Raw genomic sequence first — 72089 nt, 5'->3', positions numbered from 1 at the left:
AAACATGTAAAGAAAACGGGTCAACTACGAATAGTTGGTGAGTTTCACTAATTTAAATAAACACTGACAAATCATTTTAATAATCATTTATTAACAATATAATCATGCTGGGAACTATGTCACCCCAGAACATTTCATTTAACTTCCTGGGAACTATGTTACCCCAGAACAATAATAACCCCTGGGAACTATGTTACCCCAGAACAATAAATACCCCTGGGAACTATGTTACCCCAGAACAATAACAACCCCTGGGAACTATGTTACCCCAGAACAATAACAACCCCTGGGAACTATGTTACCCCAGAACAATAAATACCCCTGGGAACTATGTTACCCCAGAACAATAACAACCCCTGGGAACTATGTTACCCCAGAACAATAATAACCCCTGGGAACTATGTTACCCCAGAACAATAATAACCCCTGGGAACTATGTTACCCCAGAACCATAACACATGATAAACATTTTATATATTCTGTGCATCAGATCATATATATATAAATGTACAAGTATTTCCATACGATCGGTATGTACTTAAATACTTTAAATAAGACATGTTTTCCGCCCCGGGAAAATATAATTAAAAAATTCATTAAAAGGGGCTCGTGAAAACTCACCTTTCTGTGAGTCGGTGAGTAATATAAGGAACACCTACGTGCCTGGATCTGTAATATAATATCTAGTCGTTACTATATAATTCCCATAACTTAAATACGTATCAATCGGTACATCTGGGAACATTGTTAACCCAGTACTGTACTCGATTCGGGGACTATGTTAACCCCGTGACACTTCTAAGGACTAAGATTGTGACATTGCTTAGAGTTTGACAGTCAATTTAGTTAAGGTGATGAAATTATAGCTCGGTTTGACACCCCGTTTGGCCGTGGGGCCCGTTTCCGTCATTTCGGTGCCGGAAACGGTAAAATCGGGTAAAATTACCCAAATCATCCGAATTATTTTCGGATGATTTATTTTTACTTAATTTACTTAGATTTATGAAATAGTCCATTTTTAGAGTTTTCATGTACCAGTCAGCTCGCTTATGCGAACTTTGCCGGTTTACACGTTTTAAGCTTTAAAAACTTGTTTTTATGTTCTTTTTAGCACAAATAATTACCCGATTAGTCTCGGGTCTTGAAAATTTGCACAAAACTAAATTTGACAGTAAGGAATTTTGTAAAAATTTTCCAGATTTATTTTCTTATATTTACATTTATTTATCTATTTTTAAATCTTATTAAAATACTAAATATATCAAAAATACCAAAACACTTTAGAAAATTCCCAAATTTTTCTGGGATGATCTTTATCATCCTCATAACTTTCTGGAATTTTCCCAGATTTATTTTCCTATATTTACATTTATTTATCTATTTTTAAATCTTATTAAAATACTAAATATATCAAAAATACCAAAACACTTTAGAAAATTCCCAAATTTTTCTGGGATGATCTCTATCATCCTCATAACTTTCTGGAATTTTTCCAGAATTTAAAACTTATTTTTCAAGCCATTTTCACCCAAAACCGAGCTAGAAAGCCCTAGAACTCGTTTCACCGAAAAGCCTACTTAGACTTTTCCAACTGAGCTAAAATTTTGTGGGTGACTTTTATATGTTATAAAAAGCTTATCTTAAATTTTCCGGAATTTTTCATCATGTTTTGCTATTTTTCACTATTTTTGGCCAAAACCGAGCATTAAATTCACCAAATATTCATCTTTTATCCAAAAATTACCAAAAATTCACAGATCTCATATTTTCATGTGTAGATCATCTCTGTGAAATTTCGTGACCCGACTCTAAGCACACGTAAATCTGTCCATTTTTCATAAACACACGAAAACCGAACTATTTTGTGTTTTCTAGCTTTAGATCGCAAGGATCTCGGTTTCTAGCCTTTGCTAGCCGCTAGATACAACACTTACAAGCACATCAACACCACACCAAGCAAGTTATACCCACAATCAAGCCATTACTTTCCTAGTGTCGGTTAAAACATCAAAACAACGATTTTGACCGTAAAAATCCGTTCTCGACTCTTTTTACTCCTTTCTTGGACCAAGATCCCTTGTATAACATGTATACATCTCTTGATCATGCAAGAGTCGGTTCCATCTCGGGTTTTCACCCATCTTTCACATGAAAACTCATTTTCACAAGATTTTAACCGTAAAATTTCATTCTAAACTCTTTTAACTAATTACTTGGATCAAAATCCTTTGTATAACTTGTATACATCCTTTGATCACACGAGAATCGGTTTCATCTCGGGTTTTCACCCATTTTTCACATAAAACTTCCTTTTCTCAAGAATTATGAAATAAAAAAACAAGATTTAAGCCTCAAATTATGTATATACCTTGAAGATCTTGGTTAAAAACTCAAGAATTTGGATGAACACTTGAAGGATTTGAGAGAATTCTTGTTTGTTTGATGGATAAAAAAGAAAAAGTGAGGTAAATAATACCCCCTAGGGCCGATCGGTCCAAAGTAATGGGTGGGGTGGGTCCCACACATTCATTCTAAGCCACATATTCGGATTACGCAATCCGGATAATGTTGTGGATAATCTGGCTCGGTTCGTTTCTCGTTTAAACTCGTAATTCGGCTTAAAACGAGCATAGAATGGTCGTTTTTCGGGTCAAAATAAAATTTACATAAAACCGACTTAAAAACTTTAAAAACTTAAATCATGACATTAAAACATCATATTATTAATAATCACGCATCTTTTTCGGCTTGATTGATCGTCTCTTGCTTGATTTGGTGTTATAGGTTTCGTTTAGCGTACCGACGTACCATTAAATCGAAATCCTTTTTCTGTGCTATAATTCACCTATCCCGAAGCATTCATACCTCGTAAACATCACTAAACATTATATACTTCGTCTATAATGTAATTCCCGATTCATTCGGGTTTCAATAATCGTTCATTGGTTAATTGTAATTCCAATACGATTCACTATATAATCGAGTATGATTCGTACTATGAATCATATATACTCGTATATATGTACTATAACACATATAATCAATATTTAAATGACACGTAAATAGTATATTCCGGCTAGGGTATACCTGGATTTGCCGGAATCGTTACAGTTCTAATCCGTGGTTTTGGTCAAAAATCTATATAATTCTGATTTTTAAACAATTTTAAGATCAAAAATTATTTTAGGTGATTTTTAGGGTTTTTGGATGGTTAAACATGCTTAATAATAATAAAGACATGTTTATATGTTAATTACATGGTTAAAACATGGCCAAATCTTCATAAAAATTGACTTTACCTTAGGGTTTATGGCTGAAGTTTGAAAGAACAGAAGAGTGAGCAGGTCTAACTATGTGTTTAAAGTGTGAAAATGACTTAGAACAATCAAGAAGTTTGATAAATATCTAGGGGGGGGGGGGGGTCCATTTTGGCGGCCGGACTTATGGGAGGGACCATTGGGCCTCTCTTTGGGCCATTGGTGCCTCGGTTTTCATGCCACGTGTAAATATCGGCCCAAAATTTAGTTTGGGTTCTGGTTTTTCACAAGAAAATTAGTTCCGGTGCAAAAAACAGCGCAAAAACGAGTGTTTTTCAGCCAATTTTTGTAAAATAAGAAAACGTACTGACTCGTTGTAAAAATCTAAAATATTTTCATGGATTGCTTAAAACATCTTATATAAGGGTTCCATAAGTCTTTTTCGGTTTGACAGATGCTACAATGCTTGTTTTGATGTTAACGATTGCGTTTAAATGGTTTTATACATACTGGGGCCTTAATATCAATATGTTTGCTAATATAGTATACATACGAGTCATAATCAGCATCGGCCAGTTACTCTTTTAATTGCTACGAATTCATCGATTTATCGTTTAATCGCTACTTAAGGAATAAGGTATACCTCGTTTTGTCACGAATGTCACATTCTCCCCACGTTAAGAAATTTCGTTCCCGAAATTTGATGTGTCAACGGTTTTGTTTTTAGGAAACAGGTGAGGGTATTTCTTTCGGAATTCTTCCTTTCGTTCCCAAGTAAATTCGGGTACTCGTTGTGAGTTCCATCAAACTTTTACCAATGAAATTTTGTCGTGTCGTAACTGTTTGGTTTTCCCCTCCACAATTTCTACTGGTTCCTCTACAAAATTTAGCTTTTCATTTACCTGAACATCTTCAACTGGTACTATTGTCGTCTCATCAGTCAGACACTTTTTCAGATTCGACACATGAAACACATCGTGATGGTGCTCAGTTCTAGGGGTAATTTTAGTTGGTAGGCTACGGGACTAATTTTTGTAATAATTTCGATAGGTCCAATTTATCTACGGGACTAATTTTTTGTAATAATTTCGAAAGGTCAAATTCTCTCTCGTTCATTACTTCGCTTAAACTATTACTAATACACATATAATAACCAATAAATATATATATATATATATATATATATATATATATATATATATATATATAACCTAATTAAGAGTATTATCATGAACTAGATCCATTTAAGGTATTAGATCTATTAAGGTAATTGATAATTGATATCATATTGATAGATCTGAGGTGTTCACAAGTGGTATATGACCCCAATTCGTCATCCATCATATAACGAATTAAGCTTAAATCAATTCTAGTTCGTTACTGATTCGTGTTAAGTCTTAACGAATCACTCATTCGTTTGCCACATTTTACTCACTGGTTGACACGTGTCATGAATATGATAACGAATTGGCTAATTCGTTAATTCAAAATTAACGAATCAGCTGATTCATTATCTTGAAAACTGTGCCAATTCGTCCTATATAGGGAAATGTGTTGACCGATTCGTCTTCATTAACTGTTTTCATTTCTTCTACACTAAGCAAACTCTATTATTAATGTTTATGATCTTCATCTAAGAACCGTAAGGTATTGTGGATCAAAACGTAATGATTTTCGTCGTATTATATGGTTATTACAAGGGTCTTTGTATCCATTTTGTTATCGGCTTTTAAATTATAAATTGAATTTTAATTAACCCAACTTAGATTGATTTCTTGTCAAAATGTTAATCATAAATCAGCTATCGATGGATTTCCGAGATGATTTGTGCATTTTGTAGGTTCTTACATCGTTTATTATGGGGTAATTGATTCTGGGTTGAAAAGTTTGACCTTCAATGTTCTTGTCAGTTTTGACTTTGACTCCTGAAAGTCAAAATTGAACATTATTGGTACTAATTCGTTATAGGTTAACGAATTGAAACTCATTAGTATTAAATTCGTTACCAATGTCTTAACGAATCAACCTTCTTCATGAAAATTGATAACGAATTACTTCACATTCATTCTTTAATTTGTTATCTCTTCAACTGTGATTAGTTATATCTATTTCATGTTCTTTCATGATAACGAATTAACCAATTAGTTATAACGAAGTACCTAATTCGTTATAACGAAACAGAAAATATAACGAATTATAATTAAATTTATTATAATATTTAAAAAAAATTATTATAATAATATTTATATTATTAGTTTTACTAAATCTTGGATTTATATATTTTCAGTTATGGCTAACGAGATTGTTTAGGATCCTCCTATAGCTGATCAACAACCAATACAACAACAAGCAGTGCAGCGGCCACAAGAACCGGATCTCCCGTTACTGCCGTTCGACAAGAAGCATAACATCTGCGCTTTTGTCGGAACGAACTTTGCTGATGAGGATATTTTTGGGGAGATGCTAGCTTTAATACGTCGTTCACGTATTAGCTATGCTGTTACAACGAACCCTGAGATTCGCTTTAGTATTATCCGCCAGTTCTGGAACTTAACTCGATACATGGAGACTGAGGATCATATAGTTGCTGAGGTGAATCAAAGACCGGTTGTGATATCATCCGAGGTAATTCGAAGGGTGCCGAGGTTTGGTGACAATATGGACAACCCGTATGAATTTGACAAAGGGTTGATCCGTGGTCTGTTCAGCTGAGTGTTTTATAATGGTGAATTGTGTAACAACTCAGGTTTTTTTTTTCGAAATTATATTTTATTTAAATGCCCGATTCGGTCCAATGTTCGGGTTATATTATTAAAATTATTGCGTTTATCGAGTTTAAATTTTTTTAATTTCTAATATATTATTTTTAACTTATTATTAAAATTAGTTATAAATATATCTTTCTTGTTTTGGCACTTTTAACCCAAACTATAATCTTTTATTCTTTTGCGGCCCATCCTTAAACCCTAAGGGCTAAAATGTAACTTATTATTATAACCCATATAAAACTGGATATACTAATACCCAAACCCGTATCCATATTTTCTTTCTTGTACCCGAATTCAATAAGGGTTAACTTGGACCATAGTTTTCGTTTATTGGTGGTAATTGATCTTGTGTATCTCGTAATTATATTATTTCCGGCCTAAGAAACAGTATAAACATGTTAATTTAATCATTCTTGATCTTCCTTTCTTTTTTAATGAAGCTGACTATAATCCGGACTTATTATACAAGCAATCGTTCATATTAATTCAATTAGACGTGCAGAAACTACCCTCTCAACCTCGTCAACTAAACCCCTAGCACTAATTGGGTTATCGTAGTCTTCATTAACTGTTCATAATCATTTTTATGGCCGGATCTGTTATCATCCATTAACCAGTGTATAAACATTACGTTAATTAATCCATCTATAAGCGAATTAAACGATTTATGATCCTAGGGTTCTTGTGGTTGGATTGGATTCGTGTCTGGTGGGTTTTAAATTACCAGTTAGAACTTCTAATAAATTAACACCCTAGCCCAGTTGGCTAGGGTGGGTGTGTAAATGCTCGTCGAGGCTGGGGGCGCGGGTTCGAGCCTCCCCTATCACCGATTTTTGTAATTTTTTTTTGGTTCAATTCATTTAAACAAGTATATTAACATATTTAATAACTTAAATTATATTATTAATATTATAAAACTTATAATTTATTTATGTCTTGTTAAAAACCGACATAGTAACCGATCACGATTCTGAATCTTGGTTAAAATCATATGTATATATTATTATTAAAAGTTTGATAAAAGTTTTATCAAAGATTTAAAATGGTTTTGTTTTATAAATAATTAAAACATATATTATACCTTATTGTTTTACATAATGGATAAGTTTAAGTATTTTATGAAGGAACCATATTTTATATAAATATTATTATTTACTAATTATACGTTATTATTTACAATATTTATTAACAAAAATATTTATTAATAATAAAAATATGTATTAAAAGTATTTTAGTTTAAAATAAATATGTTAAAACGATCTCTTTATATAATCGATTCAAAAACTATAAATATTTATTTAGTTAAGTATATTATTTATACATAATTAAAGATATATTATATAACTCGTTATGTAAAGGAAGTATTACTACATATAAAGTAAATCAAGTAAAATTTAACTCTCGTAAGAACATACTCGATCATCAAATCCCGAACCTCTATTTAGTTTTAGACTCTTTATTCAATTTGTATTTATTCCACAACCATTGTTGATTAGGATTTCTCGTCGATAACTTCTGAAGAGCGTAACTCTTGTTTACTACCGTTATTACCGCATTCACTTATCTCTTGCTTATTGCTAAGGTGAGTACCACATTCCCCTATTTTACTTCTTTTTTTTCCACGTTTTGGGGGCATATGCGTAAATTAACACTTATACTCAAAACTGCAACTTTGTCTTATGTGTTAACAACTTATACATTACTTGTTTATGTGCTTATTTGCTTTGTATGCTTCCGCATTCGGAGAGGTCCAACATAATCTCAGTCTAGTATGATCATACGCCAGTCGTTAGCCTATGTGCTTCTCGACATCTCAGTTATACTTGCACATTTGGTTAATTTGTTATTCTCATATGACTTGTTCCAATACTTATTTTTATATATACTATATGTACATTTTAACTGGTGTGTTGCTCGCTCAACCTTGTGTTGACAAATCTACTTTATTTTCAACGCGTATGCAGGTTATCATGTGACGTGATTATCAAAATTGTTTGAAGCAACTTAGGATGCATGTTAGAGAAGAAGATACAAGAATTGAATTTGAATGTTTACTTTACTTGTTTACATATGAGTTTGATGTACCTGACTATTTAATAAAATTAAATAGATATTGACACTTTTAATAATGCATATTAGTAACCTTTGAAAAGCTGTGAGCAATCAGTTCGCGCACCGGAATTTCCGTCGTAGGTTGGGGTGTGTCAAACTGGACAAGTCCATGTATAACAAGGCAAACTAGTGCCCCACGTACAAGTATTTATTTCACGTACTCATTCATTGCCTTGGTGGACGAAAAGGTGGATTTCACGAGTGCCGGATTATGCTTCAATCAGCATTCGTCGCATTGGTATTAAAGTCGTTCAATTTCTCCGAGATGATTCTCTATCATCTCAAAGAAAATGTTTAGTCAAGCATCGACGAAACAAATTTCTTATGTATCCCGGTTTCTCCAGCTGCTTATTCAAGATGCGATTCCTGATCTGGTGATTGATCCAACGCTTCGCAACGACGTGCTGAAGCTTAAACATATGAAAACTGATATAATGAGAAGAATGAAACTGTACAGGCAAGATACTCAGCCAAGGACCAAATGCTTGATTGGTCACTTATCTGATCTAGCATACAAATGTCATTCTGATGATCGTTGGATCCACGATGATTCGGATTCCGAACGTGAAGAAGGTCCATGTGGGAACGATGATGAAGGTGATGATGGAGATGATGGTGGAGATGTTTGTAAGGCCCCGTTACCGGTGCCTCACATTTGGACGTTGGATTTACTCATAAATACAGTTCATACTATCAGAGTTAATAAAAACATTCGCGGAATATTAAAACATTCAAACCATTACATTACATGACCATTAATCCTTGTCTTAACAAGCATTTCAATTATTTAAACATAAAACATTGTCTTTTAAATATCATAACAAAACACTTCATTGAGATTCCAGTGCCTTTAAATCCATTCCATGTGCTTCCCCTCAGGCAAGTTGCCTCATTCTACTCACCTGCGTGCATACTAAAAGTCAGCTACGCTGAGTGAGTTCTAGTAATCTGACGACATACAATACATTCACATACTGACATACGCACCCGAAGGTACATACTTCATATTTACTTTCATGCTTACATACATTCGTACTTTCATCCTTTCTTTCATACTTACGTAATACTTCCATTCGTGCCTATACGTTTTTAAGAGCATTTCACCCTATCAACTTCGCCGATACTATTAGGGTCGGTTCCCTACATTCGCCGATACTATTAGGGTCGGTTCCCTACATTCGCCGATACTATTAGGGTCGATTCCCTTCATTCGCCGATACTATTAGGGTCAGTTCCCTTCATTCGCCGATACTATTAGGGTCGGTTCCCTACCTTCGTACTACTATAACATACCTGTCTTTTACATACTTTCTTTGACAATACGTGCAATCTCCGAAGAGCGTTCACGTACCATCAACATATCATACATACATTATTCATACATCATATATGTTCATACATACGTCATTCATACATCATACATATCAATCATACCTTTAACTACCACTTGACGACACATGCAATATCCGAAGATCGTTCACACACCGTAAAGCAATCATCATACATAAATCATACAAGGCATACACTTACCACCTAAGGTAAGTGTATTAACTATCACATCTAGTATGCACACAACCCTGAAAACATTACATAGAAGTGGGGCTAGAAACTCACCTCAATGCGGTTGCGTTCACCGTTTACGGTTATTCCCCTCTTTAGCTGTGCACGACTAACTGTATAACAATTACGCATATTAATTACTATCACTATCCATATCGTATTTCTAGTCCAATTATAACCCTCAACGAACGGGGGTCCGGGGGCAGCGCCATTGGCAGCGGGGTCTAGGGGTGGCAGCCCCTAGCAGGGTCCAAGGGGCAGAGCCCCTGGCTGGGGTCGAGCTATCTTATCACATTTCCCATTAGCTTTTTGAATCATTAATTAATTTGCTACTTAAAAGTTCAAGGGCTTCTTTGTAATTAAATCATTCTTTTTCTAAGTCTAGGGACCATTTCAGCCATTCTTGTAAACTTAGTTCGTTTTTCAGTTATCTGATTCGTTATTCAATTCTTTAACGAATTAGAGTTCTATAACGAATGGAGTTCTGAGTCGTTATATCATAACGAATCACCACTTATGGACCATCTTAACGAATTGAACTCTAGCGAAGTGGTCTTTCATAGCGAACTGGGAATCATAGCGAATTGCTCAACTACTTCGTTATTCTTCCTTAACGAACTGGCCTAACGAACGAGGGTTCTTCCGTAACGAACCACACAACGAATTGAAGCTCATTCGTTATCCTCCCGTAATGAATTAGGGTTAGGTTATGTCAGAGAATGTCAGAAACATTCTCTGACATCCTTAAATACCTGCGCCGCCTTTCCGACGCCGCCGTGCTGGAAAACCGGGCAGTGGCCGGAAAAACGCGGTTTACCCCATTTTACACCGTTTTTCACCCCATTCGATTTAGATCTGAGCTAGGGTGATCCATAAGCTCATCTTAGGCTCGGTTTATACCCGATTCCATCCGGATCTTATGACTTAAACGGTTTAACGGTGTCGGCTCGTCATTTTGTGACCATAACTAACGGGTTTAACATCATACTATCATTACCTTAGGTCGGGATCGATTCTTCTTCTATGCTCGGCTAGAGAGTGAGAGAGACTAGAGAGAGAGCTTAAGTGTGTGTTTTGATGGTGTATGGAATATGTGTTAAATGAAATTAAATGGGTGATTAAAGGTATATATATATATATATATTTATTGATCATGGGCTTAAGCCCATGGTCTTTCCTTCTTTCTTTCATAACCCAAGTCCATAACCCATATCCATTTTCCTAACACTAGCCCGACTCATAATAACTCATATTTCATTTATTAACCGACACTCGAAAAATGGGATGTTACAATGTTGGTCAAGGGGTGACCAACATCAAGTTGAGGTTGTGGTGGCAAGTTCATCTGCTGCACCACATAAACGAAAGGGTAAAGAGATTGCTTCTGACGAGCCATCCAAACTTCGTATAACACAAGGTGCTGGTGTATCATTTGGTCCTCAAGTTCCAAGGTCATTTGCTTCTCAAAGACCGGCGGTACCGCTTACTACTAGGAGTACTAGCACCCCGGAACTGACTTTGATGACTACACTTACTTCGGATCCTAGGCTTGGTATGATTCCTCAATCTGTCTTATCTACATTACTAAGGCCTACTGTTGCTACATCGGTGGTTTCTCCAACACCGACTATGATGCCAACACATCCTTTGGACATTTCGTTCATGAGGCTTAATTGTCCTCAAGGTCCTGTGCAGTCGATCTTTCTATCTTTTCATGCTATGCCCCAGGAGAATCAAATGAACATGCTCTTGAGTTTGATTCATCTTTATGAGAATCAAATGGCGGCTGATCGTCAAGCTCAAGAGCATATGTAACTTAATCAAAGGCGTTTGATGGGATTTTTCTCATACTGTCAGAAAGAGACAAAGGAGCTACGTGAGATTGTTACATCTCAGGGGGTGAAAATCACGGAACACGAGGATCTAATTCTTCAGCTCACATGCAAGGACGAACAACTCAAAAATCTGAAGAACGATGACGATGACCCTGATGCCTCGGGTACTAGAGGTAATGAGCCGAAACAAGCTCACGGCTCATCCTATAGTGCTGGAACGAGTGGTTTTGGGAATTTGGATAAACAGGTGGTTGTTTATCACGACTCGACGAGTGTACAACCAATCGAGTCGATAAAGGCTAATACTGTTATATTTGTGGATAATACGGGGGTGGTGAGGAGTATGGTGAATGCAGATGAGATTGAGGAGGGACATTTTGTTGATAGGTCCCTGACACGTGAGCAGGTTTCAATACTGCTGGGTTTGAATGATGAAGAGCTTAATGCTTTGGAAGATGAGGATGACATGGAGGTAATAAACGATGAAGAATTCTTACAGGATCCGACGTTTCCTGAGATGAACACGTCTTTTGTTTATGAAGATGAAGTGTTGAGTCAAGATTTGACCTAAAACTAATCATATGGAAGATTGGAATCTTCTCAACCTCCTCAGAAAAGACTAAGTATGGAACCGGGAACACCTAATACATCCGAGCAAGCTTTTACTTAGCCGGGCATGATATTTTGCCTATCGGGCAAGGTTATCTTCTAGAAGTCTTCTTTAGTGGATATCCGGGAAGGGTTCACTTTTAGTGTATACCCGGGCAAGGTTCACTATATCAAGCAGGTTTGTTCTTCATAGCCGAGTAAGGTTTACTTCAGAGTAAGATCTTGGCTAACCAAGCTCAGGAAACCAAGTGTTTGGAAGATCGGGCAAGGTATTCTTCAATAATACAGTGGTCCGAGTAAGCTTGATAAGAAATGAAATATCTCAAGTCACATCGGGAAAGGTTCAACTCAAGCAAGGTATAGTAATCCCAAGCACACTTTGCTAATAAGCTTATTCCAAGAAAAGAGTTAATGAGACCATTGAAGAACAAGGTTGCTAGTTGGATTATGTCGGGCATAGTCTGATATAATCAAGAAGATTGAAGTCTGCTTGGTGAGTATTTTCCTTTGGAAAATATTTCAAGTAAAGCATACCCGGAGAACTATTCCCGGGCACACTTCAAGGTTACCAAGTCTAACAAGGAAGGCAGAGCACAAAGTCTACTCGGAGAAGTCTACTTCTACAAAGCCTACCCGAAAGACTTGTATTACACTTAGGATTATTTTGAATATGTACGTTATATTTAGGGTTTCTAGAAGGAATGACAACTGTCCTGAGGTGTCAGGCCTATAAAAGGATTAATTAGGTCACACCTCAAAGAGGACGGAGGGGAAAGGCGGCTGAATACGATATTAGAAAGAACATTTATTGAGTGACTGCCGTTCTTAAGATTTGTACGGACATAACTTTCCCATCAAGAAACCCTAGATAGATTATCATTTGTATGATTAACTTTATATGAATGGAAATCTTTTGAGTGAATCTTGTGTGTTAGTTACCTTTCATTATTATCCAGCAACAAAATCGTTTGTTATTGATTCCGCCTTTATCAAACGGTTTTCTTTCTAAATATAGAAACCCGTCATTAAATCTCTTGTCAACACATCATTGTGTGAGTTATGACTTGATTTGTGTAAGATCTACCTACAATCGGGGACCTGACAAGTGGTATCCGAGCTGGTCACTGCTATTTTAGTAAGAAATTGTTTCTGATTAAAGATTTGAAGAACAATGACGTAAGCAGAATACTGTTCCATTAAAGAGTGACGTCAGCTGCTCTGTTCTTCATTCCTTTCCAGATCTACATCTATCCAGTGTTTTCTCTTCCTTATTTCAGTTAAAGTTTAAATCTTGTGCTCTAATTCTTTTTCTATTCGCACCAGATTCATCAGATCTGAACAACCGGTTTTCAGATTTGATTGTTTTAAAACTTGTCTTTTACAAATATACTAATTTTGTTTTTAAAATGTCTGGTTACGAAGAACAAGAAGTCTCTACTAATAAGATTCCTAGACTCTTTGGACAGGAAAACTTCACAAAATGGAAGGTCTTATTTGAAGCAGCTGCTTGCTATAATAATGTGGATATGTGGAATTTAATCAAGAATGGTCCACAAGACACTACTGATGGTGCTAATGCTACTGCTGCTGTAAGAGACAGAATGAAAAAAGTGGATGACAGGGCCTTAGCCATGATAAAGCTTGGTCTGTCATGGGAAATATTGACCAAGGTTGCAAATCACACCACAGCTAAGGCTATGTATGATGCAATCCTTGAAATGTTTGAGGGAAACACTGAATTGAAGAACATCAAGAAGCAAAGACTCAAGCAACAGCTAGAGAGATTCAAATATAAGGAAGGAGAGAGATTGAAGTCAATTCTGGAAAGATTCTTAGCAATTGTGAATGAGCTAATAACCACTGATTATGTCATTACTGACTTTGACTTGAATACCAAGCTGCTTAACTAGATGCCTAAGGAGTGGTACACTGCCTGCAAATTCATCCTTCAAAAGCCAAATTTCAATGATCTGAAGGTGGATGATGTAGTGTGCTTCATTCAGGCTGCAGAGATAGACATGATTGAAAATGAAATGATCAAAGAAGAGAAGCCATGTTTTCAGGTCACTAATGCTCTCATGCACCTATGGGCAACTTGTCAACCAAGAACCAACAATAGATACCCATTATAGAAGAACCAGTTGAGCATGGTGTTGATACACCCAAATCTTTTGTTGGTGGTAGCACAAGTCACCATGGTAACTAACAAAGGTTCAATGTCCAACTAATTGATGACACTAATACTGCCTCAATGGCAAGTGGGCATGTACCTTATACTGGTGGTGGAAGTGGTCAAGGAAATGAAACACAGGCTTTACTATCTATGTTTACAGAATCATACAATGTTTTTGTTGCAAAGAATCTGATTCATACAAGTGTCATTCAGGATGACCTTGAACAGATTGATGCTGATGATTTGGAAGACATGGATTTGAAATGGCAAGCAGCCATGTTGGCTCTTAGAAGCAAAAGGTTGTACAACAGGACTGGTAGATCACTTCTATCAGGGCCTAATGAAAGAATTGGTTTTGATAAGTCAAAAGCCATTTGCTATAACTGCCAACAGCCTGGTCATTTTTCCAGAGAATGCAACATGCCAAGAAACTTCCAGATGAATCAATACCAAAACCAGTCAAGAAATCAGTAGCATCAATATCAACAGAATCAGCAAAGAAACAACAATCCCAACAACTTCAATAACAACAACACCAACAATTATAACCCCAAATTCAACAACTTCCAACAGCATCCAATGAACAATAACCAACAAGTTGTGCCTCAGAATCAAAACTTTCAAAGAAACAACAATCAAAACCTTCAACCTATGCCAAACAACTCAGTTCCAACTAATCAAAATCAACCCAGAAATCAAGGAAATGTGGCAGTCATCACACAACATGAGGGTAATTTTGATTGGAGTAACCATGAAGAAGACATTGCAGATGACATTAAAAGGGCAAATGTGGCATTCATGGCATTGATTGAGAAAGAATGTGGATCAACATCTCAGGTACACTCTGCTCCTACTGTTGATTTAAATGAAATTATCAATGAATTGAAAACAAAAGTAGGCAAGCTGGAAAGTGATTGTCTTAGGAAGCAAAGTATCATTAATGGATATGAGGAAAGTGAGCTAATAAGTGAAGAAAATATGAAAAGTTTGGAAGATGCCCGCATAAGTAGTTACAGAGCACAGAAAAGATACACCACTGAGATTGAGGGATTAAAAAAGATGATTGTAGAAGAAAAGGTGCAGAACACAAAACTACAAGTTGAGAATGATTCTTGAAGAACTTGGTTTCCACAGGAAACATATGTGGAATTCTAAACCAAGTGAAAGAAGAAGACAAATACAAAGCAGTTCCACCTCCATTCAACAACAACTTTATTCCCAAAGTTGACAAAGAGAAAAGAGATGCATACCTGCAACAATTCAGAGATGTTTTTCATGACAAAGAAGAATTTGTTTATTTGTACAAAAATGTTGAGGTAAATGAAGAAGGTGAATTTGTTGTGAAAGAAGAGCTGAAAGAAGAGAAATCAATTGGAGTACAAGTCTCTGAGGATGACTTTGATTCTGATGATCTCAATCAAGATGATTTGAGTGATCAGATCACAGATGAACAGATCAACGAAGCTGAAAGAGGAAGAAGATACAAGGAACCACAATCTATTGACAAACTTCCTTTGTATCCACCTGCCACACCTAGAATGAAGAGACAAAATGAAAAAAATGAGAAGATAGCATGTGTCTTATGACAGCTATGAAAAGAAAAAAGGTAAGCTATAATGCAGTAAGGCCTCCAAGCAAGGCTGTGTTGGAAAGGATAAAGCAAAACAACAAGAAGAAGGTGACTGAAACAGTTGAAGTTGAGAACTTTATCCCTGTTTATCCAGTCTTTTCTAGTCATGAAGTACTGGATATTGGAGAAGTGGAAACATTGGAAGAATATGAAAAGAGGCAGTCAAGATACAAAGAAAACAGTGATGAGGAACCAATAATTATGGAAAAGATTGTCTTTGTCAAAAGCAAGGTTGAAAGACAAGATATCAAGATTTAGGAATTTGTTACTTTTTCATTGATTATGATAGTTTGAAGACTCAAAAGACACTTGGAGTCAAACCACCTAAACCAAGTGAAAGGTTTAAGAAAGCAAGTGAACATGAAAAATATAAAGGAAAAGTTTGGTGCAAGAAGTGTGATGAGTATGGTCATCACACAGACTCATGTAATGAAAGATTCAACTTCCAACCCTTTCATGTCCCAGATGAAACAAAGTATGGCCAAGACTTTGTTCTGTACAAGCAAAGGTGTGAAGCATACCTGGAAAAAGGAAAGGTGTGTGAAGATGAAAGCACAAGGAAAGATGAGTTGAAATCAGCTGAAGAGATAAAAAGTAAGAAGAAAACTGAAGTCAAAGCAAAGAAAAAAGTGACTAAATTAGTAAGAAGAAGTGTGTCTCCTAAGAAGCATGAGAAAGCGTTCAAAAAGAACTTTCAACCTTTGAGAATCAGCTCCAAACAAGATACACAATCAGTCAAGTCTGATGGTTCTCAAGGTTCAACTAGCAGTAAAAAGACAAGAAACAAAGATGTCTTTTCAAGAAAGAAATCAACAGAACTGACAGGTGATGAGAAGTTCTTGTTAAATCATGGATATTATTAGTGCACATAAATTTGACACTGTGGATATGTTATCCTGGCATATGTTTTGGATCAGTTATCCTTAGCATGTGTTCCAGATCCCGTCAGGATCAAGGATCCACAGTACTTATTATTTACTAACGGTTGTTCTCATGTGTAGTCTTATATTTAGCAAGTATAACGGTTAGAAGACTTAGTCTATCCACTAACTTGCAGTCAAGAAGATATTAACATGTTTGGATCAGTTATCCTTCTGAAGAGTTCGAGAGCTATGTCAGGATCATGGATCCTCGGTATTTGGTGCTATTAACGGTTGTTTCTTATATGAAGGCTGATATTTATCAAGTGTAACGGCTCCAAGACCTGGTCTACCCCTATTTCGCAGCCTGAATGATGGAGCACGTGGTCAAAGTGGCAGTTACAATTATATTGAAGGCAATGGCGGATTTTTAGGGATTATTAGTTAATAGTCTTTATTATTTATAACTCCATTGACTTATTGTCTGTGTCCCACTTTTATGGTCGATTCGGCTCGGATCTTTAATCAATCATGTCATAACTCACACAAAATTAATCGTGTTGACAAGAGAGTTAATGACGGGTTACTATATTTAGAAAGATGACCGTTTGTTAGAGGCGGAATCAATAACAAACATACGGTTGCAATGAATATTCAAAGATAGAAGACACACACAGGATTCACTCAAAAGATTTCCATTTATATAATGTTAGTCATACAAAAGGAGTAATCGATTTAGGGTTTATAAGGAATCCTCGGACAGCCGTTACACACACAAAATATTCTCAATTAATGTGTCGTGTGTATTCTGTCTCTCTGTCTCTCTCTTTTTCGGTGTCCTCTGGCGGCGTGCCCTAATTATTCTATTTATAGGCCTGCCAACCTAGGACAGCTGTCATTCCTTCTAGAAACCCTATCCGATAGTACATATTCAAAAATAAAACTAAGTGTAAAACAAGTCTTCCGGGTAGGCTTTTCATTAAACTTCAGTCTCCGAGTACGCAGTGTACTCGACCTTCCTTCAGACTTGGTAAACATAGAAGTGTACTCGGAATCAGTTTCCGGGTAGACTTTACTTAAAGAATATTTTACCAAGTAAAATATTCACCGAGTAGACTTCAATCTTCTTGGACTTATCAAACTTTTCCCGACATATCCTTACGAGCAACCTTGTTCTTCAATGGTCCTGTTCGGCTCATTGTCATTGAATAACTTATTGATAAGGCGTACTCGAGAATACCTACCTTACTTGAGCAGAACGTTACTCGATATAACTTAGAGATATTCCATTAACTCATCAAGTATACTCGGACCATAATTATTAAAGAATACCTTGCCCGGTCTTCCAATTACTTGGCTTCTTGGACTTGGTTGACCATACCTTACTCGGAAGAGTAAAATACTTGGTCTTGAAGAACAATCCTGCTTGACAAAGTGAACCTTGCTCGGATATGCCAAATCAATGATCCTTACTCTGAAAATCAATAAAAAGCATACCTTGCTCGGATATCCACTTAAGAAGTCTATTTGAAGTAAACCTTGCCCTGGAGGCAAAATCTCGTACTCGGCTAAGTAAAAGCTTACTCGAAGGTCCAAGCTGTGCTCGGATTCAATACTTAGCAGTTTCTGAGGAGGTTGAGAAGATTCCAATCTTCCATATTCTTCGTTTTCGGTCAAATCTCCTCATTTGGGTCAAATTCTTGACCCAACAATCTCCCCTAGATTGGAACACCTCAGCTGACCCAAAACACTCTGTGGTTACATACACTTAGCAAAATACACATCAAATTAAAAGTCAAATTTCATAATCAAATTACATAAGCAATCTCTCCATTTTCCATCATAACATTCAGATGTTCAGTCCTGGAATCACAGAATATTCCACTTGGCATAACATTGTGGTTGACAGAAGGATTTTTGACTTTTGCAACAACCTTGTCAGGGGTTTTATCCATCTTCAAGTGCATCTGCATTAGTTTTTCCTTAGTATCCACAGATTTCTTCCTTTTCTTTGTTTTGTTTTGTTTTGGAAGCAAGGATGTTGTCTGTTTGCAGAATTCCTCTACATTGAATTTCCCTTTCACTGTCATCCTTGATAGATCATCCATCTTTTTGGACATTCAATTGTTCTTACCAACCAGAGACTGAGCGGCTCCCTTCTTCAAGTTCAGCTGTTGTCCTTTCATTTTCTTGAAGTTGCTCAAAATCTCTTTTCTTGTCATTAATTTTACATATTCAAAAGGAATTCCATTCTTAATCAAAAATTTTGGTTTACCACCATATTTGCTTAAGAATTTTTGAATTTCCACTTCTTGTTCCAAATCATCTTTCAATTTCAAACCTTTTAGTTCATTGTCTTGAGTATTCTTTTCTTTGCTTAAAGCCTTTGAAATCATGTCAATGACAGTGTCTAGTTTCTCTTTCACTTCTGTCTCGGGTTCTTCTTGTTTAATCAACTTGAGTAGAGATACTAGCACACCATTTGAAATTTCTTTATCATTTAAGCAGTTGTCAATTACTTCTTGTGGGACTTCTCTCTGTTTATTTATCACTTCATCTCTTATCCTTTTCTCATCTTCAAACATTTTCAACAAATTTTCTTGTTATTCAAAGTCTTTGTCAGACAACATTTGACTCAGAAATTCTCTGTCATGAATTTCTGTCATTCTCTGCTCATAGACTCTTTTGGCTTCTGATTCAGATTCGTTCAGTTTAGAGTCCATTGTATTCATTTCAAAGTCCATTTTCTTAATTTCAACATCCTCTTGTGCAATTTCTTTTCCTTTTAATTTCCTTCTTTCCTCACGATCCTTCCTTTCATTTTCTGGAACATTGTCAGCTTCATCATCTGAGCTGTCCTTTTCATAAATTGAGAGAAGCTTCAGCGAATTCTCCCCCTGATTCAGTACTTTCTCCCCCTGTTTTGGGGCAGCTGAGATCTTCTCAACTTCAGACATTAGGGTTTGAACTTGTTGCAATGCGTTCTTCAGTTCTTCAGAAAGATGATGTTTGTAGGAATTGGAATTACTTGGAGTTGGATCCATTGCTGATTTTCTGTTACATCAATGAACACACAATTATCAGTTAGATCTGAAAGTAAAAAGAAATTAAGGTAAAAATAATATTTCAATTCAAACCGTTGTCTTGAATAATATTGAAATCTGCACAAAAACACAAATGTGAGTTACTCTTGAAATGTGAATTTTGAAATTTTAAATAGCATATACAGGTCTTCTTTTAAAGAGAGTTAAGTCAAAAGTAAGGTACATATCTGCAGCTTTATCAGAAAAGAGTTATGAATAAAGGTCTGCATATTTTGCTTTTCTTCAGCATGTCAGATAAAGTGAGAATCTTTAAAAATGTTTTGTCTTTTATCACATAACTTTCGTATCTATTTCAATAATGGTTTCCTTATCTATTTAAAAGTGTGTCCAAAAATGGTAAAGTATGCAAAGATAAAGTTACTCAAGAATTTCTCAATTTCAAATTAAAACTTATCTATCACAAACTCTAAAAAGAATCATAATCGATTTTATCATACTAACTAACATATTCAATCTACTCATTCATTCAAGTATGAATCTAAACAATTTCATCATACCAACTCACATATTCAATTAACGCATTCATCCAAGTATGATTCTAAACAATTTCATCATACTAACTCACATATTCAATCAATGCATTCATTCAAGTATGCTTGAACACATAGTGTGTTCGAGCACCCTTTCAGATGTAAAGTGTGTTCGGACAACAATCTTATGTAAAGTATACCCGAATAACTTTCATATAGTACAAAGTGTGCTCGAAAAGAAATTCTGACAGACAGTGTACTCGGAAAGTTAAGTTTTTGAAAATTACCAAGTATATTGAAGGAACACAAGTGTACCCAAAATATAAAGTGTGCTCGGAAAACAAAGTTTGCCCGAAAACACTTGTAATTTCAAAGAAATCATAAACACACATATCACAGAGCATGCTCGGAATGAAATTAGACACATAAACATTTAAGTGTGCTATAGTCTAAGATTGTTGTCCGAACACATTCAATTATCAGGTATGCCCTAAAATTTCATAGAGCTTGCCCGAAAATCCTAAGTTAGCACTAAGCTTGCTAGGATAAACACATTCAATTATCAGGTATGCCCTTGCTCGAGGGAACTCAACATATCAAACCATACCCAAAAAATAACAAGCTTAAACAGTAACATCTAAGCGTGCCCGGAAAGATTAACAAGCCTTTCCTAACAACATATTCACACAAAGCTTACTCGGTGTACTTACTCAAGTTCACAAAGTTTGCTTGGAAACACAATCAGCATATAACATGCATAGCTTACTCGAAACTAGCATATAACATGCATAGCTTGCTCGAAACAAGAATTTCTTGTTAAAAGACAGCTATTTCAACACATAATCATCTCAAGACTTCAAGCTTACTCGGGAAAATGAGTGCAACAGTGTACTCTACCCGGAAAGTGTAAACACTTCAAAGTATGCTCGAAAATCATAAAGTTAGTCAGAAATGACTAAGCTTACTCGGAAAGGTTGAGATTTTTCAAACCTTACCCGAAAAAAAAACATATTCACACATAATCAACTGTTTTGTACTCGGAAAGGTTAAACCTTACCCGAAAATACATATTCAAACAGTTTGTGCTCGAGAAGGTTTTAAATCATCAAACCTTACTCGAACTTACATATTCAACCTGCTTTAGGCAAAATGCAACACTTTTTGACTTAAACCACTTGTCAAAGACATTTCTAAGTTATGTATTATTTCAGAACATAGTTTAAGAACAAATGGTGCATTTAGAGATCAAATTTCAGTTATAATTCATTTCAAAACAATATCTTTGATAAACTGAAAAGATCTCAGGAATGGGATCATATTGACTAAGTAGCTATCTCATTACATCACTCTAAGCATTATTATGACAACTTAGATAGGTTAACAGCATGTATAAACTTAGCATGATTTTCATTTCTTTGGTGATATTATTAAAGTTCAATTTGAGCATAATGCAATAATGGTCAACACTGTGCTATGATGCCTCATATCTCTTCTTAAAGCTTATTTGGCTTTCCCCAGATCACCCCAAATTGACTCCGACCTCCGTATTTGGTCAAAAATAGTTTTTGTATGATAGAACTTATTGTATTTTTGTATTTTTAGATTCAAACATATATAGAGGTTGAATGTTGGACTTACAGTTAGCAACATGCCTTTCATTCAAGATGAGACAGATTTTGCCAACATCTTTGTAGTTCTTGTTGTAACCCTCTTGTTTGATAAAATATTTAAAACACTTATCAACTTTTGGTTGATTTATTCATTCTTCCCCTTGTTTTTGATATTTTCTCAAATTTTCTTAAGCATGTTCTTTGTCATATTTAAAGATGTTTCATTTTGGTTGACCAAATAACAACAGGCTCGTGTATGACTGGGTAATCACTTTTCTGCCATATCATTCGGAGAGATCTATCTTGAGACATGCAAAACAACTATGCATCTCCACATAAAGATTAGCATATTCATTATGTTTATATCACCTTAGATTTTACATCATCATGGGAAAGTAACCATACATGTCAATGACTATTCTAAGGTCTTTTTAGCCTATTAATTCCATATGATCAGCTAAGTAGTCAATGTACTATCATTTCCCAAAAACACAGTTTAATATTCAATCACCCCAATATCTCTTTCTTATCATGTTAATGGCTATCCTGTTTTGACCAAAAGTGGTCAACAGGACCAAACATACATGTGAATATATGTTTTGTCAAAGTCAGAGTTATTGACATAGTTTTAAGTGAAGAAATAAGAAACAAGTCATAATTGCCCCAAATGCATTCAGTTTTCAGGTCAATGGCTATCCTTTGAATCTGTAGAGATTTAAGGACCAAACATACACAAGTGCATGTCCTTCTAACTGGGCAAATGACCTAATTTTCAGCAAAAATAACTACTTGAGACTTTCCCTTTTTTTTAAAAAAAAACCTTCTTTTAAGCTTCTTAAAAGCTTGAACTGAATAATCTTATCATATCTCAACACCATTAATCAACTTGCTCATGTTTTGACCAAAATATAGTATTTATACAAAATTAATTATAAAATTTAATGAATCACTTTAATTTTGACATAAAACTCATTTTGACACAAACAGTTGCATCACATACTTAAATCTTTGACCAAAATATACTTAAATTTTGACACAAACAGTTGCATCTCAACACCATTAATCAACTTGCTCATGTTTTGACCAAAATATAGTATTTATACAAAATTCATTATAAAATTTAATGAATCACTTTAATTTTGACATAAAACTCATTTTGACACAAACAGTTGCATCACATACTTAAATCTTAATCATTCTTAACATCATCAAGAAAAACAGACTGTACTAACTTGTCAGGTCCCATCTTAACAATTTCAGAAGATCAGATTAAGAACATATTCAAGTAACCGTAAACATGTGATTATTCATGACATCATATAAGCATTCAGTTTCACATAAACAGTTCAAACTACTTATCATAACATCAGATCAGTTAACATGATAGTCAAGAATTACCATCAATTTCAAGCAAATTGCACAGATAGTTACTCAAGCACCTATCAGTTAACATCAAAACAGTGACATAATCAAAAAATATTAAATAAAATTTAGTTGAAACATATTCAATATGTGTAATCTCTAATAAAATAATCAGTTATCACAGAGATACACACATAGAAATAGTTAAGTCACATAACATTTAACATACTCAGTAACATATTCAGCAACATATTCAGCAACATATTCAGCAAGTGTAACCTCTAATAAAATATTCAAGTAGCACATAGAGGTACCCAACCAAGCACACATCCTTAATCAGATTTCATCAGAGTTGATCATCCCCAGGGCTTTCAAAAGAAAGTTGAATCGGGTTCTATCAAGTGGTTTGGTGAATAGGTCAGCCAAATTATCACTTGTATCAACTCTTTGCATTTCAATCAAACCTTTTTCACTGTAATCTCTGATGAAGTGATGTCTGATTTCAATGTGATTAGTCTTAGAATATTGCACAGGATTCTTAACAGTAAAATATGCAGCAGTATTATCAATCAGAATAGGGGTGTTTAGAAAATTAAAACCATAGTCCAGCATCTGATTTTGAATCCAAAGAACTTGTGCACAGCAGGCAGATGCAGCAACATATTCAGCTTCTGCAGTGGAGATTGATACAATAGTCTGTTTCTTGTATTGCCATGACACTAGCCTTTCTCCCAAAAACTGGCATCCCCCTGATGTTGACTTTCTACTCATATTGCATCCATCATAATCACTGTCTGTATATGCAATCAGATCAAAGGATTTGTTCTTTGGATACCAAATCCCTAAGTCTGGTCTTCCCTTCAGGTATCTGAATATTCTTTTAACAGCATTCATGTGGGAGACTTTTGGATTTGACTGGAACCTAGCACACACACACACAGCAAACATGATATCTGGTCTTGTTGCAGTCAGATACATCAGAGATCCAATCTTGGCTCTGTATTCATGCTCATCAACTGACTCCCCCTTTTCATCAGCTATCATCTTTTCTTTGGTGTCCATTGGAGTTGAAGCAGTCTTGTAAGCATGACAGTTGAACTTATTCAAAATGTCCTGCACATACTTAGTTTGATGAATGAAGATCCCTTCAGCCTTTTGTTGAACTTGCAGCCCCAAAAAGAAGTTCATTTCACCCATGGAACTCATGCTGTACTTGGACTTCATCACCTCTTCAAACTCCAAACACATATTTTCATTTGTTGATCCAAAGATGATATCATCAACATAGACTTGTAAAAGCAGCAAATCTGACCCTTTTCTTTTGTAGAAAAGTGTCTTGTCAATGGCTCCCCTTGTGAAACCATTTTCAAGTAAATGATTTGATAGCTCATCATACCATGCTCTAAGAGCCTGATGCAATCCATAAAGGGCTTTGTTTAACTTATACACCCTGTTTGGATACATGGGATCCTCAAAACCTGGTGGTTGAGCCACATACACTTCTTCATCAATCTTTCCATTTAGGAATGCAGATTTAACATCAAGCTGGAATACTCTTATGTTCTTTGAGGCAGCATATGCAAGGAAAATTCTTATGGCTTCCAGTCTTGCAACTGGTGCAAATACTCCCTCAAAGTCTTTCCCTTCTTCTTGAAGACATCCCAGTGCTACAAGTCTTGCTTTGTTCTTAATCACCAAACCCCTTTCATCCCTTTTGTTTCTGAACACCCATTTGGTTCCAATTGCATATCTGTCATATGGCTTGTCTACAAGATCCCATACATGTAAATCTCTAAACTGGGCCAATTCCTCTTGCATAGCCTCTACCCAACTGTTGTCTTTTAATGCTTGAGCAATATTCTTTGGTTCTAATTGGGATAGAAAGCAAGAGTAAAGACAGATGTTTGCTATCTCAGAATGACTCTTTGTTACTCTTTCATGCAAGTCACCAATGATATTTTCAGCAGGATGATTCTTTTCAACAGTAAGAGTTTGTATTATCATATTTTAGACAGATTTGTGTCAAGATTTGATTCATTAAGTTCAGTTTCTTCAATGACCAAATCAGCTTCTGCATCATGAATCTCTGGTGCTTTATCATTGGTTTGTTCTGAAGTAGATGCACCATTGTTCCCAGATTCAAGCTTTGAAACAAGTCTTGAAATCTTGCTGTTGTTGCAACTTCATCTTCATTTGATTGGTTGCCTGTGTCACTCCTATTCTGAACATGATCATTTTATACATTAGGACTGTCTTGACTTGTTATCTCCTGATCTTGTTCAATTGCATTGCTTGAGGAGCTCTTCACAAAAGTGTATTCCTTTTCTTTTCTAGCAACCTTCTTCCACAATTCTTCCAAGTCCAGTTCTTTCTTCTTATTCTCTTCAATCACACTGGTCTTGTAGAATGAATCATCAAAGTCTTCAGAATAAATCTTGAGTGATTTTATTAGTCTCTCATGATCAAACAGCCATGTTGCACCACTGACTGTATTGAATTGATTTTCATTAAAAATGATGTCAGATGACTCTAACACACTCATGTGATCTTTCACATAAAGTCTGTATGCCTTTGAGTGAGTAGAATATCCAACAAAGAAACAATCTAGTGACTTAGTTTGAAACTTGTTCAAATAATCTCTAGTGTTCAATAGAAAACATTTGCAACCAAAGGGCTTGAAAAACTTGATGTAAGGCTTTCTGTTATTGAAAATTTCATATGGAGTCTTGTTATGCCATTTGTTTACAAGTACCCTGTTCTGAACATAACATGCTGTATTGATTGCTTCAGCCCAAAAAGTGACAGGCAGATTTGCATCAGTCAACATGGTTCTGGCAGCTTCTATCAAAGTTCTGTTTCTTCTTTCTGCCACACCATTTTGTTCAGGAGTTCTAGGAGCTGAGAATTGTTGAAATATTCCTTTCTTTGTGCAGAATTTTTCCATAACTCCATTTTTGAACTCTGTACCATTGTCACTTCTCATCATTTTGACTTTCTTATTCAGCTTGTTCTCAATCATTGTAACACAACCCATAATCAACTCAGCAGACTCATCCTTGGTACTTAGGAAATAGACCCAAGTATATCTTGAATAGTCATCAATGATCACCAGACAATATCTTTTCTTTCCAATACTTGGCACACTCACATGACCAAAAAGATCCATGTGAAGTAACTCAAGTGGTTGATCAATTGAATTGATGAGCTTTGTCTTATGAGTAGATTTGTGTTGCTTGCCCTTTTGACATGAATCACAGTGATCATCAAACTTAAATTCTCTTGTAGGTAAACCAATCACATGTTCACCCTTGACCAGTCTATTCATGTTCTTTAAGTTTACATGACACAATTTCCTATGCCACAATTTTGATTCATTTTCAGTGGCTTTGGAAACAAAACATGCACCACCTCTTGAAATGGCTTCTTTCATATTCAACTCATATAAGTTGCCATTTCTGGGTGCCATCATCATAATCATCTCAGGTGGAATCACAAATTCAGGTTTTAAGATGAAGCAATCAGAATCGTCAAAACTAACTTTGTAACCTTTATCACACATCTGTGATATGCTCAGAAGATTGTATTGAAGTCCCTCAACGTGAAACACATTATCAAATGACACCTTTCCATTTGTCAAGATTCCTTTACCCACAATCTTTCCATCATTTTCATCACTCCCAAAGGCAACAGGACCTTCAAATTTCTCTTCATAGTTCACAAGTGACCTCTTGTCACAAGTCATGTGCCTAGAACAACCACTATCCATATACCATATGTCATTCAATGGAGTGGCCTGTTTCTGAGAGGAGGTTCCCTTTTCTTTCTCAATTATGGCCATGAATGCCACATTTGCCTTTCTGATGTCATCAGCAATATCCTCCTCATGACTGCTCCAATCAAAACTTCCTTCATGTTGTGTAGTCACTGCCATATTTCCTTGATTTCTGATCTAATTTTGATTTGCTGGAACAGTGTTGTTTTGACTATTTTGAGTTCCTTGAAGGTTTTGATTGTGATTCATTTGAGGCTGAAATCCTTGACTCTGTTGCATGTTCTGTTGTTGATTGTTCATTTGAGACTGAAAGTTATTGAAGTTTGGATTGAAGTTTGGATTGTAACTGCTGTTGTTGTTGAAATTGTTCATCTGATTGCTGTTGTTGTTGAATTTTGGCTGATTTTGCTGGTAATGCTGGTGACCTCTAGATTGATTGTTTTGATATTGAGGTTGACCTCCTGGTTGTTGATTCTGAAATTGATTCATCTGAAAATTTCTTTGTTGATTGCATTCTCTAGCAAAATGACCAGGTTGCTGACAATTGTAGCATATTGCTTTTGACTTGTCAAACCCAATCCTGTTATTTGGACCAGAAACAATAGATCTACCAGTTCTATTATACAGCCTTCTACTTCTCAATCCCAACATAGCAGCTTGCCATTTCAAATTCATATCTTCTAAGTCATCTGCATCAATTTGTTCCAAATCATCTTGAACCACACTTGTGTGAATCATGTTCTTTGCAACAAAGGCATTATATGACTCAGTAAACATCGAAAACAAAGCTTGTGTCTCATTGCTTTGAACGGTTAGGAACATTTCCATTAGACACAGAGGCAGAGTCAGAATCATCAATCAATTGCACATTGAACCTTTGCTGATTTCCTTGAGTGCTTGTGCTACCCCTAATAAAAGATTTTGGAGTCAGAACATTATGTTCAGATGGTTCTTCTATTATGGGAATTTGCTGTTGGTTATTGATGGACAGATTTCCCATTGGTGCAATCAAAGCATTTGATACATGAAAACTTGGTCTATCTTCCTTGATCATCTCATTCTCAATCATTTCAAGTTCAGCAGCTTGAAGAAAACATACCACATCATCCAATTTCAATTCATTGAAATTTTGCTTTTGAAGGATGAATTTACAAGCAGTATACCATTCTTTTGGCATTGAGTTGAGCAACTTTGTATTCAAATCAAAGTCATTCATTACATAATCAGTTGTTCTCAACTCATTCACAATACTCAGAAAACGTTCTAGTATTGACTTCAACCTTTCTCCATCTCTATACTTGAACCTTTCCAACTGTTGCTTCAGTCTTTGCTTCTTAATGTTCTTCAATTCAGTGTTCCCTTCATACATTTCAAGGATGGCATCATACATTTGTTTGGCAGTTGTGTGATGAGCCACCTTGGTCAGAATTTCCCAAGACAAACCTAGCTTAATCATAGCCAAGGCTTTGTCATCCACCTTTCTCATCTTTTCTCTTATAGCAGCAGTTGCAGTAGCATTTGCACCTTCTTCAACAGTAGTTTGTGGACCATTCTTGATGGAGTTCCACATGTCAATGTCATTGTAGCATACGGCTGCTTCAAAGAGTACCTTCCATTTGATAAAGTTTTCCTGTCCATACAACCTAGGTATCTTGTTAGTAGACACCTCTTGTTTCTCATATCCAGACATTTTGAGAAAACAAATATCAGATTCTTATAAAAAGTTTTCAAAATAATCAGAACTGAAACCAGAATGCTCAGATCTGATGTGTCTGATGTGATTAGAATAAGATTTAGATATAAAGATTAAAACTTTAAATGAAACAAGGAAGAGAAAACACCGGAAAATTGTAGATCTGAAAGAAAAATGAAAAAACAGGGCAGCTGACGTCACAAATCAATCGAACAGTGCTCTGCTTACGTTATTCTTCTTCAAATCTTCAATCAGCAACAATCTTTCTAAAAAAATAGCAGTAACCAGCTCTGATACCACTTGTCTGTGTCCCACTTTTATGGTCGATTCGGCTCGGATCTTTAATCAATCATGTCATAACTCACACAAAATTAATCGTGTTGACAAGAGAGTTAATGACGGGTTACTATATTTAGAAAGATGACCGTTTGTTAGAGGCGGAATCAATAACAAACATACGGTTGCAATGAATATTCAAAGATAGAAGACACACACAGGATTCATACAAAAGGAGTAATCGATTTAGGGTTTATAAGGAATCCTCGGACAGCCGTTACACACACAAAATATTCTCAATTAATGTGTCGTGTGTATTCTGTCTCTCTGTCTCTCTCTTTTTCGGTGTCCTCTGGCGGCGTGCCCTAATTATTCTATATATAGGCCTGCCAACCTAGGACAGCTGTCATTCCTTTTAGAAACCCTATCTGATAGTACATATTCAAATTACATATTCAAAAATAAAACTAAGTGTAAAACAAGTCTTCCGGGTAGGCTTTTCATTAAACTTCAATCTCCGAGTACGCAGTGTACTCGGCCTTCCTTCAGACTTGGTAAACATAGAAGTGTACTCAGAATCAGTTTCCGGGTAGACTTTACTTAAAGAATATTTTACCAAGTAAAATATTCACCGAGTAGACTTTAATCTTCTTGGACTTATCAAACTTTTCCCGACAAATCCTTACGAGCAACCTTGTTCTTCAATGGTCCTTTTCGGCTCATTGTCATTGAATAACTTATTGATAAGGCGTACTCGAGAATACCTACCATACTTGAGCAGAACCTTACTCGATATAACTTAGAGATATTCCATTAACTCATCAAGTATACTCGGACCATAATTATTAAAGAATACCTTGCCCGGTCTTCCAATTACTTGGCTTCTTGGACGTGGTTGACCATACCTTACTCGGAAGAGTAAAATACTTGGTCTTGAAGAACAATCCTGCTTGACAAAGTGAACCTTGCTCGGATATGCCAAATCAATGATCCTTACTCTGAAAATCAATAAAAAGCATACCTTGCTCGGATATCCACTGAAGAAGTCTATTTGAAGTAAACCTTTCCCGGGAGGCAAAATCTCGTACTCGGCTAAGTAAAAGCTTACTCGAAGGTCCAAGGTGTGCTCGGATTCAATACTTAGTAGTTTCTGAGGTGGTTGAGAAGATTCCAATCTTCCATATTCTTCGTTTTCGGTCAAATCTCCTCATTTGGGTCAAATTCTTGACCCAACAGTTATTATCTTTGATGTATAAATAGAGGCTATGATCAGTTAGAAAATACACAACAACACACTCTGCTCACCACGAATTCAGCAATATACACACACACATAGCTTTCGTTGTAATACTGATCATAATCTCCAACCTTGTATCCTAATTTTTTTTATTAATAAAGTGGTGATCGACGAGTTGTCATCACCCAGGGTTTTTGTGCCGGTGATCCGAACCAGATCAAGGGCTTTTCCCCGTAACAAATCCGGGTGTTTGTGTTTGCAATCGATACATACTTGTTTTCGTTATCATAGCACTAATCCTCACTAAACGAATTTGGATACATTATCCTTAGCAGATTTTTGTCCAAAACAATTTGGCGCCCACCGTGGGGCAATTGGTGCTATAATCCAGATTATTTCCTATCAATTTTCAACTTTTCATACTCGTATCACCATCAATGGCCTCTCAATAAACCTCTACTTCATCAACCATGCCATCCTCGGTTTCTCTCTCATCAAGAACTTTGCCGCCGATACCTCCTCCAATTACGGGAGCACCAAGGACCACCTCGGCTGGAAACAAGACACAAATTCCAGTCTTCCAGAGCTCAAAAACCACTGCTGCCACTTCGGTGGTCAAATCTGACAATGATGTTTCTGCTATGTTTTCAAAAGTTAAGGCATACATGGAGTAGCAGAACAAAACCGACCAAAGGATCCTACATGAAATTGAAATCTCAAGAAAAGAAAGAGGCCAACGAAGAATCACACTCCCTTGATGCCTAGGGTGTTGGATTTCACTACTCCAGGATCCGTGGCTCAGCATACTCAAGGATCCTCGATCCTTCAGCAAGGATCATCCATCCTTCAACCAGGGTCTGTGGGTCAACAAACTCAAGGATCCTCGTTCTTTCAGCCATGATCATCTATCCTTCAACAAGGTTCCGTGCGTCAACAAACTCAAGGATCCTCGTTCCTTCAACAAGGATCATTCATCCTTCAACCAGGATAGGATCCTTCAGCTCCCAACCTCAAGGATCCTTCTGGCAGAATCAAGGATCCTCAGGAATTCACCATCAAAGGTCTTCTGAGGTCCATGAAGGGGACATCATCCCCATGCAGACCATTGCCTCTGGTGGACTTGCTACTGTAGCAGATGCCTCTTATCTTAACTACACTTCTGGGATGCCAACGTTCAACCAACCAAGAGGTAACGCCTATAATCATATATCCTCAGACACTAACCTTGGCTCTATGTAGGATACAGGTATCAATCAGGCTATGGTTAAGGAACTTCAGAAGCTTAAGGATATGATATCCAGCGTGCCAGGAGTGGTCCGTCCAATTCCTGAAATACCAGAAGGGAGCCCCAATCTGTCCAGATTTGCTCCACCGATATGCGATGCAGAGATCCCAAAAAGCTTTCAAACCCCCAACATGAAGGTGTATGATGGGACCACTGATCTGGAAGAACACGTGGCTCGGTATAGGGAAAGGATGGAGATCAATCCAATTCCTGAAAGACTCAAGGAAGCTTGTCTATGCAAGGGTTTCGGATCCACACTAACAGGATCTGCACTTAAATGGCTGCTAAGTCTTCCTCCTTATTCTGTTATATCTTTTTCATATTTAGTTAACTTGTTCAACAACCAGTTTTATTGTAGTAGGAAATTTGAGAAGTTAACTAGTGATTTATATAGAGTTGTCCAACCTTATGATGAATCCTTAAGGGATTTTGTTACAAGGTTTGACAAGGAAGCCCTAGAAATACCTAATCTGGATATGGCTACAGCTGTTGAAGCATTCAAGATGGGACTTCAAAGGGGCTCCCCATTTTATGACGATCTTGTGATGACTCCTTGCAGGACTTTTGATGAAGTAAGGAACATGGCACTAAGATTCATACGGCTGGAGAATGACAAGAGGATCCAAGAACGATTAGGGGCCCAAACGAAGCAAGAATCTCCTAACCAGAAACAAGGATCCTCATTGAGGAACAATAACTCGAAGCCTTACTCCAAGTTCAACAACCAAAACGTCCGGACAGTTGAAGAAGGAGATGATGATGAGGACTACCCAAGTATTTCTGAATATTGCTTCTCTGTTGATACTCATGATTTGATTTGTGCCATGAAGGATCTTGGAGAGAAAGCAAGGTGGCCTCGGAAAATTGAGAAAACAACATCCTTCAAAGACAAGTCCAAGTGGTGTGCATTCCATGAAGACTTTGGCCATCAGACCGATGATTGTGTTGGTTTAAGGAGGGAAATTGGATACCTCCTAAGCAAAGGCCATTTCAAAGAACTATTGGGAAGAAAAAAGTCCAGGATCCAGGATCCTGAGGATATCCCACAAAAAGCAACTCCGCCCCCACCAGATGCACAAGTAATTAACTTCATCTCCGGTGGCTTGGATATATGTGGTACTTCCTTCTCCGCAGCTAAGAGACTGGCCAAAGAAACCAAGATGGAGAATGGGGAACGACCAGTCATATCCACTACTTTGACGACTGACAAAAGAATCTTCTTTGATGAATAAGATAAGACAAGCATCCAGGATCCTCACTACGACGGTTTGATTGTAACTTTATTTATTGCTATCCATTATGTGCGCATGATCCTAGTCTATGGTGGAAGCTCAGTCAATATCATCCAACATGATGTTCTTCAGAAGATGAACATCCTGGATTCAGAGATCATTCCAAGGACATCGGTGCTAGTTGGTTTTAGTGGAGAAACCAAGAAACATTGGGGGACATCAACCTCCCAATCTATATTGAAGGGTTAAACTCTTATAAAAATTTTGTGTTATTGACAATCTGTCTTGTTGCAATGTTATTCTTGGCAGGCCTTGGCTACATGGGATGAAAGCTGTAGCCTCTGCTTACCATTAGTGCATCAAACTATCAACTCCTTGGGGAGTAGTAAGGATAGATGGTGACCAAGTGGAAGCTAAGAATTATTATTCTTCATCCATGAAGCCGACAGCTAAACAGACGATAGCATAGCAATTACAGGAAAATCCTAGGAATGTACTGGAAGCTCGAGAGCAGGACCTAAAAGAAGTATCCTTGGATCCCGAGGATCCAGACATGAAAGTGTTCCTAGGATCCAGTATCCCTAATGAGATCGAGGAGAATATAGTATCCTTCTTAAAGCGAAGAAAATCTACATTTGCCTTCAGACATTCAGACATGACAGGTATTTCGAAGGAGGTAATTACTCATAAATTGGGCCTTGATCATTCTATTAAACCCGTCCATTAGAAGCGAAGGAAATTCGCTCCTGAGAGGAATGAGATTATACAAGAAGAAGTTGAAAAACTTCTTAAGGCTGGTATGATAGAGAGGTTAAGTATCCTCGATGGTTAGCTAATGTGGTTGTTGTTTCTAAAAAGAATGGAAAGTGGAGGGCGTTTGTCGATTTTACTGATTTAAACAAGGCATGCCCCAAGGATCCTTTCCCGTTATCACATATAGATTCCATGGTGGATGCAACGGCAGGACATGAAATGCTTACCTTTATGGATGATTCCTCTGGATTTCAACAAATTCAGATGGAACCATCTGATCAAGAGGATACAGCATTCATGACTCCTACCGGCATATATTGTCATATTGCTATGCCGTTCGAACTAAGAAATGCAGGGCAACATATCAAAGACTGGTGAATATGATGTTCAAGGATCATTAAGCAAAACCATGGAAGTCTACATAGATGACATGGTGGTGAAATAGAAGAAAGCTGAGGATCATCTCAGAGATCTCGAAGAAGTGTTCAACATCCTGGATCAATACAATATAAAACTGAATCCGTCAAAATGCCATTTTGGTGTTAAGGCTGGAAAGTTTCGAGGGTACATGGTCACCAAAAGAGGAATAGAAGCAAGCCCCGAGCAGATAGAAGCCATTATCAACTTAAAGTCGCCTGCAAATGCCAAGGATGTTCAAAGGCTCACAGGAAGAATAGCCGCTCTCAACAGATTCATCTCAAGATCCTCCGAAAAATGCAAAGACTTCTACGACATTCTTAGAAAGAATAAGAAGTTTGAGTGGACGGAGAAGCATGAGGCTACACTCAAAGCCTTAAAGGATTACTTATCCTCAATACCAGCTCTGATGAAGCCTGTGGATGGAGAATCCTTATATCTATACCTGGCTGTCTCAGGAAACGCAGTAAGTGCCGTCCTTGTGAAGGATCACGAAGGTGAACAACATCCCGTTTATTATGTAAGTAAAAGTCTTTTGGACGCAGAGGTCAAGTATTCTCACCTTGAAAAATTAATTCTTGCTTTAATTATGGTCTCAACCAAGTTGAGACACTATTTTGAAACACATACTATTATTTTAAGAACTAACTATCATGTTAAGAATGTGCTTAGAAAACCAGAAATGTCAGGTAGGATGGCCAAGTGGGCTATGAAGCTAAGTGCATATGATATTCAGTATGAGCCTAGAATAGCTATTAAATCACAAGCGCTTGCAGACTTCAGGTCCAACAACTTGAAGAAACCAAGGATCCTTGGATCCTCTTCACAGATGGAGCGTCCAATGTAAGAGGAACATGTTTGGGCATACTACTAAAATCGCCACAGGGGGTCATAATACCCCAGTCCATTGCATGTGCATTCCAAGCCACCAACAATGAGGCATAATATGAAGCTTTGATCGCAGGTTTGCAATTAGCCAAAAGCATGAGGATCAGGTATCTTCAAATATATATAGATTCTTTGTTAATAGCTAACCACTTTAACGGTTCTTATACCGTAAAAGGTGAGAATATGGTCAAATATTTAGAAATTGTGAAGGAATTTGCAAAATTCTTCGAGTTGTTTAGTATCATATAGGTACCAAGAGAAGAAAATGCTGGGGCAGATGCCTTAGCAAACTTAGCATCATCCTTGAAGATCCCGAATGACACAAAGATACCTATCATCCACATATTGTCTCCGGAAATAAGGGGACAAGAAGCAATTGAGGTAACCACGGATTGTTCTCAAGAACTGAAGGAACCTTCATCCTCTTCAAAAGTAGAATCTTGGATCCTTCCAATCAACAAATTCCTCCAAGATGGAGAAATACCTACAGGAAAATCCAAGGCTTTCAAAATAAAGGTATCACAATTCCATTATTTTACAAGATACTGTATATAGAAAATCTCTTGCAGGTCCCTACTTGAGATGCATTGAGGATCCAGAAATACAAGAGGTGCTCAAAGACTTCCCCGAAGGTGATTGTGGCAACCATACAGGGGGGGGGGCAGAGCTCTATTATCCATGATACTCAGGACAGGTTACTTCTGGCTGTTGGTACACTGATGTCAGTAGTTCAGTATCTAGTGTCTATAATTGTGTTAGTTGGTTTTGTTATGTGTTAGTTAATGTGTTTCACAAGTTCGCCCATCATAAGCGAACTTGTGTTTAAGCGAAGTTAGTGACAACTTCGCCTAGCATGTTAGGCGAAGTTGTCGAAGTGTATTTAAGTTAGGCTACGGGTTCTTTTGTTAGAAACGAGTCCAGAACGTGTAATTGGTGATTGAATATCACGTGTTATTAGTTGCAATACAACGTGTCTTTTAGGTATTGTAACGTGTTTAGCTTGTGGAGGGGCATTTTAAGAGCTCAAAGCATGTCTTAAAAACCCTTGCATTGAACGTTTCTAGAGTGTGAACAAATTAAAGTACCATCAGCAATAGAACGTAAAAGATTTAAGACACAATATGCTTTTTTTGTCATCCCAAATGTTGGAGCCGTATTTATAGGATTGGCGGTCAAATTCAAACTTGTTATTAGAGGTTCCGGATTGACATCAAATACATCAAAATCAACTATGTCGAATTTAATAATCTAACACATGTTCTTTTAACATCCATCGCCTGACTTGGAGGGCTCGTGACATAACTACCAGAAAGTCTAAACAACCACCACATTGTTACCAACAAAGGCCGTTCTTATTTTCTAGATGGAGTAAGATTAGATTTGATGGTGTGTAAATAGCAAGATCCTTATATTATGTGTATAAAGTACCTTAGACTACTCCCATCGGGAGTAAAATTTCTTGGCCGGTCGCTTGTTAAGCTTATGTGGAATTAAAAAGAAAAAGATATATTAGCTGAGGTGGAATTAAAAGGGGGTGACCAGGTTGCTTCACCGAATGTAAGTTGATTTTGAGAATAGTACGTTTATTTATTTTATATTGATTAGTATACAACTCATCCACTTATAATTGAGTGCATGTATATTGCTTTCAAATAAAATATATCATTTAACAATATGTATGTAATTATATATATTACAATTGTAAAGTTTCTTATGCAATCTTAGTTGTAAACTTCGCTTTCAGTGATGTACCTTAATTGTTGTACAAGATGCTCACATGTGTCTCAGGCTTCTAATTTCCACGTGGTCTCACTTCACGAGGCTTATGCAGTGAACTGTTTGTGTTCTCCGTCTTTTCAAACCACCGTCAAAATCCACGTCCCCTTACCTTCTTCATACCACAGTTTTGTGCGTTCTTCACCTTCGCAGACAGAACACCATTGTAATATTAATATAACTCCACTTTTAGTCTTACAATGATAATCTTTTATCCACAAGTTGTTTTTTTTTTTTTTCATAACGAAGTTTTATATAATTTACTATAAAACGATTACAATAAAGTGGCAGGCAAACGGGCAACAAGCTGCGCCGCAACCCCCTTTTGAAAAGCAAAGCCAATCCTGCTAAAAACGAAGCTTTGGGACCTAGAAGCTGAAGAGGTTCCGTGTACGACGCGCTGAACCCTACTAAAAAATTTCACAGCCTCTGGAGCCAGAAAACCAAATGTATCAAAGGCAAATGGTAGAAAGACATGTTGATTATCTAAACAAGCTTTCTCGTGTTTAACAACTTTGCCCGATTCAGCCTTCAACGCAGCCTGACCCACAACAAACCCACGGTCCCTGAGCCCAACAAGAGGAGACACTCCTGTAAGATCCACACAGGCGTGTTTCCCCCCTGCCCACCCGAACACAAGAATATCAGCTGGTCGTAAAGTAGACCTCCCTTCAAGAGGATCCGTGAGAAAGTTAACAGAGGCCTCCTTTTTAGCAGAAATCCCTGCCCGTTTAAGAACATCACACAGAAATTATTAAATCAGAGATTATTAAATCAGTTTCCGCCTTTAACCGCTCTCCGCCTCCATCTCCTCAGATTAGGTAATAATCACTTTGTATTCCTATTTAATCTTTTATGCAGAGAGGCAAGAAACACATAGTTTGGTTTCGAATTAGGTCACATCGTCGGTGCTGTAGTTGCTTGATGCGCATTTGTGAACATTGTAGGTTGAAAGTCGAGCTCATAGGTGTTGTAAAACTAAGTTTAAGTGTTATTTTCTCCCAGTTTATTGGCTACCGCCTACCATGTAAAATTTAATTGACAGTCAAGCCACCATGAAAACTTTTTTTTTTACATTTTTCCACGTTTTTTCAGGAAGACATAATAAGTTGCAGATGCTTTGGCACTAGAATTTCTCTAAAGATATTATTACTTATTAGAAGGTATCTTACGTGACTGTTTCACACATTTAAAATTTTGGTTTATTTTTTTTTATATAAAGATAGGCTTTTTATTTGAATCTTTACTGTTTGTTGATTGTAGGAAGGCGTCAAAAGTTTTGGTTCACCTAGCTATTGTAAGTGCTACATTTCGGTCAACTTCATGTATGGCTTTTAGTGTGTGTTCCAAGTTACTATCTAACATTTTCTTTTTTATCCGTATGTGCTTTTGTTTATGTATTTCTCTATTTGTTACTTTCAGAAAGTAATGGCAAAAAGACCAATGAAGGTAGAAAATAGTTAGCAGTTTTAAAGGTTTTGCTGCAGCTCTTCGAACAACCAGGTATATATCACATCTAAAACTTATACAACAAATACATTAGTGAAGAGGAGAAACATTCTAGGGAGCCATCAGTATGCAAAATATATATTTTTTTATTTTATTATCTGACTAAAATAGATCTTTACTTCGATTGAAACAGGCCAAATTAGTAAATTCTTTAACCTTCTCTGTAACAGATTACAAGTAAATTTTTTTACTTAGACTCAAACGGGTCAAATGAGTAAAATCTTCATTTTTGGCTTAAACGGGGCAATATGAGTTAGAAACAGGTAAAACATGTCATATCAGTAAGTTCATTAATTTAGACTGAAACGGTGCTTATCAAGTAGGTCATATGAGCAACTTCTATATTTTAGGTTGAAACGATTCGCTGAAATGGATCACATGGTAAATTATTTAATTTTGACTTAAAACGGGTTATACGGATTAAACTGATAGTAATAAACACTCTACAAGGCTTACATAGCTATCATACTTAATAGATTGTGTCTTAATTTGCAAGGTCAAGAAGACAAGCAAAAGAAAAGCAAGCACGGATATCACAAACAAACTCTTTGGTAAAAAAAGCAGCGGTTAACTAATGAGGCTTCAGCGTTGTATGTGATGTGAACAATTAACTTCATATTATGTGATCATCCTTATTATGAAAATGTGGTTCAAGCTGCAACCAATATACATAAAAACCCAACCAAGTTTATGCATGCGTTCAAAAGAAAACAAGAAAACAAATAGCTAACACATGAAAACCTAAATACTTTATGCCAGCCACACGAAGCGAGGGGTTCTCATAGGTGGCAATAGTAGCACTTTTGGATGTTGAGGTGAGCTTATTTTTTTTGTTTGTGTTTGAGTAGATGGTTTATTTGGTTCTGAATGGTAGAGTTGTACAACTTGGTCAATGAAAGAGTTTGTAAGTTTTGTGTTAAATAGGCTTTTGATTACCATAGTTGATATATGTGTGTGTGTGTGCGCGCGCGCAAATCGGTTGATGGGCACAAACCAGTAGTTCGGGTTATAAACTGGACTGGAAAGGGTTCGCACTTTTGGTGCAAACCGGTTCGGGTTAGAAACCAATGTGGTCAAATGTGTGTAGTTTGTTACAGGTCGAAGTTTGCTGGGTTTTTGTATCAAAATACGGTTCGTTTTTACGCTTACAACCCCCCTCAATGCGGGGGTTGAAATACTAGTTGATAATAATACTTAAGAAAAACCTGTCTTCATAAAGAATAAAAAGTTTCGCTAGTTATAGAGTACAATAATATTGAAAATTCTTCATTCTGTTTAGAATATACGATTTTACTTAAATTTTTTTTAAAATGTTTTAACTTTTTACTACACGAAAAAAAAATAATACCATACAACACATTTTTTTTAATATAAAATTGGTTTGGTAATTGATTGGTTGGGTTGTGAATGAGAGTATAAATATTAAGTTTGGTTAGGTTGTGTATGTGTAAGAAAGAAAATTATATTTTTAATAAAAACTTTGGTTGAGTTAGATTGTGAACGGAATACTCTTAGAGCCAAAATAACGATTAAAAGTGGTAATTAATATTATTCCCATCTTTAAAGTGAGAAGATGTTACTCAATTTGATAGCTTGATTGACATGCTGGATAGATACCAAAGACTTTCTGGAAACAAGTTGTGGGATGCAAAACATGAAGTAAGGTTTCACTCTTTTGTCTCTGCCTTTGTCCTAGAAAGATTTGGTTATATGGGGGGTTCTAATAGTGGGCTGTGACATGTTTTTTTTGTTTGCTAAAAAGATGCCAATTAAGTAACTTGATTTATGAATTCTACGACCAGATCTACATATATATAGGATAGGATCCATCAATAAGACTACATGAGATGTTACATCCATGAACTAGTCTTCTCTCACTACCATTTACTTAACAACCTAAGATCCCTAGTGTCTTATGCTTGATTTAAATTCATGTTATATAGGGAGTTGCACCTCTGACATGTAAGCTTAATTTAATATTTTTCTTTGTTTTATAATTAGTTTCTTGATTGATGATTCATGTCTTCCCTTGATTATCTTTCCGGACAGAATTTGCAGAATGAAATTGACAGAATCAAGAAAGAAAACGACAGTAAGCAAATTGAGCTCAGGTACACCCTCTCCCTCTCAATATTAATTAAGATTCTTTTGTGGGTGATAAATTAATGTTTGTAATTGTTTTGTTTTAGGCACTTGAAAGGAGAAGATATAACATCTTTAACGTATGAAGAACTAATTGGATACGAAGAAGCACTGGAAAATGGACTTACCAACATTCGCGAAAGAAAGGTATGCTTATTTTGAGACTTTTATACACACTCCCCAATGGCTGCTTATATATTTGATGTCTTTTAACAGGATGAAATCCCCAAAATCATGAGGAAACGTGTAAGTTAATTTAAAATACATAGATCATTTGTAGTTCTAATTGTTATCTGTAAAATAGCTACTTATTTGTGAATATGCTGGATTTGTGTGTGAATTAGGAACAAGTTCTAGAGGAGGAGAATAAGCACCTCATTTATTTGATGGTAAGTTTATTATGCATTTTACAACAATTCTATTGTATATGGTAATCTTATTTCTACCACATATATGTATGTATGTATGTATGTATGTATGTATGTATGTATATGCAGCAACAAAATGAAATGGCAGCAATGGGAGATTACCAAGCTGATGAACCACCCTTTTCCTTCAGTGTCCAACCGATGCAGCCTAACTTGCAGGAGCGGATGTAGTCGCATTTTCTTGTACACAAGTCTTGAACTTAGTTAAGCTTTGCATTACTATGAGTTTGTAATACATTAAGTATGTAGCTATGCTTATTTGCTATGTTGTGTTGTCAATGGTGTGCTTCTAGGACTTCTTTGTTTCTTGTAGCTTTGTGTTTAAAGACATTGATGATGGTCCACCTATTAAAATTGCTTCGAAATCGTTTGCACATGATGAATGTAATGATCCAGTTGGTACTTATATATATAACCAGGTATGCATGTGTGCATGATTTATAACAATAAATACAACATAAGAAATATATCAACAATAGATGGGGAAGTTCTAATATACAAGTTATAATTTATTAACTATAGAACATTGTTCTTTGAATAAGTAGAAATGGTTGGACTTTAATGATAAGGTCATGGGGTATACTCTAACTCATCTTAATTTCATATAAGCTTCACATCACTCATTTTTTTCTCTTTCACTCTATGTCATCCAAAGAAATGCTTTAACCCGTTTAACACTTAATTAATATAACAAATCAATTAGTAATTAATACATAATTAATACATATTGTTCATTTTAACCCGTTAAAAGCATAACCCGTGGGCTTTTTTAACACACTTAACACAAGTGGGGAGTGGTTTAATCCATCTTTAAAGTGACATATCATTTTAACCTATGTAGGGGTTAGAGTATACTTCATGGCCTAACAAATAACCGGAGCACGTTGTATTATTCATCACTTTCAATGGAAACCGAAATCATAGCAATAACCTAAAATAAACGAAACCAAACTTTAAGCATAATACGATACTCTTGTAACTAACAACTAAGGGGGGTGTTTGGCATAGCTTTTTTAACAAAGCTTATAGCTTTTTAGCTTTTGTTTTACAAAATAAGTTTAATTTGATGTTTGGTTTAGCTTTTTAAGCTTAAGCTTATTAGCTTATATAGGCTAATTTGAAAAAAGCTTGTTTGAAGATGTTTTTTTAGCTTATTTAAAAAAGCTTATTTGGGTAAGGATATAAGCATAAACCAAAAAGTAAAAGCTAGGCCAAACACCCCCTAATATTATCAGAAGTGCCCTTGACTCAAGACTCTTGTAGTTGGTTTCTTCCAACACTTTCTATTTGAATTTATCTCAACATCCCCGTGATTGAAATATTGACTTTCAAAATGCTTTAGTGATATTTTAGGTGTAATATTTTCTATGGCTCGGTATCTCCCTTCTAGACAGAACAAAATGATGTGACACCTACATGGAGTGTCATAGTCCATATGTTATATCATACAATTAGTAACTTTCAAGAACAAAATGAAAGTTGTTAAAACTAAAATAAATTTAGAAAATAACTTATTCATCCTTCCTTTATATTCTTACAAATACTATGAGAATAGTTTGCTCTAAATTATTTATAACTAGTCTATTAGCTCGCATGTTACACAGGCTTAAATTATGTTATAATTAGTCTATTAGCTCTGTAAGTCTCTTGACTGGATCTACACAACTAGTCTACTTAGATCCACCTCTACACTAGCTAGCGGAAATCACTAATGAGGACCGAGATTTCGGATCTTATTTGGTTATTATTGTCCCATGAGGCTAGAAAGGGAGGATAGAAGAGTGAGTTTGAACTTATGGATAAGATAGAGAAAATGAAAAAAGGTTTTTATGCATTAGTGACACACACTATATATAGTGTGTGTGCTCATGCACCTTTCTATTTATTGACGGCCCATTGGGCTCCAAAATACATGGTCTTGGGCCCAAACATACAAATAATCAAAAATCCACTAGCTAACATACATAGAAGTTACATTACAAACAAATACAAAAGACTAATCAAAATATAGGCCTAAAAATCTCCCTCTAGTCTTTGGTATTTGTTCCGTTAGCTTCTGTCTTCTGTCGGTCTTAGATTCATACTCGAAGATATTGTCGTTGGTTTGAAAATGTTGCTTTTCAACAAGAAGATGGACAAACTTGTTGAATTTTCTGACGGTAGCATTGGTATTGTCTCGACGAACGTATTCGACCGTACATAAAGGTGACTCATGAAGCTTCATTAAGTCAGCCCTTCCGAACCCAGCTGGTTCATGTTCATCAAAGAGCCGGAGGTCATGAGTACTTTCAAAGTGAATAATGACCTCACTATGAACATTGTCAAACTCCCAAGCAAAAAATTCAAAGAGGAAGTCGTCATCAAAGGGCATGTTGTGAAAGATTGGTTCTCCATGCTCTTCAGGCGTCTTGTATCTTCGTCCCTTAGACGACTTTTTGGTGAATGGGTTGACCTCCTTTGACTTGTATGACCTACCCGGATTTAGAGTGAACTTCGGGTAGTCACGCTTCTATTCGCGGTTCAAAAACCGCTTGAACAATCCATCCACTGGGATTTCTTCTTCACCTCGACCCACAGTTTTCCTAAAGTAGTTCATATCAAGGATCGACAAAGTGTGCATATCTCTATAGGTGAGATACGTCAAATGACCATTTGCACGATACAACCCGCTCTGTCGTTGTGCCACTTTGCATAGAGGATTGGATCGGAGTCATGGTACAACTTTGATCTCCACCTCATGCTCGCCATTCTGCTCACGCTTTAATATTTGATACATTTTCTTGATCTTCATTGAGCAGGCTTGGCAATGGGAGTTGCAACAGACTTTTGAGTGACGGGTTCTTCAATAACCCTCTCCGGAGTGTCCGGATTGGGTGAGTAGTTTATTCCGTCATCATTGTCATCTCTATTCTCCACGGCTTCTTGAACTAGTGAGCTGGTACCTACAGCAGAACAAACCTTAATAATAGATGAAATTTCAGCCTCCACTGCAGCGTCAGTCTCACGAGTTTTCTTTGCTTCACTTGAAGGATCCTCTTCAGCCGCCTTATTCCCACAAGTGGCATTACCATCACCACTGTCATCACCGTTTCCACCATTACCACCACGAGGTTCATTGAAACTATCGTACTCGTGGTCATGATCATCATCTTCAGTCTCATCTTCCTCATTATCATTGTAATCACCATCATTTTTATCATCATCATCAGTCTTATCATCATCATCATCATCGTCATCACCACTTTCATCACCTCCACCTCCTCTTTGAGCAACAGATTGTTGATGGACAAATGGAACCAAAGCAGTTGTAACAGTAGCACTGACTTGTTCGCCTATGGTAGGTACAACAAGTGGAGAACTTGTGGAACTGACCTGCCCAATTGTGGGGGCAGTAGTAACCACAAGTTCGGTGCTTACAAAGGTTCCAACAACCTATGAAGACTCATCAACACTGGCCTTCACACCTGAACCACCTTCACCAGCAACTTTCCTAGCTTCACCAGTGTATAGGAAACCTTGTATGTTTCCTTGAGCTCTGACCCTCTCGGCATCAACGACTAGATTTGCAAGAGCTGTTTGTCGTCTATTTCTCTGCTCAGTCCTTGGCTCGTTTACACGCAGAAAACCACGGAAAGTCTCCATCAAGTGGTTCTTGAGGTTGTTCACATCTTCATCAGTCAAGCTCATCACCTCCATAACTGCAAGCTAGTGGTTGACAAGTGACTCATTCACACGACCTTGAGTGTTGCGTTAATCTTCCATCTCACCTTCAAGCTGCTCAATCATGTCATGCAGCTTCACACTCTTACCCATCAGTGTATCCACGTCCCTTGAAGAACTAGATCCACCCTCCAACATACTGACTCTTGAGCTCAGACGCTCAAAGTCCTATCCATACTCGATCAAGCGTAGAGTCCAATTCCCTCATAAAGTTGTTAGCAATGTTTGAGGCGGAGGGAAGATCAGACTCTAACCCAGAGATTTTTGATCGAAGCATTTCATTCTCAACATGTAGATCATCGTTTCTCAAAGAGTTTCGATTTATTAAGTCTTGTTGATTGTTGATCCTTCTCTGCAAATTTTTGATCCATTCTCCCTGGCTCACAATCAAAGCATGATCCAACTCTCTCTGCTCTTGTAATTCAGCCACACGGTTAGCCATAGCGTCACATTGCTAGAGATTTTTGATCGAAGCATTTCATTCTTAACATGTAGATCAGCGTTTCTCAAAGAGTTTTGATTTGCTAAGTCTTGTTGATTGTTGATCCTTCTCTGCAAATTTTCAATCCATTCCCGCTAGCTCACAATCAAAGCATGATCCAACTCTCTCTGCTCTTCTAATTCAGCCACACGGTTAGCCAGAGCGTCACGTTGCCGTGTGACTTCTTCGTTGATTTCTTGTTGATCCTTAATGATCTTGATCGACAAGAGCTCACGCTTGGCTCGATTCTTATTTGCTTCCTCCAATGATTTAATCTTATCGAGGATAGGATCTCGAAACACTGGTGACTTCTTCGACTTGCCACTCGAGATGGGAGTGGCAACTATGATAGGGATATTTTGAGTCGAGGGAGGTGTGGTGATGTGCTAAAAGTAGTCATATAATTATTAACTACAATTATACTAATCTAGACACTAAGTAATACTCTAGACCCTTAAACTTAACTTAAACTACTAACTGGCAAGTGAACCGATCGACTCTAGTACAGCTAAGTAAGTCCGAATATCGAACCCACGAGACTATTTAAATTACGAAATTAGCAAACAAGACTCAACTATAAGACACGACTACTTATTAATAATATATGAGGGGGAATTTAACACTAATAATTAAAACTCTAATTAATTAACTAATGATTACTTTAATTAAAGTAATAATAAACTAATTAATAAAATATAAAACCCTAACCCTAAATTTTATAATAATAATAAAACATAATCATTACTACTTAATTAATTGATTTATTATAAAAATTTAACCTAATTAATTTTAAACTAATAAACAAGTAAACACTTAGATTAATTCAGATGACAAAGATAACTACCTAGGCTAGAATCCCCAAAGTTACGGTTATTAATTAAATTGAAAACTAACGTTATGGAACTGGGATCATAAAATAGATCCTTGACAGAAAACTCGAACAACGCCCTTGACAGAAAACTCGAACAGGACCCTTGAACCTCAAGAAGACGCCTATGGATTTCTAACAAATTTTAAGACTCACCAGTTTTATATTAAACTTCCTTACGGTTATTTAATCGCTTATGTCTAAGTATCTTTTATGACGAAAACCTACCTTAAAGCGCGGAATTCAAAGATAGCAAAGCAGACTCAATTAACTTAATAGACTATACTGACAAACAAACCTAGACGAACTCCTTACGAAGAACTAAATCTAGCAATACCGACAAGCAAAGATCTATCAATAGCCTATCACCTTACAGCTTTTTAGACTAGCAGCTCACTTTTATCTGTTTAATTGATTTTATTGTTTCTATGATCTTAATCGATATTAATCATAAACTAGTCAAGAACACATAGTAAATGACCTAACAAACCCTATCCTATGAAACAATCAACAAGGGCAATGTGAAACATTAAATCCAAGTAAACAAAACCAAGCAATCAAACGCATCAAGTAAATCAAAGCTCAACAGTTTACTTAGATCATAAAATCCAAAACGAAACGAAATCCAAACAAAAATCAAACCGAACTAAGGTTTATCACGACCTAGGTAGTTTATGGAATTTAGCCTAGCATCATATAGTTTAAATCAAACAAAACAATTAATACTGAAAACATGGTGAAAATCTAAAGAACGAAGGATTAAAGGCGATAAAATCCGTAATCTCCAAACGTGAACGTATAAGTCTTCACCGGCTGTCCTCTTACCTTCAAAATCACCTAGAAACTCGAAAGATAGCTCCAAGAACTCTAAAATTCGGATGGTGGCTTCAGGGTATGTTTAGGTTTAAGTTAAAGGTGTTTAAATACCCAAAACAAGGCCCGACTTGAAGCAAAAATGAAATAAATCATGCCCAACATCCTCTAGGCGCCGCGCGACGGGCTTTGGCCTCCCCGGTCGCGCGGCGTGGCGTGCTCCACTAAGGGGGCCAGTCAGACCGGTTCTCTGTCCGGTTCCTTCCTGATGCGTTCCGGATCTCCGTTTTGGCTCTTTTTAACTCGTGTTTCGCCCTTTTCGATCACGATCAACTCCCGGAACCTATGAAACATAAAAGTGTTAGTAGTATACAAATCTCGATTAAAAACGAACAAAAGCTATTAAAATATTAATTAAAATATACATGGGAAACATAAACATTTAGCATTATATCGTCCCTGAAAAAGTTTGATGCAGTTGGATTAGAATCGGAAAATTACAGTCTTACAAACATATAGGTTAATTTTTAAAGCTCAGAAAAACGCAAAAACCGCGATCACCGATATTGTTGTCCACTTAAACCCATGCCTTAATATTTCTTACCGGGACAAATATGATCCGACAATAACAGTAATCAGTGGTTTACACAATTAAGACCCGCTTATTTTCAGCTTTTACCGGACCAGACCACCCCAACTTGACTTAAACCTCAAAATTAGCAGATTTAAAACTTTTGTTGCTCTATTTTTTTCACAAATAGTTAATACGATCAAGGGTATTGTTTATCCACCTAAGCTTAAGCATCAAAGTCTACCAAGCAGCCATTAGATATGATTAAGGTTCAATTAATTTATAGCTAGTGTTCCCCACAACATGACATATCCCCATTATCAAGAAATACACCGAACCATTACCATAACTGAGTATGCAAAATTTCATTGGTAGGGCTTACATGTGGCATGTCCCTTGTGGTCCGTTTCTTAATGGTAATGAGACGCGAGCAAGGGGACCCCACATGGCTAACAGCGTGAATGATCAAGTCTGTAATGCATTTGTACTTTTGTACTTTTTTGATCATGTTTAAAGACTTATGTGGCCGAAATCTGTGGATTTGCTCCTTTTTAGCTTTATTTTAAATATTCACAACCCAATTTGAAATTGTGAATACCCAGATGAATAGACTGCATAAAGACCTATGGTCTCCGGACCCGGGGCATCCCATCAATACAAGATTTAAGGTTATAAAACATACGCCAATGATGTGTAAAACACTAAAACTAGCACTTTAAGATATATATCACAGGCTACATGACATACTCTAACTTTAAACCTACCCAAGAATCATATGATAACGTATTTAATTTTTTTTAACTTTCAAACTTTATAATATTTCCAATTTTTCATACCAAGAATTGAGGCTTGAATATGGCTGACCTTTCATTACTTATTTTCTACGGAAAAAACGCTTTACCCCACAAGAGATTTCCGACCCATTTTATCAAATTGCCCTTTCATTTTCAAGGCTGAGCCTACCGACACATCCCATGTTAAATGCGTTTTCTTTTATTTATCTCATATTATCAGTTGTTTGAAAAACCCATTTCCGATAAATATCATCATCTTCCACTTTCATACAAAAAACTAGACTCAAGGGACATTTTTTTAAAACATTTTTCAATTATTTTTAACATAAAATCAATTTAAACTACGACTCAAATATCCTATCCCCACACTTAAATTTTGCATTGTTCTCAATGCAAGGATAATGATGACTTAAAATAAAAATAAAATTAAAAATAAAGTCGGAATACAAAAAAAATTAAAAAACTAAAAACAAAAGCAAAATAAAAAGTTAACAAGCTAAATAATGGAAAAGACTTAGCTGGTAATTTGCGCATGAAACATGATGCCAAAGTCTTCTTCCATTAATTCCCTCCAACTACGACTGTGCTCAGCAAAACAGTAATTCCTTCTCTCACACATGAACGTAAGCGACAAAACAAAACAAACAAATCTAAAAATTATCTTATCACACCGATAGATATTATGTATTCAACATATTTTCACCAACCAAAAAAATAAAACATATGAATAATTAGCAGCAAATAATAAGGAATATAAAGTGTTTAGGATAAAAATCAGCTAAGGATAATGTATACAAATATGTCAAGTGAGGTATAGTGCTAACAAAATAAAAACGAATGTATAATCGAAATCTTGGTGAACACAATGATGTGATTACGAGGGAAAAAAACCCTTGATTATGATAATCTTAATTCGGTCAAAAATTAACAACGTAATCTTTGGTCGAATTTCTTCGGTCAAAGATTAACAACGTAACCTTTGGTCCGATTGGTATGTGATTATAATAATCTCCGGCACAAAAAACCCCCGGACGGTGAATACTATCACCGTCAACTTTATTATGACAAAAAGGGTGGTTACAAGTGTTGTGGAGATATGATCAAAGATTACAAAGAATATCTAAGTGTGTGTGTGTATGAACTGCTAGAGCGAATTCTCGACAGATTATTTTCGAGTGTAAGAAGTGAATGAATGTGAACAAGTGACCTAACTTTGATCATAGTTTCAATATAAATAAATATAAAAGCTAACTAGCTCCTATTTTTATGGCACTACTCCCACTAGCTTAGTCTTCACTTTTGACCACGTGCTGAAGGTGCCTTGTAGCATAATATTAGGTAGACCACGTCTTGGAGCCGTTACACTTGATAAATATCATCCTTCATATAAGAAACAACCGTTAATAACACTAAATACCGAGGATCCGTGATCCTGACATAGTGTCGGACCGGTGCGGGACACGGTTTCCCAACGATTCACGGGGCAACGTGTTAGAGTGCGGAATCCTCTAACACGGCGATTCGGTGGTGATCAACAACGCACGGTTACGATTCCTAAGACGGTTTGACACCTAGGGACGGAGGAAAAGACCGACACGACGAAGATGGGCAGAGAGGATTTTCGGCAGTAGCAGGTTCGTGACTGTGTGTAATGTGTGCTCTGCCTTGTGAAATTTCCTAAGTTTCGTTTATATATCGTATACTGATTCGATCGAATGAGTATCTCATTCGATCGAATGAGTCCTGGTTCGATCGAATCAGTCACTGATTCGATCGAATCAGTTTCTTTTGACATTTTCAGTCCGTTAACTTGGTTTCACGATCGTTATTTTCATATCGAAACCATCCTGATAGAACTGGGGACATACACATGACATTTCATGTCCTAACAAACTCCCCCTTGGAGCCAGTTCTATTTACTTATAATCAATCGAGTTCTCTTGCTCGATCGTAACTCCCCCTTGGAGTTATCTCACTCTCTCTTTTCTCAAAGCTAGTGGTGCGCACGTTGCATCCACGAACTCCTTTCTTCATGAAGTTCTCTCAAGATCAAATGGTTCAGTCAGTCAGACTTACCATAGGTTCCGCATATCCTGAGAAGCTGTCAATTGGAATTTTAGATAAACATTTAAGCACAATCTATCACAATGTTCCAAAACAAATTACATTCAACTCAAGAACAATTACAATCAGAAGATTAAACCTTGAATTACAACAAGAAAGAAAATAAACATGACAATTAAGCTTCAGTTTCTTGTGCATACTTCTTCTGTTGCTCTTTCCAGTTTGATCCTGCATGTATGTCATAGGCAAAGCAAATCCTAATGACATTTCTATACGTTAATGCTTGCTCTCTGTCTTCGGGGGCATAAAGAATCTCTGTCTTGTATAGTGTATAGACATCCTCCCGTGACAAGTTTGTGAGCCACATAGGATCAAATATGCGAATTGTGCTCCAATTTCCATTGTCGTTGAGCACGATAACTGCTTCATGCAGTCTTCCATCATAGTACCAATGCCTGAATGCTTTGTAGAAGTCCTGCTTCATCTTTCTTAGAGGAATCTTCTTCATCGTGAGTGGTGGCATGTACTTCAAGATAATCATTGGCCTGTTGGTGATCGGATCGATCTCCTTTTTACTTGTATATCTCTTTGGCCTCTGTGGAGTGATCATCTTCCATTTTGAGTTGTATTCCTTTCGCAATACACTCTGATAGTACGTGGCAAATGGAGATGAACTGGCGTAAAGCATATCAAGATAGTTCAGACGGTTTAGATCATAAGTAGGAAGAGTCTTCAAGTCAGTGATACGTTGAAAGTACTCAACCCCTTTTTCTCTCTTGATAGCAATGCAATTAAGATCCTTCAGACACGCCCAAGCAATAATCTCTCCTGAAGTTCTACGACCCTTCATCTTATAAGACGTTGTGTGAGGAATGGTCGGCTTTGCTTGTCGTCTGGACCTTATCTTCTCAAGAATAGCGTTGAAAGCTTTCTTGCATTCTTCTGTTTTCTCAACGAATTCGGCTTGATCTGCTTCAGAAGGCTGTTTCATTGTGTTTGACCTTTTGTCAGCCTTCTTCTGTATTTCCTCCTCTGTTACATTTTGGAAGAAACTTGCAGAGTTAGGAAGATTGTCAGTTTGAGACGTGTAGTATTCTGGATATTCTTCCTGTGTCAAGTCTTCCATTTCAACTTCATCAAATTGAGAGGGATCAGCGGCCGTAGATGATGTTGAGTCAGGTGTAGCAGCCGAAGAAGATGTTTGTTCTGTTGAAGGCAAAGCCAGATACTTGCCTGTTTCTTCATTGTATAGCTCAAACATTTGTTCCAGTTCTTCTTCTGTGAAATTGTGTGAAATTTCACCTTCTTCCAAGTCTCCACTTGCGAAGTTTTGCTGCTCATATGGATTGTCCAGTAAAACGTGAAATATTCCGCTGCTGTTTTTGATTGCAGCGGTTGGACATTAAACGGATCAGCATCACCTGGTTGATTAAAAACCACAATGTAACACAAATTTTAAATAAACATATGTAATATCATAAACATGAAATACAATACCATTACATATGAAACTAAGTTTACACACAAATCATTAATTAAAAAGATTTAACATTTAAGTCCTCACTACATTCACTCAAATTCCTCTTAAATACCTTCACCTCCATCATCAGAAGAGTCCAGTTCGTCTGTGTCCACATCGACATTGGTTGGACCTTCCAGACGAAGAACATCTCCTTTCAGCTCGGTCACTTTTGCTTCAAGGCTTAGATTTGACTCTTTCAGCTTGTTGATCGAAGATCCTTGTTCAGCGACAGTAGCATTTAGCTGACTGTTTTCAAGCCTGAGCATTTCGTTCTCAGCTTGAAGTTTAGCAATCTGCTCATCTCTGAGTCGATTCTGTTCTTCTTGCTCTGTCTTGAACAATAACATCTTCATCATAGCCTTGTGAAGATCAGCAATTTCAGATGCAACCTTTTGAGGTATAGACATTTCCGGTTGAGGTTGAGGAGTAGGTTGTGGTGCTGACTGCGGTGTTGGTGGCTGTGCTGGTTGAGCAGGAGGGGCAGCAGAAGTCCCAACTGATGGTACCATTGAAGGACGTGGTTGATCGGAAAATAAACTTCGATACTTTCTTGTAACCTTCTTCTTCTGCCTCTTTGCAGGCCTTTCTTCAGTCGCATCTATCTCAGCCGGTTGTTTCTCGGCTCTAACTTCTTCACCAGCCTCCAGATCCTCAACATTTAAATACCAATCAGCCTGTTTTTCAGCTTCTGTCCTTGTGTCTTCCGGGACCGCCACCTCCTCAGTGTCAGAATCGTCGCTGGATTCCTGATACGGTAAATTCTCGATGTCTGAATCACTGGCAGCATTTCTCCACTTCCTCTTCGGAGGGGCCCTGTAGGACGGATTGACTATATGCCCGAAGCATCGTTTGAGTGGTGGCCTGGTGGGACGTTCTTTGTAGGATTTGAGACGGTTGAGAGTCTCATTCTTCATGTGGTCCAGTTTCACCACATCACCTTCATTTTCTTTCAGTAGACCCGGTGCTTGAGTATCAACTATCATCTGAACGAACCTCGGGTACTGAAGAAACTTCTCGCTCTTCCCTTGTTTCAACGTGATGTTTTCCACCATATGACCAAAACGTCATTGAGAGAAGTTGTAGGGGCGGTTCATCACTAGAGCAGCTACGGTGAACTGCATGCTTTCCCTCAGCTTGTCAAAGCTAGTTCGTTGAGGCCCCAAGCAATGCATCACCACGTGTGCCAGATACTTGAATTCGGGGCACAGGTTGGCTTTGTGAAGCAGACCGGCATTGAGATCGCCGTCATACTTCATTCTTGCGAAACATCCTCTAGTTGCCGCAGGATGTAATGATGTAGGGTCTGATTCTAAGTCTACAAAGCCGCAGACTTCTCGGATTACCTGGGCAGATATTACGATGGCATGCCCTCTGACCGTGGAGCGAATAACCGACGGCACGACTGTTTTGTCGTGCGTGGCATTCCTCCAGAACTCTTGTTGAATTGACATTATAGGCTCAACGATCCTCGAGATAGGTCCAGAAATCCTTGACCTCTTCAGAAATTTGATAACTGTTGCAAAATCCTTCCCGTGGCTAGACTTTTCGTCCAGGAAAGCCACGATATTGTGCTTGATAGACGTTTTGAATGGAGCAACCACTTCTGCAACTTCAGCCATTGAATCTGTAAACTTAAACGTGTTAGAACGAACAGATATCGAAACGACTGAATGCGTTTAAAATTTTCAAATTTTCTGGACTAGTTCGATCGAACGAGCAACACATTCGATCGGGTGAGCTATTCATTCGATCGAATGAGATCTGGTTCGATAACAGACAATCGAATGAGATAGATCTTATCATTTACTTCTGATTCGATCGAACTACTAATCGAATAAGTCACATTCGATCGAATAAGGAACTCGTTCGATCGAATAGACTGATTCGACTCATTCAAGCAGAAGCCCAGAAATGAAGAACACCCGAACCCGGAAAACCAAAACGACCAAAAACCCGATCAAAACACGGTTAAAAACAAGTAAAACTTACATTTTTGTAATCTACGTGAAAAACTGAATAAAGTGATCGGATCAAAAAGAGGGTTTGAGAAAAACAAATTTGAGAGAGAAAATCCGTAATATTTTTCGAATAATTCTGTCCGATCGAATAAGTTTGAATATTTATACTGTTTTTGGACTTATTCGATCGAATGGACTTGTTCGTTTGGATCATTCGATCGAATGAGATTCTATTCGATCGAATGAGTCTCTTCACAACTGTTCGCATTCTCTCACACACTGATTCGATCGAAACTGTCCATTCGATCGAGTTATTCATTCGAATAGCAACCTATTCGATCGAATGAGGGAAAACATTTGAAAAATAAATTTTTTAAATTTCTTATTTCCCGTCCATCGATCGTGATGCCTTTGAACCTGCACGAAAACATAAACTTTTGACACTTGGTTAGTTTTCTTAGACATTTTCCAATCCTGAGAGCTTCGTTCCTACAGAACATATAGATCATAATACATTAGTAACAAATGGAAAAATATCAGGCTCAAACATCTTTGGGTTTTCTTGTCACTTCATTCTTTCTTTCATGCACAGCCTGTTGCACAGATGAACATTTAGCAACTTGCATGAAGTTTTCTTTCATTCCTACACACTGGATAAACATTTAGTAGGAACAGACAGGGATCAGACTACCTGTCACGATGATTTCTCATTAAAAAAAAAACAGAATAAAATTAAAAAAAATTAATTCAGAATAAAAATCTTTTTGTATGTTTTTTTTTTTTTATAATATTCAAACTGAAATAAACAACTGTACAAAAATTTAAAACACATTATTTTTGGTTGAGAAGGATCTATAATAAGAAATCATACAGACGTATATGACTATCTACTGAGACTTTTCGGGATTTTTTTTTTTTTTTTTTTTTTTTTTTTTTTTTTTTAACAGAATATACGAAGTTAAACAAGACATAATGAATATTCTTTTTGTGAGAAAGATCCGAACAGGAATCATACTAATTACGTGACTGTCACACAGATCCGTGTTTAGCTGTATTATGACATAAAGAAACAGGTTGTGAGCATGTAAATAACTTAAAATGGTTTTCATCGTTTCTGTGATACGAGTTAGGTTCAATTATGTCTCAAAATTTAAGTGGGTAACAACTCAGAGATTATGATGCCTCCTATCTATTCTCAAAGCGTATTTGGCTTTCCCCAAGTCACCCCGAATTGACCTTGACCCATAGTGTCTGATTAAGGTTGTAAGTGTCTTCATCTGCTTCCCGTTTTCTTTCTTACTCCATGATTGAGAAGTCTTGACATTGTTAACTCTAGAATGTTTCAATCACTCATAAGGTAAAATTTTTTTTATTTTTATTTTTATTTTTTTTATTTTTTATTTTTTATTTTTTTTTTTGAATGTTACATAGACTTCAGAGTAGTAAACAATTGCAAGTCCCGAATCTGGATCACTGCAGTTTCTTCACACACTATCTTTACAGGAATCAGAACACTTATGGGCTCGTGTATGACTGGGTAATCGCTTTTCTGCCTATCATTCGGAAAGATATATATGAAGACATACAAAACTCTTAAGGAGTTTCCACGTAAAATCGAGTAGATTTAGTTTGTATCACATCTACTTTTACGCACCATAAAAAGCTACCATGACACACAATGACCGTTCTAAAGCCTTTTAAGCCTAATAACTTCACTAGTTAAGCTCACAGAATCAGTGTATCTATCATTTTCCAAGGTTGGATCAATTTCTCATTTTCTGAATATATATGAATGTCCTTTTTTTAAAAAAAATAACGTTTAAATTATTTCGCCCCGATCAAGTCAAAGTCTTCAGGTAAACGGCTATCCTGAAGATCCAATGGATCAACTGGACTGACCACATACGAGTATGTGTCCTTCTAACTAAGTATAACCGACTATTTTTCAGCGAAAGAATAAAAAACCCATCAAAACCCGCCCCGATCACTTTCAGTCATCTGGTTAATGGCTATCCTCATAATCTACTAGTAGAAGTAAGGACCAAAACACATCCGAAAATGTGTCCATCAAACTGAGGTAACCGACATAATTTTAAGCGATAGTGATGTATAAAAATTTAATATAAGAAAAATGAAAATAAGCTGTACAGAAATAACAAATCTTTTTGATGTCTCAGTATGATAGCGTCTGTGTACTATCACCTTTCTTGTAACAAGATCAACTTCTCAAAATTTTGAAAATTTTTGGTTTTTCTTGAAACCTTTCTCCCCCTAGAATTTATAAAAAAAAAACAAAATCTTTTTGGATTTTTTTTTTTAAATTTTTAAGAAAAGAAAAAATGAAAACAATTTAAATGATATCTTCAGGAACATCTTCTGATATACGTTTAACGTCGTTGATCTCTAGTAAATATAAAAACCGTGGTTTATCAAATGCTTTAGTGAAGAGATCAGCGCGTTGTTCCTGAGTGGGGATTTTTATCACATCGATTAACTTCTTTTCGTAGCAGTCACGAAGGAAGTGATATCGAATTTCGATGTGCTTCGTTTTGCTAAAATGGACCGGATTTTTGGTAATTGAAATTGCAGCAGAATTATCAATATATATGGGAGTAGTAGAACATTCAATACCGTAGTCACGCATTTGTTGCTGAATCCAAATAACTTGAGAACAGCAACTGGCAGCCGCAATATATTCCGCCTCAGCTGTTGAAGTGGAGACTGACGTCTGCTTTTTGCATTGCCACGTTACTAAACGACTTCCAAAGAACTGACATCCTGCTGTTGTTGATTTGTAATTGAGTTTACAACCACCATAATCCGAATCACTATACGCATGAAGATCGAAGTTGTCATCATAAGGATACCAAAGACCCCAATCTGGAGTACCCTTCAGATAACGCAAAATTCTTTTGATTGCAATCAGATGGGAGACCTTCGGCTTTGACTGGTAACGTGCACAGAGACACGTAGCAAACATTATGTCTGGCCGAGAAGCAGTCAGGTACATTAGAGATCCGATGATCCCTCTATAGTGAGTTGGATTGATCAATTCACCCTTCTCGTCAGGATTAATCCCGTGATTAACCTCTAAAGGAGTTCCCTGTGAAGAAGAACTCAACATCTCAAACCGTTTCAAGATGTCATTGACGTATTTTGTCTGGTGAATGAAGATACCGGAATCTTTTTGATCAACTTGAAGTCCTAAGAAGAACTTCATCTCACCCATGGAGCTCATTTCAAATTTTTCTTTCATCACTTGTTCGAACTCCTTACAAAGTGTTTTATTCGTGGACCCGAAGATGATGTCGTCCACGTACACTTGTACCATAATTAGATCTCCTTCTTTTTCTTTTGAGAATAGCGTGCAGTCAATGGTTCCCCTTCTAAACCCGTTGTTCAGAAGGTGTTTGGATAGTTCTTTATACCAAGCTCTCGGGGCTTGGTGAAGACCGTACAAAGCCTTGTTGAGCAGATAGGCTTTGTCCTTGTGATATGGGTCTTCAAAACCTGGAGGTTGTGCCACATATACGGTCTCTTCGATGTGACCGTACAAAAAGGCACTCTTGACGTCCATTTGATATACTTTGAATTTCTTGAAAGATGCATACCCCAAGAACATCCGGATTGCCTCCAAACGAGCAACCGGAGCATATACCTCATTGTAGTCTAGGCCTTCGATTTGCCTAAACCCTTGGACCACCAGGCGGGCTTTGTTGCGAACAATCACTCCACGATCGTCACGTTTACATTTTAGTACCCACTTAGTGCCAATTTTCTTCTGTCCTTTGGGGAGATCCACCAGCTTCCACACACCAAGTCTTTTAAACTGCAATAATTCCTCTTGCATGGCTGAGACCCAGTTGGGATCTTTCAGCGCATCGGTGGTGCTGTGTGGTTCTTCTTGTGCTAAGAAGCATTCATGGGCATTAAGAGCAACTGATCCTGACTCCATCATTTCTGTGTAGAGACCAAAATTCAGCTGTCGACGAGTTTTGACACCCTGTTGAATGTCCCCTATAATGTTGTCTTGTGGATGATCACGTTCAGTCCTAACAACCGGATTGTCAGGAACGACAACATTTTGTTCCAAGTTAGTTAAGTTCGGCTCAGGAACTGGAGCGGATTGTGGTGCCTCTGAAGTAGACGTTAGAGGCTGATCTGCATTCGGCACTTCTTGATTTGACGATGAAGGTTGTGAAGTAACCTGAGTTGGTGCCGATTGTACATCATCTGCTGGAGATTCATCTTCAGATTCAGATTCGGAAGATTCTTGAACTTGATCGCTAGACTCTGTGGAGGAAGATGATGACGGACCAGGATGAGTTGAAGATTGCAAAGATTCATCAGGAGGTGCATTTTGCGCCTCATACATCATTTGAATAGCAATCTCATACAGATTGAAAGACTTGAACAATTTGTCATAATCAAACAACCAGTCTTCTCCTGTCCCCTTGGCTGGTTCTGTGTAGCGTTGAACATCGACATGGTACCATTCTTCAACTAATTTTGTTGTTCTGTTGAAGACCCTTTTGAGAGGTACGCTGTAACCCAGAAAATAACCCTTGATAATCTTCTCCTCGAACTTATTATCAACGTGCCTTTTAAGTAACGTGCAAAGAGCTCCGAATGGTTCCAGGTGCTCTAAGTTAGGCCTTCGTCGTTGAAGAAGCTCGAAACTTGTCTTGCCGTGGCGCTTGACAATGCCTACCCGATTTAATGTGAAACAGGCGTTGGCAATTGCCTCACTCCAAAACGTAACAGGTAACACTGAGTCGGCTAACATTGTTCTTGCTGTCTCGATTAACGTACGATTTTTCCTTTCAGCAACCCCGTTCATTTGTGGAACATATGGAGCACTGAACTCCTGAACGATCCCTTTTTCTTTGCAGAAATTTTCAACATTCGCATTTTTAAATTCTGTACCGTTATCTGACCGCATTCTTCGAACCTTCAGATTGTATTGAGACTCAATAGTTGTAACCAGCAGTTGTATACATCCAAACGTTTCTGATTTTACTTTCAAGAAAAACACCCAAGAGAATCTAGAATATTCATCAGTAACCACTAGACAGTATGAGTGCCCAGAGATACTTTTGACGCTTATTGGGCCAAAAAGATCCATATGAAGGAGTTCCAACGGAATATCAATCGAGTGGAAACTCTTAGACTTGTGGGACCTTTTTATTTGCTTTCCTGCTTTGCACTGCACACACGAATCAGGGAGACGAAAGCTTCTCAGATTAACTCCCTCAACTAGTCTGTTGTGCACAAGCTTGTTCATGTTCCTGACATTTATGTGTCCCATCCGTCTATGCCATAAGACAGTATCACGTTCGGATGCCTTGGACACAAAACATGTCGCCGTTGGAGACGATGACCCTGCCTTAGCCATATCCAGAATGTAGAGATCACTCTGGCGTGCAGCTGACATTAAAACCTTGTCTTCAGGAAAGTTGAAATCCTTAGCCAAGATGTGGCAATCTCGGTCGTCAAACATAACTTTGAAACCTTTGTCGCAGATTTGACTTATCGACAACAGGTTGTTCTCCAACTCTTTGATGAAATTAACTTTCTCAAACGAAATTCGCCCATTAGACACAATTCCTTGGGCCGTGATATAACCTCCTTGATTTCCTGCAAAGGAAACTACACCTCCTTTTATTTGTCTGACACTTGAAAGGAGATTCATGTTTCCAGTCATGTGCCTGGAAGCTCCTGAGTCTATGATCCACATGTTGAATCTTGGATCATATAGAGCAACCTGCACACAAAAACAAAAGGTTTAAATATCATTGGAAACCCAAGCCTTTACGGTCTTGGGTTTTCCATTTTCATCACGAATGTACAATTCAATCCATTTACCCTCATTAACACTGTTTTCTGGTTTGACATTGTTGTCAACAGTGTTAGTTTTCTTTGGTTTCCAAAAGTCAGTCTTCTTCTCAACATGTTTGAGATAGATGGTTGAAGACTGAGTTTCACTTGTCGAAGTGGAAACATTTGGATCTGAGGGGTTTGGGGATTGGTGTGGTGAGGTTGGCTGAGGTTTCCGAGGAGAAACCGACCTCGGTGTGTGAAACTGTTCTTGACCTTGAACGTCAATGGTCGGTCGCCTCCTAGGAGGTGACTTGGCATACCTCGGATCCGGAGTCGATATGTACTGCTTAGGATCCGTGTACTTATAGCAAAATCTTGCTATATGCCCTACCTCTCCACACGAAAAACAGTAGTTTCTCCCCCTTTGACTTGGTGGAGAGAAATAACTCTGTTTTTGTCGGTTATCATAGTACCCCCTGGATTTGATATTTTGGGGTGTAGTTTGTCTAGGAGGGTGTTTTGGGAAATTATGTTTTTCATTAACGTTACCCTCCTTTACAAACTGGGTACTATGTTCCACATAGACTTTCTCAGATTTAGGATTAAACTTTTTCTTCTGAGAATTTCTTGTTGTTGTTGCCTTTGACTTAGATGGTGGTGGGCCCGACTTAGTTGTGGAACCTAAGTCTGTGGCAACAACATTTTGTTTGGACTCAGGAGCCGGGTCAATGACTTCTTTTCCCTTAGACTTAGAAATTTGGTTTGTGTCCTCGGGTATATAATCATTTGATTCATCATCCGGCACAGCTCCTGGTGTGCTTGCAAATTGATTCAGGATCGGGGGTGGGACATTGTTATATCCCACGCCTTTTTCCTTTTTGCCTCGGAACTCGGGAATGATGTGTTCTAATAAATAAGATGAATTTGAGTAACTTTTTAATTTGAAATTCAATGATTCAAAATCAGCTTTCAAGTTTTCCAATTCTTTTTTCAAAACATTATTCTTATTTATGTGAAAATTGATAGAATCTTGTTGATTCAGAACACATATTTCAAGTTCCTTGTTCTGACGCTTAAGGCTATCAATCTTTTCTTTAAAAGCAGACTCTTTCTGCTTCCAAGCCTTATTCTGTGCAAGCGCGTCAGTCAGTTCCATTAAAGATCTTGAGGCTGCTTGTTTGTAAGCCTCGAGATCTTCAATTCTCTCTTTTAGAGATTGAATTTCTTGTTCATACAATTCACATTTTAAACATTTAACATTTTCTGGTTTGGGAGTTGATGGGTTAGAACTTACCTTGGCATTTGATGTCTCTGCCATGAATGCAAAGCAAAGATTCCCAGCTTTTTCCAGAAACGATGCAGAAGTTGCTTTAGACTCTACTTCGTTGACTTCTTCAACTTTAGCAGCCTCTGCGGGAATTGTCGAACATGGAGATATTTGAGGAACATTTGACTCTTTATCGTGATCCTCCTTAATCTCCAAAGATACCACTTCAACCTCAGGTTCTTCTTCATGGACTTCAGCAGCTGGTTCATCGACAATATATTCTTCATTGGTCGAGGAAACAACAGACTCGGTTTCAGAGTTTCCATCTACTATTGTGACATCAGCCATGTTGATGCTGAAGTTCCATGTCTCGCCTTCATCCCCTTGAACTGCAAGAGCAGTTTCATTGTTGATGTTGACGTTGTTAGCTGCGGTTTGATTTTGAGGGACCAGTTGTCTCTCAAGGTTGACAGTTGCAGCAGCTGCAGCAGGAGTGGATGATGATGAAGTGGTTCGGAAGGGATATTGGTGACCTTCCCTTCTTGGCTTCGAACACTCCTTGGCAAAGTGACCAAGTTCGCCACAGTTGTAGCATTTTACTTTGTTTTTATCAAAGCCGAACTTGGATTTGTTGTTTATTGAGAGGGCCTGACCTGTTTTCTTCGTCCACTTTCTGGCCCTTCGGAACGCACTGCCAAGAGCCCACATAATGTCTATGCGTTCCATATCATCTTCGTCAAGCTGTTCATAGTCATCACTGTCCAGATGACTATTTCCTAGCTTACCCGCCACCATTAAACTGTAGGACTCAATTATCGTGCCTAGAGTTGCCATGTGTTCTTTGGCAACCTCCACTGTTACTGTTCCCAAGCCTTCAGTATTCAACGCTGCTTTCTCCGTTGACTTGGGTCCGGAGTTAGTACTTGAGTTTCCAGAAGTTGATGGTGGGACGGAAGATCTCGTTTCAGTCCCCTTTGATTGATTTGACGTTGAGGAGACAAAAGCGGTCTTCATCGGAGCATGATCAGTTGAATCTGACATAGGAGGTTTTGACATGTAGAGTGATTTGTCAGAAGTTGATCTCGGTTTTCTGGAGGAGGCTCTTAGTTCAGCCTCTTCTTGTCTGATTTCTTTAATAAAATCAGACAGGAGAATCGTCTCCAGCTGATGACTTCTTCTCATTACTGTCAGGAAGGTGTTCCAGCTGGTTGGAAGTCCTTGAGCAAGACATCTAACCTTTTCAGTCCCTGTTGTTTTGACATTATAGGACTTGAGTTCTGACATTAGATGATAGAATCTCGACAGTAACGATTCAATGTCTTCTCCCGATTCTGGACCAAACAAATCAAATTCACGCTTGAGCTCCCGTGCGTGAATTTCTCTAAGTGAGTCAGATCCTTCACATCGTTCAACCAGTGCGTTCCAAAGAGTTGACGCTGTTGTAAACTGGTTAAACTGATGGAAGAGATCGCTTGAAAGTGCTTGTGACAGTAACGAGAAGGCTTTCTTCTCAGCATCAAAGGCTATCCTTTGATCTTCAGACAGCCTAAAGTAACTCAAAGTCTCACCATCATCATTTGTCGGATGCACCCAAGTTGTCTGAACAGCTTCCCAAAGTCCAGGATTCACACCTGTTATATGAATTTGAAATCTTGTCTTCCAGGTTGTAAAATCGTTTAAAGTCATTAGCTTTGGTGGCTTGTTATAGCTTCACGATTCAGAATCACTTTCGAGAATCGATTGAATCCTCTTGTTGGTACTCGAACTTGCAGCCATCTTTGTTTCTTTGCTTTAACGTTGAACTGTTGATCGAATGGGTTTGATTCGATCGGATGTCTCTCTGAAATGCTGATCTGTAAGTTATTCGATCGAATGTGAATCTGGTTCGATCGAATGGGTTGAGAGGTTCGATCGAAAGAGTTTCTGGTTCAATCGAACGGGTTCTGACAGTCGAATAAGACAAAGATCGAATCGGCGGATCGAATAAAAGACTTATTCGATCGAATGGTGACTAATTCGATCGAATCGAACAAATCTGGTTCGATCGAATGAACTAGGAGTAATTCTCGGCGGGAAAAAAACTGATTCGGTCAAAGTTTAAACTTGTTCGATCGAATAGGAAGGCTATTCAATCGAATGAGTTCCAAAAATAGACACGTTCGATCGGAAAATCTGGAAATTCCAAAATTAGAAGATTTTGACGGATTTTCGAATTTTGAATCAAAAACACAAATCTTGGAAGATCAAGAAGCAACTTAAGATCAAAATATGACTTTTAACACAAAAACAACTTAAGACCAACCAAAAAACGGATCAAAACCACCAAAAATACGAAGAACACGAAGAACGCGAAGAACGTTCTTGACGAAACTCGAACTTTTAACACACAATTCTAAGATCAAAACACCAAAGTATGACAATTTTAACAGTTTTTGACAAGAACACGACGAACACCAAGATCAAAAACACCAAAAATTCGGAATTTTCCGGCAAAAATTACGATTTTCGCGAGAAAAACACGAATTTTACCACCGAATCGCCGTGAATCTAGAACCAAAGGCTCTGATACCACTTTGTCGGACCGGTGCGGGACACGGTTTCCCAACGATTCACGGGGCAACGTGTTAGAGTGCGGAATCCTCTAACACGGCGATTCGGTGGTGATCAACAACGCACGGTTACGATTCCTAAGACGGTTTGACACCTAGGGACGGAGGAAAAGACCGACACGACGAAGATGGGCAGAGAGGATTTTCGGCAGTAGCAGGTTCGTGACTGTGTGTAATGTGTGCTCTCTCTTGTGAAATTTCCTAAGTTTCGTTTATATATCGTATACTGATTCGATCGAATGAGTATCTCATTCGATCGAATGAGTCCTGGTTCGATCGAATCAGTCACTGATTCGATCGAATCAGTTTCTTTTGACATTTTCAGTCCGTTAACTTGGTTTCACGATCGTTATTTTCATATCGAACCATCCTGATAGAACTGGGGACATACACATGACATTTCATGTCCTAACATTAATTTAAGGATAATATATTTTTAACATTTGTCTTTTCCAAGTTTTTAAGTAATAATGCAGGTTTCAATTAGAGGTTCAACGTCTAAGAGGTTGGCCACCTCTCAGATTCAACGTCTTAAGGTACATCGCTATTTTCCTTGGCCTAGCCCGCGATTGGGTATGACCCCCGATGGTCATACCCTCCAAGGTTTAAAGGTTTTCACCTTTCTTATAAATTAGAGTTTCTACACTCTCACCTGGAGCGCACGCTATCCAATGTATAGTCAGGGGCAGCGGGACCAGTACACGCTTAGTGGCTGACAATTTCGTTGTATTTAGCTATATGGAGGATCCTACGATTTATGGTAGACTTACCATACCACCGGTTTATAATGTTTTCTCGTTATCTCAAGACAAAGGTTTCTAACATTTTCAAGTTAGCTAAGGTTTTGGCGTTTTCACGTCACTCACGTTTTGGCTAAATCCCGGGTTGGGCGAGTCCCTAGTTAACATCCGTATCCTTGGGCCAGTCCCCAGTTTGGGCTTGTCCCCAGTTTTTGGGCTTGTCCCCAGTTTAACACCAGATTACACGGGCTTGTCCCCAGTTCACGGGCTTGTCCCCAGATTACATGGGCGTGTCCCTAGTTGCACGGGCTTGTCCCCAGTTTATTTTATGGGCTTGTCCCCGATTTATTGGGTTTGATCCCAGATAATATCATAAGTTATTTGCATCAGGTATCATAAATTAGATTGTGAGGATCACCGAAGGATCAATAAGTATGGATTCAAAATCCTTTAATTCAGTTTTATAAGGATTGCAAAAGGGTCAATACTTATGGTAACTTAGGTCTAACCAGACCTTACAGTATGACTTCTGTTTATCAGTTTACACTTATTTGATTTCAGTTTATATCTTTATAGATATAAGGATTCATTATTCTCAATCTATTTTTATAAGGATTTAAGATCCTGGTTTATTTTTGCATGGATATTTTATCCTAAAAACTTTTTACTAAAGAATATTTCTCAAAACTTTCAACAAGTCAAAAGCTATATCAGACAAACTTTCAAAATAACAGACAATCAACAGATAGTAAAAGATACTATTTATTAAACTTACTTGCAATTACCAAAAATCTTAACCCGGATTTCACCATTCAAAAAATGGACCATCCACCCGGGTTAAACAGGTGTTACTAGTTGTTCATGATTTGCAGGGAGAATGATATACAGCCGGAAGGGAAGTTCCCAAGGAAACTCCATTGAAATATGACAATTATATCCGGCTTGTCAAATCTCATATGTTTTTGCAGGAAGTTTGAATTCAAAGGCAAAATGACAGCTGTGATCTTATCACAACCGCCATTTTGGGGGGTAATTGTTAGTGCTCAAAAATTTGACACTGTGGATATGTTATCATGGCATATGTTTTGGATCAGTTATCCTTAGCATGTGTTCCAGTTCCCGTCAGGATCAAGGATCCACAATACTTATTATTTACTAACGGTTGTTCTCATGTGTAGTCTTATATTTAGCGGGTATAACAGTTAGAAGACTTAGACTATCCACTAACTTGCAGTCAAGAAGATATTGACGTGTTTGGATCTATTATCCTTCTGAAGAGTTCCAGAGCTATGTCAGGATCATGGATCCTCGGTATTTGGTGCTATTAACGGTTGTTTATTATATGAAGACTGATATTTATCAAGTGTAAAGGCTCCAAGACCTGGTCTACCCCCTATTTCGCAGCCTGAGTGATGGAGCACGTGGTCAAAGTGGCAGTTACGATTATATTGAAGGCAATGGCGGATTTTCAGGGATTATTAGTTAATAGTCTTTATTATTTATAACTCCATTGAGTTATTATCTTTGATGTATAAATAGAGGCTATGATCAGTTAGAAAATACACAATAACACACTCTGCTCACTACGAATTCAGCAGCATACACACACATATAGCTTTTATTGTAATACTGATCATAATCTCCAACCTTGTATCCTCATTTTTGATATTAATAAAGTGGTGATCGACGAGTTGTCATCACCCGGGGTTTTTGTGCCGGCGATCCGAACCAGATCAAGGGCTTTTCCCCGTAACAAATCCGGGTGTTTGTGTTTGCAATCGATACATACTTGTTTTCGTTATCATAGCACTAATCCTCACTAAACGAATTTGGATACATTATCCTTAGCAGATTTTTGTCCAAAACAGAGATGAACCAGAAGGATTTCTTTGGAAACCAAAGGTTGAGGATAAAGAGGATAGAACTGATGATGTAAGGGAACGCTCAGAAACGAAAGATTATGTAGTTCAAGAGAATGATAATGCATCAGAAGATTCACGAGTCACAACCTCATTTGTGAAAACTCTAAGAGAGTGTGGATATGAAAATGATAACTCAGACAACCTTGACTTGACACATGAAGATACTGAACCAACAACACTCACTTCTAGTGTAGCCACTGAAATTGAAACTGATGAGTTGGAAGTTGAAATAACTTGCACTTCATCACTTAACTGATCAAACTTTTTCTTTTGTGCAGGAACAGTCCACTCCACTGAATGACATATGGTACACGGATAGTGGATGTTCTAGGCACATGACTTGTGACAAGAGGTCACTTGTGAATTATGAAGAAAAGTTTGAAGGTCCTGTGGCATTTGGAAGTGATGAGAATGGTGGAAAGATTGTTGGAAAAGGAATATTAACCAATGGAAAGGTTTCATTTGACAATGTGTTTCATGTTGAAGGACTCCGGTATAATTTGCTGAGTATATCACAAATGTGTGATAAGGGTTACAAAATTGGTTTTGATGACTCACACTGTTTCATCTTAAAACCTGATTTTGTAATCCCACCTGAAATGATTATGATGATGGCTCCAAGAAATGGCAACCTATATGAGCTTAATATGAAATAAGCTATTTCAAGGGGTGGTACATGTTTTGTTTCCAAAGCCACTGAAAATGAGTCAAAATTGTGGCACAGGAAACTATGTCATATGAACCTGAAGAATATGAACAAACTTGTTAAGGGTGAACATGTCATTGGCTTAACTACAAGAGAGTTCAAACTGGAAGAACATTGAAGTTCATGCCAAAAGGGCAAACAGCACAATCAACTCATAAGTCAAAGCTCATCAATTCAAATGATCAAGCACTTGAGCTACTTCACATGGAAATGTGAAGGACCATTTGAGTGTTATTGAATCATCTGACATAATCTTTAATGAAAATCAGTTCAACACAATTGATGGTGCAGCACGGCTGTTTGATCATGAGAAATTGATAAGGTCTTTCAAGATTTATCCAAAAGACTTTGATGATTCCTTTTACAAGATCAGTGTGATGGAAAAGAAAAATGGAAAGACATTGGACTTGGATAAGTTATGGAAGAAGGTTGCTAATAAAGAAAAGGAGTATACATTTGTGAAGTGTTTCTCAAATGATATTGTTGAAGAAGTTCAGGACATTGATCAAGAAAACAATCACATTTCTGAACAAGATCATGAAGATAATAATTAAGACAATCAAGAAGTGCAAAATGATCAAGTTCAGAATGAGGGAAACCCAAGCAACCAGACCATTGAAGAAGAAGCCGTTTCAACAACAAGATTTCAACATTTGTTTGAAAGAATGAATATAGGAAATAATGATGCATCAACTTCAAGACAGTACAATGAAGAAGCACCAGAGTTTCATGATGCTGAAACAGACTTGATCATTGATAGACCAGAACTCAATGAATCAAATCTTGACATAAATATGTCTTCTGATATGATAGTACAAACTCCTTATGTTGAAAAGAATCATCCATCTGAAAACATCATTGGAGACATAAATGAAAGAGTTACTAGAAGCCACTCTGAAATTGCAAACATATGTTTATACTCCTGCTTTCTATCCCAAATAGAACCAAAGAACATTGTTCAAGCACTTAAGGACAACAGTTGGGTGGAAGCAATGAAGGAGGAATTGGCACAATTCAGAGATCTGCATGTTTGGGATATGGTTGATACGCCAAAAAACAGGTCAACAATTGGCATAAAGTGGGTTTTCAGAAACAAAAGGGATGAGAGGGGTTTGGTGATTAAGAACAAAGCCAGACTTGTGGCACTGGGATGCCTTCAAGAAGAAGGAATAGACTTTGAGGAAGTCTTTGCACCAGTTGCAAGACTTGAGGCTATCAGGATTTTTTTGGATATGCTGCCTCAAAGAACATTAAGGTGTTCTAGCTTGATGTAAAGTCTGCATTCCTAAATGGAAAGATTGATGAAGAGTTGTATGTTGCTCAACCTTTAGGTTTTGAGGATCCAATGTATCCAAACAGATTGTATAAGCTAAATAAAGCCCTTTATGGATTGCATCAGGCTCCTAGAGCATGGTATGATGAGTTGTCAAATCATCTTCTCGAAAATGGTTTCCAAAGGGAGCCATTGACAAGACTCTCTTCTACAAAATAAAGGGATCAGATTTGCTGCTATTGCAAGTCTATGTGGATGATATCATCTTTGGTTCAACAATTGAACAAATGTGTACGGAGTTTGAAGGGGTGATGAAATCTAAATACAGCATGAGCTCTATGGGAGAAAAGAACTTCTTTCTGGGACTACAAGTTCAACAAAAAGCTGATGGGATTTTCATTTACCAAACTAAATATGTGCAGGACATTTTGAATAAGTTCAAATGTCAAGAATTCAAAACAGCTTCAACTCCAATGGACACCAAAGAAAAGATGATATTTGATGAAAAGGGGGAGCCTGTGGATGAACATGAATATAGAGCCAAAATTGGATCCCTGATGTACCTAACTGCTACAAGACCTGACATTATGTATGCTGTGTGTGTCTGTGCAAGATTCCAATTAAGTCCAAAAGTCTCCCACATGAATGCTATCAAAAGAATTTTTAGAAATTTGAAGGGAGGACCAGACTTAAGGATTTGGTATACAAAAAATCAATCTTTTGACCTTATTTCCTACACATGCAGTGATTATGATGGCTGTAACATGAGCAGGAAGTCTACTTTAGGTGGATGTCAATTTCTGGGAGACAGGCTGGTGTCATGGCAATGCAAGAAGCAGACCACTGTGTCCATAGCAAATGCAGAAGCTGAATACATTGCTGCATCTGCTTGATGTGCCCATGTTCTCTGGATTCAGAACCAAATGCTGGATTATGGTTTTGAATTTTCTGAACACTCCTATTTTTATTGATAATACTGCTGCATATTTTATTGTTAAGAATCCAGTTCAACATTCAAATACTAAGCATATTGAAATCAGGCATCACTTCATCAGAGATTGCAATGAAAAAGGTTTGATTGAGATGAAAATAGTTGATACAAGTGACAACTTGGCTGACCTATTCACCAAGCCACTTGACAGAACCAGATTCAACTTTCTTTTGAAAGTTCTGGGAATGATCAACTCAGATGAGATCTGATTGAGGATGTGTGCTTAGTGTGTATCTCTATGTGCTAATTGATTAATTTTTTATTGAGGTCACACACACTGAATGTTGTTTGAATATGTTTGCATATGTTACTTGTTTGATGTTAACTGATATGTGTTTAAGTGATTATCAGTGCAATTTAGATGTCATTTGCTACTTTTGATTGCTTAACAGTTAACTGTTTTGATATTATGATAAGTAGTTTGGATTGATTAAACTGATTAAATGCTTATCTGATGTCATGAGTGATTATGTATCAATGATTGCTTGAATATGTATGTTATCTGATCATCTTGATGTTATTAGGATAGGATAGACTATGAATGTTTGAAATGTCTGCTTGTTTTGATGATGTTAAGAATGATTAAGCTTTGAATATGTTACAACTGTTTGTGTCAAAATATGTCTTTATGTCAAAATTAAAATTTTCAAATGAATTTTCAAATGAATTTATGCATAATCACAAAATTTTGATCAAAACATGAGCAAGTTGTTAATGGTGCTGAGATATGATAATATTATTCAGTTTAAGCTTTATAGAAGCTTAAAAGAAGGATTTTTCAATGAAAAGTCTCAAGTAGTTATTCTTGCTGAAAATTATGTCATCTGCCCAGTTGAAAGGACATACACATGTATGTTTGGTCCTATAATCTGCAGATATTTATAGAATAGCCATTAACCAGAAAACTGTAAGCACTTGGGGCAATAATAACTTGTTTTCTGATCATTCACTTAAAATCATGTCAATAACTCTGACTTTGAAAGGACATATGTTCACATGTATGTTTGGTCTTGTTAACCACCTGTGGTAAAACATGATAGCAATTTACCTACCAAATTATGAGAAATTGGGGTGATTGAATATTAAACTGAATTGTTATGGGAAATGATAGTACATTGACTTCTTATCCAATCATATGGATTTATTAGGCTAAAAGGACTCTGAGTATAGACATTGACATGTATGGTTGCTTTCTCATGATATGTAAAATCTAAGGTGATATAAACATAAAGAAACTGCTAAGATTTATGTGGAGTTACATTGTTGTCTATGCATGTTCCTAGATAAATTTTTTTAAATGATATGTAGAAAAGTGATTATCCAGTCATACATAAGCCTGTTGCTTTTTGGTTACCCAAAATGAAACGTCTTTTAAAGAATGACAAAGAACAGCTGTGAACTACTTTATTTCAAATATTTAGTCAACCAAAAGTTGATTCATGTTCACCAATTTTTATTGAGAAAATACAAACATGAGGGTTAATTCCAAAACTACAAGGGTGGAGGAAATAATATAAGTCCTTTAAACATCCTGAATGAAAGGCTCGTAAGTCCGATTTGCGTGGCATGTAAGTCCAACGTTCAACCTCACATATGTTTGTAGATTTGAAAAGAAATATCTTATAAATTTTCAAAAATATGTTCTGTCATTACAAGTTTTAACCAAAACCAGGGGGTCAAAGCCAAATTGAGGTGATCTGGAGAAAGCCAAATAGCCTTGAGGATAGATAAGGAGCATTACACACCATGTGTTATCTATTAAATATTTTGCAAAATTAATTGAAATTTAATCATATCACCAAAGAGATGAAAATCATGTTAAGTCTAGACCTGCTGTTGACCTGTCTTTGTAGTCATAATAATGCTGAGGATGAAGTATTGAAAAAGCTACTTAGTCAATATGTTCCCATTCTTGAGATCTTTTCAGTTAAAGAACTGTATGTTTTTAAGAGAAACATAACTGAAATTTGATCTCTAAATGCACCATTTGCTCTTAAACTATGATATGTAATGATACATAACTGACAAATGTTTTTGACAAGTGGTTTAAGTCAAAAAGTGTTGCATTTTGCCTTAAATAGGTTGAATATGTAGGTTCGGGCAAGGTTTGATGTTTTCTAACCTTCTCGGGCACAAAACAGTTGAATATGGTTGAATATGTATTTTCGGGTAAGTTTTAATGTTTTATAACCTTTCCGAGTACACTTAGATACTTTTATCTAAGTTTACTATTTTCGGGCATGCTTTTAATTATTTAATACTTTTCGGGTAGAGTTTACTAAGATTTGTCACTTTCCGGGCAAGCCTGATTGTTTATGATTGAATATGTTTTTGGGTATGATTTGATGATTTGAAGTTTTTCAGGTAGACTAAACTGCTTAGTTTAGTTTCCGGGCATACCTGATGTTTGAATATGATTATCCTAGCAAGCTTAGTGCTAACATAGGATTTCCGGACAAGCTTAGAAATTTTAGACTATTGCACATTTAGGTGTCTTATATTTAATTCCGAGCATGCTATGTGTTATTTGTGATTATGATTTCTTTGAAATTACAAGTGTTTCGGGCATACTTTGTCTTCCAGGCACACTTTATATTCCGGGTACACTTTTGTTCCCTCAATATACTTGGTAATTTCAAAATATGACTTTCCGGTAAACTGTCTGCTAGATATCATTTCGGGCACACTTTATACTCTATGAAAGTTATTCGGGTATACTTTGTATGGAAAGCCTGTTCGGGCACACCTTGTACTCTTATAAAGGTTGCTCAGGCACAACTATATCAAAGTATGCTTGATTGAATATGTTTTTTATACTGATAGAGTTTATGAGAGATTAAGTTATTTAATTTATATTTGAGAAATTTGTTTGGGTATCTTAACTGATTCCTAGCAAGATTGCTTATTTGATAGTTTTATACTTGATTATCTATCTTGTGATTGAGTCTCAAGAAATCTGGTATTTCAAGTAAGTTTTCTTCATTTTACTTAAATCTATTACTAAATTACTTTATCTTTACATACTTTACCATTTTTGGACATACTCCAAAGAAACCATTCCTTAAATAGATAAGGAATTTATGAGCTAAAAGACAAAACACTTTTCAAGATTCTCTCTTTATCTGACATGCAAAAAAAAAAAAGCAAACTGAAAAGAACTTTATCCACAGTTTTCTTTTCTGATTAAATTGCAGATATGTACTTTAAAGTTT

General features: G+C 37.0%; 1 protein-coding gene across 1 annotated transcript; it reads left to right on the top strand.

Annotated features, from left to right (window-relative positions):
* The first annotated feature begins 15112 nt into the window (after window positions 1-15112).
* LOC143609112 (floral homeotic protein PMADS 2-like) lies at window positions 15113-40929 on the top strand. The gene is made up of 9 exons (XM_077083963.1): window positions 15113-15151; window positions 37775-37842; window positions 37943-37993; window positions 39781-39847; window positions 40238-40299; window positions 40378-40477; window positions 40547-40576; window positions 40675-40719; window positions 40828-40929. Exons 1-9 carry the CDS (start codon window positions 15113-15115, stop codon window positions 40927-40929), a joined length of 564 nt encoding a protein of 187 aa, XP_076940078.1.
* Window positions 40930-72089: the final 31160 nt, after the last annotated feature.

Source organism: Bidens hawaiensis, unplaced genomic scaffold (assembly GCF_021521415.1).
Source record: "Bidens hawaiensis isolate Kalapana, Puna unplaced genomic scaffold, B.hawaiensis_p1.1 tig00419492_1, whole genome shotgun sequence".
NCBI lineage: Eukaryota > Viridiplantae > Streptophyta > Magnoliopsida > Asterales > Asteraceae > Bidens > Bidens hawaiensis.
The sequence above is the reverse complement of the archived record's forward strand: the minus strand, read 5'-3'. Positions and strand labels throughout refer to the sequence as shown.

Excerpts from the sequence above, each read along its gene's own strand:
- LOC143609112 (XM_077083963.1), top strand. The coding sequence starts at position 15,113 with ATGGCATTGATTGAGAAAGAATGTGGATCAACATCTCAG. Across the intron at positions 37,994-39,780 it reads ATTGTAAGTGCTACATTTCG|CTTGATTGACATGCTGGATA; the intron begins GTCAACTTCATG and ends TCAATTTGATAG. Across the intron at positions 40,300-40,377 it reads AGTAAGCAAATTGAGCTCAG|GCACTTGAAAGGAGAAGATA; the intron begins GTACACCCTCTC and ends GTTTTGTTTTAG.